This window comes from Oncorhynchus mykiss, chromosome 22, assembly GCF_057628025.1.
Source record: "Oncorhynchus mykiss isolate SJ-2025 chromosome 22, ASM5762802v1, whole genome shotgun sequence".
In the NCBI taxonomy this organism is placed as follows: domain Eukaryota; kingdom Metazoa; phylum Chordata; class Actinopteri; order Salmoniformes; family Salmonidae; genus Oncorhynchus; species Oncorhynchus mykiss.
In genome coordinates this window covers 6,511,891-6,583,979 of record NC_143043.1, presented here as the reverse complement: position 1 = coordinate 6,583,979, position 72,089 = coordinate 6,511,891, and the positions used below count along the sequence as shown (strand labels likewise).

The 72,089-nt window shown below is 41.3% G+C and overlaps 1 protein-coding gene across 3 annotated transcripts; it reads left to right on the top strand.

Moving 5' to 3' along the window:
* The first annotated feature begins 49,171 nt into the window (after window positions 1-49,171).
* On the top strand, window positions 49,172-59,605 carry shox (shox homeobox). 3 transcript variants are annotated; one of them, XM_021578647.3, is made up of 6 exons: window positions 49,198-49,596; window positions 51,204-51,412; window positions 55,289-55,346; window positions 55,656-55,744; window positions 58,723-58,935; window positions 59,307-59,605. In XM_021578647.3, the coding sequence occupies exons 1-6, from the start codon at window positions 49,347-49,349 to the stop codon at window positions 59,394-59,396; spliced, it is 909 nt and encodes a 302-aa protein (XP_021434322.1). In that variant the 5' UTR covers window positions 49,198-49,346; the 3' UTR covers window positions 59,397-59,605. The 3 variants fall into 3 exon arrangements, with proteins under 3 accessions (XP_090071302.1, XP_021434322.1, XP_021434321.1); XM_021578646.3 differs by having other exon boundaries at window positions 49,205-49,596; window positions 55,635-55,744; XM_090215176.1 differs by lacking the exon at window positions 59,307-59,605 and having other exon boundaries at window positions 49,172-49,596; window positions 58,723-59,106.
* The last annotated feature ends 12,484 nt before the right edge of the window (window positions 59,606-72,089 follow it).

Below are 72,089 nucleotides of genomic sequence, written 5' to 3'. Positions count from 1 at the left end.
GATAACCACACCCCCACTTTTTGAGTTTTTATGACTACACACCACTGCCCCCCCCCCCCCCACTCCTGTTGCCACATAACTTCATTTTCCAAATTACTATGCGTTTCTTGTAGAAAAATTATGTTACTTCCCTTTCCCCTCATTAACTCATACACCATGGCTCTTTTTTTAACATCTCTTGCCCCATTTACGTTTAAAGAAGAGATCTTAAAACTGCTCATGGATAAGAAAAAAATACAGAGGAAGATACAGCCACCACATCTCTTTACAGAGTTAAAACTGCAACTGAACTCTTTCATTTTCTTTAGAATTTACATCACTTATTACTCTCGTGACCACTTTCTTGAGTCTAGCAATTTAAGGGCTTTTCAAACCTCCCCCTGTAATTTTTGACATCAGAAACTTTGCTGATTCAATAAACAATTCACGTTCAGGGAAAAAATCAGTTACATTGTAATCCTGCATATATTTCTTCCCTTTTGTCAACTTCATAAATTGACGTATCTTCTCGATCCCATACCTCCCTTCCACCCCATCTATCTCACTATATTGTTGTGACGCGTCAGATGACTCACTCTCGCTATCCTCCCCAGAAGAAAACCCCATCTCTACAACCTGTTCATCTTCATCTGATTTATCCATCTCTACCTTTTCTCTTAGAATTAGACCCTTCACCACCCCTTAAATAGATACGATTTGACCATGGCGAGATAACTCTCGCTCTAACACTTCATCTCTAACAAATGGTGGCACGTTAGAAAGCATAACTTTCTTCGCCGGATTCATAAGCGGAAATACCGGCAATACTATCTTATTCAGCTTTTCAATTGAATCTAAGAATATCACTACAGCGCTATTCATCCTTGAGGCTGATTTGATGCTATCATACCCAATGATAGCACCCACAGCCAAGCTACATTCTTCCACTGAACACCCAGCCGCAGCAGGAATTTTTACTCCATGCCTCCAACTAAGTTTTTCAAACTCTACACTTCCGCGAGTGGCCATTGCAACCAGCCCCACCCGCTGGTTGTGCCCTCGCGAAAAAACAACCTCAAAGATCCCACCACCCCTATACGTGCTTAGTGATAGTTAAACAATATACCCTTAAAACAACTAAACTAATCAATATATATATATGTACATACCAAAACCCAATAGAGTGAAAAGAAATTCCATTCGCTCTCACAATCACTCCTGCTTGACGACTCACTCCCAGCATGCACTCCAGAGAGAGAGAGAGAGAGAGAGAGAGAGAGAGAGAGAGAGAGAGAGAGAGAGAGAGAGAGAGAGAGAGAGAGAGAGAGAGAGAGAGAGAGAGAGAGAGAGAGAGAGAGAGAGAGAGAGAGAGAATGAAGAAACCTAATTTCACTAACATTCCAGTTATGCCCAAAGGCACAAGAGAGAGAGAGGGATGATTTCTACAGTTTGCATTTTTGGGGTTTCTCCAAACATCTCTTCAAAAATCAAACCAACCACAGTCACCCAAAGCATCTATTTCTGCTGTGAGTTCTATATCTGAGATGGGTAATTCTCTGTGTATCCTCAGAGCTAACAGACAGCCTACCACTATTAGAGAGATCTATGTGAGGAACCACAAAAAACACCCAGTGTGGTTGAATGCCTTTCTGCAGCGGCCCCGAGTGTAACAGACATTTATTCAACCATAACAAGGGACTCCAAACTTTGCAACCGGAAAATCTTGGTTCGGGAGAAAAAGGAGGCACATACATGGGAGGAACAGTCAACTCCTTATAAATGCAATGGCTTGGGACTGTTGTGACAGCATATACTAAGCCAGAGCAGGAAGTTATCAGGAGTAATACAACATTATTTGATTGAATTGGGACTGGAAAACCGTACTGTACTTTTGCACTTAAGAGTTGACTGTAAGGTTAAAGGGACCCAGGGTTGGGGAGTAACTGATTACAAAAGAACTGTAATCCGTGACTTTAATATGGTAATCAGATTACAGATACTTTTGAAAAACTAGATGATTACTTTGAGGAATATTACTTTTAAATTCAGAAAGGACGTTTGTGAAAAATAATCTTTGACAATTCTCTGTTTTCTCAAATACATTCAAACCAGCATTGAAAAAAGGTGCAAGTTCAAGTTTGTTCCACCTGAGTGAGTCTGGCCAGAAGTCAGAGACCACTTTGATGACACACCAAATGAGTGTGATGGATCGCGGGAGAAGAGCAGGAATAGGCTTTTGTAGACTACAGTTCAAGCTATGTCTTCCAATGGTGTGACTGCTGTCGGCATCCAAAGATTATCCAACTTGAATAAACGCTTGGAGGTAAGGATGACAGCAGTGGCGTAGTCTACGGTGATATGGATATCACTTATTATTGATATCTACATAGAGCATTGATATGAATCACACTGCTGCCTGACAGCTTTGCACACTCTTGGCATTCTCTCAACCAGCTTCATGAGGAATGCTTTTCCAAAAGTCTTGAAGGAGTTCCCACATATGCTGAGCACTTGTTGGCTGCTTTTCCTTCAATCTGCAGTCCAACTCCTCCCAAACCATCTTAATTGGGTTGAGGTCAGGTGATTGCGGAGGCCAGGTCATCTGAGGCAACACTCCATCACTCACCTTGGTCAAATAGCCCTAACACATCCTGGAGTTGTGTTTTTGGTCATTGTCCTGTCGAAAACACTAAGCGCAAACCAGATGGGATGGCGTATTGCTGCAGAATGCTGTGGTAGCCATGCTGGTTAAGTGTGCCTTGAATTCTAAATAAATTACTGACAGTGTCACCAGCAAAGCACCCCCACACCATCACATGTGGAGATTATCCATTCACCTACTCTGCGTCTCACAAAGACACGGCGGTTGGAACCAAAATTCTCAAATTTGGACTCATCAGACAAAAGGACAGATTTCCACCTAATGTCCATTGCTCGTGTTTCTTGGCCCGAGCAAGTCCCTTCTTCTTATTGGTGTCTTTTAGTAGTGGTTTCTTTGCAGCAATTTGACCATGAAGGCCTGATTCACGCAGTCTCTGGTGAACAGTTGATGTTGAGATGTGTCTGTTACTTGAACTCTGTGAATCATTTATTTGGGCTGTAATTTCTAAGGTGCTGTTAACTCTAATGAACTTATTCTCTGCAGCAGAGGTAACTCTGCATCTTCCTTTCCTGTGGCGGTCCTCATGAGAGCCTGTTTCATCATAGTGCTTGATGGTTTTTGGGACTGCACTTGATGAAACTTTCAAAGTTCTTGAAATGTTCCGGATTGACTGACCTTTTACGTCTTAAAGTAATGATGGACTGTCGTTTCTCTTTGCTTATTTTTCGGTGTTCTTTGCCATATTATGGACTTGGTCTTTTACCAAATAGGCTATCTTCTGTATACCAACCCTACCTTGTCACAACACCACTGATTGTCTCAAACACATTAAGAAGGAAAGAAATTCCACAAATTAACTTTTAACAAGGCACACCGGTTAATTGAAATGGATTCCAGGTGACTACCTCATGAAGCTGGTTGAGAGAATGCCAAGAGTTTGCAAAGCTGTCATCAAGTCAAAGGGTGGCTACTTTGAAGAATCTCATGTAAAATATATTTTGATTTGTTTAACACTTTTTTGGTTACTACATGATTCCATATGTGCTATGTATTAGTATTGATGTCTTCACTATTATTCTACAATGTAGAAAATATTGCAAATAAAGAAAAACCCTTGAATGAGTAGGTGTTCTAAAACTTTTGACTGGTACTGTATATTCATATGAAGATATAATTAAATGAATATTAATTTAATTAAAATAGTAGAATGCGATGGGCTAGAAGTAACCTACATAGCCAACCAATAAAGTAAAATTTAACATGCAGACATGGCCAGCTATGTTGATTTTTCCTGCAATAGATGTCGGGCCAATTGTATTCCGAGCTATGGGTCTCCCATTCACAGCTGGGTGAGATACAGTCTGGAATCAAACCAGAGTCTGTAGTGACGCCTCTAGCCTTAGACTGCTGCGCCACTCGGGAGCCCACATTGCTGTTGCTTTCAATTGAAATATCACATAATACCAAAATACTGTAGTACATATCCCATATCTTAATTTGAGCCAGAATTACACAGCAGGAAAATAATCCTGCAGCAACAAGAAATGTGAATTAGTATTATAATTAAAGGACATTCTTTTATAGGGTTTGGTCCATTTTTCCTCAGGGCAAATCATGTCATACATGTTAAAGTGGAAATAATAATAATTACAAACTTAAAAAGCCTTTCTAGGGAGTTTTTCCTAGTCACCGTGCTTCTACACCTGCATTGCTTGCTGTTTGGGGTTTTAGGCTGGGTTTCTGTACAGCTCTTTGAGATATCAGCTGATGCAGGAAGGGCTTCATAAATAAATTTGATTTGATTTGAAATTAGATTTTTAAAACCTCGAACACATTTCTTGCTGTGAAGGGAAAATTCATACAAAAAAAAAAGATATGGCATCTGTAGTTGTGTAATAGCTGCCAACAGCCAGCCACCTGTAACAGTGTAGCTACTTCATTTAGACTTGGGCCTCCGCTTAAACCATCCTAAAAGAACAGTTGGGGGAACTGACCTATTGGTTTCCTGCAAACATTCTATGGACAAGGTATGACAGCAATCTATGCTTTGTTTTTGTTCATCTCCAATGGCTAGCTGTTTAGCATTTGTGGCACAAAACCAATGTAAGTCAATATCCTCGATATTAGAATGTTTCATGTTTCATGTCCAAATTAGTGGAGACTTAATTTATGCATATGCCGTTTCAATCAGAAATTACCTTTTCAATTTGAACCACACTATAACGCTGAATTTCCACGATACTAATTGAATCGTGCCCATGATTGTGTAGCTCAATTAAATTACTTTAAGATGATTTGGACATGAAGTGAAACAAATGCTAATATCAGGGGTACTTACTTGCATTGGTTTGTGCCACAAATGCTAAAAAGTTTGCAGTTTGAAAATTGAAGACCTGTACCTCTGTGTACAAACAAACTGGATGAAGTTCACCTACTGTAAATATCACAGAGTTATTTCTGTGCTCTGTAAACATTCAGCAAAATGAATACACACACATACATATGCACTTACACATATACACGCACACACGCACACGCACACATACACACGCACGCACACGCGCACGCACATACGCACGCACGCAAACACGCACACACACGCGCACGCACACACGCACACGCACACATACACACGCACACACACACGCACGCACATACGCACGCACGCAAACACGCACACACACACGCACGCACGTCACACACACACACACACACACACACACACACACACAAACACACACTGGCCGTGCTGCTACCAGGCTGTCAAGTCCAGAAATAATTAGGCATCAAAATGAGTTTCCCTCATCTTGTTTTTTTCATGTCATGGAACTCTGGAGACTGGATAATGCAGTTAACATGCTCTCATCATGGACTTTCATTACACCATTACATGGTGCGTTACAAGAGCACAGAGCAGAGGAACTGGGAGCTACCACAGGGAGTGCGCGTGTCTGTGTGTATGTGGGTTGGAGGGTGGGTACAGTGTATGTAGCACTGTATGGTCAACTTCTATAGACCATATTTTCTCCCAGCGGCCCAGACCTCATCTCCTGTGACCCTGACATTCCTCCCTGCAAAGTGTCTGATATTGAAACGGATTGCTTTTTGGCTTAGTAACTTCATATGCTTCACATCAGAGTATGCTCTGGCTAACTGGGTTCCCACTGTACGACAGCTCTCCTCTCTCTTCACACTGCAGGCATGTCTGTGGGTCACACAAATTAACACACACACACACACACACACACACACACACACACACACACACACACACACACACACACACACACACACACACACAGTCTTGTACAGCTAACATTGTGGGGACACACGTTTCAGTCCCATTCAAAATCCTATTTTTCCTAACCCTAAACCTAACCCTATCCTCTGTCAGGGGCTATGACACACACACACACACTAAAAGACTGAAGTAAACTAAAGTATCCTTAATAATAGCCATATGGCCTTTTTAACACTGCAGGCATTTGCTTTGTTGTGTGTGTGTGTCTGTCTAAATATGTGTCTAAATATGTGTGTATTTTGTACATTATTGTACAAGAATTAGTGGCACTCACCAGCACCAATCCCCTGTAGATCAGGACATGTTCCATCAAGCATTGTGTGTCTGTGTGTGCGTGTATGTGTGTGTGTGTGTGTGTGTGTGTGTGTGTGTGTGTGTGTGTGTGTGTGTGTGTGTGTGTGTGTGTGTGTGTGTGTGTGTGTGTGTGTGTGTGTGTGTGTGTGTAACACTAGCTGGCAGGGGTGATGTAGCGTTTTTATCACCCAGTAAAATGAGTTTTATATTGCTGCTCAGCTCATGCTCAATTACCCAGCATCCCTTGGGGTCAAGCGGGTGTGGGGGGGTAAACACACATATGCTGGGCCTGATTTATTTCACTGTCCCTCTGAAACCCTGAATTAGTATACACATACACACAAGTGTGTGCACATAAACACACACTCCGCTAAGCTGGTATTTAACAGAGATGACTCAACTATTTTACTGGTTGTGGACACCACTATGTTGGGACACACACACACAGACAGACAGCCAGACAGATAGACACAGACAAACACACAAAGTTAGAGATGTCATAATCACACTCTAAAGAGGACAATACAGTGTTCCTGATCACATACACATTCACTATAGGAAACATTCTGTCTGTCTGTCTGTCTGTCTGTCTGTCTGTCTGTCTGTCTGCCTGTCTGTCTGTCTGTCTGTCCTACTACCTAACTGTATGGCTGCTGTCTGTCTGTCTGTCCGTCTGTCCGTCCGTCCGTCCGTCTATCCATCCGTCCGTCTATCCATCCATCCGCCCATTCGTCTATTGGTCTGCCTATCTATCTGTCTCTCCGTTCGTCCGTCTGTCAGCTATCATCCTCTCTCCTGGCGTATTTATTGATTCTTATGAATAGACTCTTGACTGGGAGCGTGACCCCCATTAGATCATCCTATCTAAAACCAGTCATGAGACCAGCACAGGATCCCAGGGGACAGGCCAAGACACGTCAACCATAATCACTCTGAGGGGGGGGGGGGGGGGGGGGGGGGAGAGGGAGGGAGGGAGAGAGGCAGAGAGAGAGGCAGAGAGAGGGAGAGAGGCAGAGAGAGGGAGAGAGACAGAGAGAGGGAGAGAGGCAGAGAGAGGGAGAGAGGCAGAGGGAGGGAGAGAGGCGGAGGTAGGAAGGGGGAAACACTATTGTAGAGAGAGATAGAGTAGAGAAATGTAGATATAGGATAGGACGATTTACTGGTTTGTGTTCAGTAGGCACAAATCAGAAAGATAACAGCCCTTAAGAGGAGTGAACAGGGAGTTACTACTTGAACTTGTCCAATAAAAATGCTTGTTTTTCTTTTCCTTTGCAATACATTTTCTTATGTTGTGAAAAAACCCTGTTGTAGTTGTTCAAAGAGGTGGTAGCAGGAATCAGAGGAGACGGTACGAGCGTGGGCAGGGTTGGGTGAGCTGTGTGGGGTGAGTAAAGGTGACTATTCAGGCCTTTGGGTTACATCCTGTCCTCATCCTCCCTCCTTCACACTCTCATGTGTGGTTATTTGTGTTCCCAGCTTGCATCAGAGTGCCGTGTCTGCCAGACAGGACGGTAACATCAATGTAGGGAAACGTCTCTTTCTGTGGTGCTACGCCGCATGACAACGTCTGATGTGTTTGTGTGTGAATAAGTGCGTTATATCAGTCTTTCACTCAATCCTCTGGGGTTGCCAGCACACAAGACGCTCCTTATTTATTACTATTTCTCTGGATACTGCTTCAAATGGAAAACGTATATGGACGCGGGTAAACACACACAGAAATATATATGTATACTGTAAACACACACACACACAGAAATATATATGTATACTGTAAACACACACACACACAGAAATATATATGTATACTGTAAACACACACACACACAGAAATATATATGTATACTGTAAACACACACACAGACAGAAATATATATGTATACTGTAAACACACACACACACAGAAATGTATATGTATACTGTAAACACACACACACACAGAAATATATATGTATACTGTAAACACACACACACACAGAAATATATATGTATACTGTAAACACACACACACACAGAAATATATATGTATACTGTAAACACACACACACACAGAAATATATATGTATACTGTAAACACACACACACACAGAAATATATATGTATACTGTAAACACACACACACACACAGAAATATATATGTATACTGTAAACACACACACACACAGAAATATATATGTATACTGTAAACACACACACACACACAGAAATATATATGTATACTGTAAACACACACACACACACACAGAAATATATATGTATACTGTAAACACACACACACACAGAAATATATATGTATACTGTAAACACACACACACACACAGAAATATATATGTATACTGTAAACACACACACACACACACAATGTGTGCACGCACAGACACACAGACACACACACACACACAATGTGTGCACGCACAGACACACAGACACACACACACACAGTGGTGTAAAGTACTTAAGTAAAAATACTTTAAAGTACTTCTTAAGTCGTTTTTGGGGTATCTGTACTTTACTTTACTATTTATAATTTGGACTACTTTTACTTTTACTTCACTACATTCCTAAAGAAAATAATGTACTTTTTATTCCATACATTTATTTCCCTGACACCCAAATGTACTCGTTAGATTTTTAATGCTTAGCAGGACAGGAAAATGGTCCAGTTCTCGCACTTCAAGAGTCCCTGGTCTCTTGGGAACGTCCCTGGTCAACCCTATTGCTTCTGATCTGGCGAACTCATAGCACACATGTCTTGTTTGTTAATTATGTCTGAGTGTTGGAGAGAGCCCCTATCTATCCATACATTTAAAAAACAAGAAAATGGTGCTGTCTGGTTTGCTTAATATAAGGAATTTTATATGATTTATACTTTTACTTTTGATACTTAAGTATATATATATATATTTTTTTATCAAATACTTTTAGACTTACTCAAGCAGGATTGTCACGACTTCTGCCGAAGTTGGCCCCTCTCCTTGTTCGGGCGACGTTCGGTGGTCGAAATCACCGACCTTCTAGCCATCGCTGATCCTCTTTTCATTTTCCTTTGGTTTTTGTCTTGTCTTCCATCACACCTGGTTCCAATCCCATCAATTACATGTTGTGTATTTAACCCTCTGTTTCCCCTCATATCCTTGTCAGTGATTGTTTGTTGTATGTGCTTATGCACGTCTGTCCTGGTGTGCGTCGGGTTATGTACCATTATTTGACTGTTGTGTTTTCTTCGACCACCCGCCCGAGGGTAGAGTGGCGGGTGAGCGCCTCTTCCATCTGAGGCAGGAGACGAGGAGCGCCCAGGGTTTAGGACCCTGGCTGCCGGCGTGTGATGGAGCGACAGGGCCCTGATCGACCATTACCGCTACAGTCTGCGCAAGGACGTACGTCGGGAATTGGCCTGCAGAGACACCACCCTCACATTCAACCAGCTGGTGTACTTGTCCATTCGGCTGGACAACCTGCTGGCTACCTGCGGACGGATGTTCTGATCGGGGTCTGGTGGTTCCATCCTCCTGTTTAGGGGTATCCGTTGGTGCTACTACGATCGAGAGTCCAGACCAGGTCTCCACCGTGCGCATACCCCCTGAATATGGCGATTTGGCTCTCGCCTTCTCTAAAAAGAAGGCGACTCAATTACCACCTCACCGAGGGAGCGATTGTGCTATAAATCTCCTGGTAGACGCTACACTTCCCAGGAGTCACGTGTATCCCCTCTCACAGGCAGAGACGGAGGCTATGAAAACATATGTCTCCGAATCCCAGCGTCAGGGATACATTCGTTCCTCCACTTCACCCGCCTCCTCCAGTTTCCATTTTGTGAAGAAGAAGGAGGGAGGTCTGCGCCCGTGTATTGACTATCGAGGTCTAAACCAGATCACTGTGAGGTACAGTTACCCGCTACCTCTCATAGCCACAGTGATAGAGTCAATGCACGGGGCACGCTTCTTCACCAAACTAGATCTCAGGAGCGCTTACAACCTGGTGCGTATCTGGGAGGGAGACGAGTGGAAGACGGCTTTCAGTACCACGTCAGGGCACTATGAGTACCTTGTCATGCCGTCCGGGTTGATGAATGCGCCATCAGTCTTCCAAGCCTTTGTAGATGAGATTTTCAGGGACCTGCACAGGCAGGGTGAGGTGGAGTATAGTGATGAAATTTGGATATACTCCACTACACATGCCGAGCATGTGTCCCTGGTGTGCAGGGTGCTTGGTCGCCTGTTGGAGCATGACCTGTACGTCAAGGCTGAGAAATGCCTGTTCTTCCAACAGTCTGTTTCCTTCCTATGGTACCACATTTCCACCTCAGGGGTGGAGATGGAGTGTGACCGCATTTCAGCCGTGCGTAATTGGCCGACTCCCACCACGGTAAAGGAGGTGCTGCGGTTCTTAGGGTTTGCCAACTACTACCAGAAGTTTATCCTGGGTTTTGGTCAGGTAGCGGATCCCATTATCTCAATGCTGAAGGGAGGCCCGGTGTGCTTGCAGTGGTCAGCTGAGGCGGACAGGGCCTTTAGTCACCCAAGGGCTCTGTTTTCCTCTGCTACCGTGCTGGCCCATCCAGATCCCTCTCCTCGTTCATAGTGGAGGTGGACGTGTCCAAGGCTGGGATAGGAGCTGTGCTCTCTCAGCTCTCAGGTACGCCACCAAAGCTTCTCGAAGAAGCTCAGCCCGGCGGTACGAAACTACGATGTGGGGGCCCGGGAGCTGTTGGCTGTCGTCAAGGCCTTGAAGGCATGGAGACATTGGCTTGAGGGGGCTAGACACCCTTTTCTCATCTGGACTGACCACTGCAATCTGGAGTACATCGGGGCAGTGAGGAGACTGAATCCTCGCCAGGCAAGGTGGGCCATGTTTTTCACCCGTTTTGTGTTTACCCTTTCCTACAGGCCAGGCTCCCAGAACGTTAAGGCAGACGCATTGTCCCGGCTGTATGACACAGAGGAGCGGCCCATGGATCCCACTCCCGTACTCACTGCCTCCTGCCTGATGGCGCCGGTAGTGTGGGAGCTGGACACAGACATTGAGCAGGTGTTACGTGCAGAGCACGCTCCCGACCAATGTCCCGCTGGGCGTCTGTACGTCCCGTCTGCTGTTCGTGACCAGTTGATCAATTGGGCCCACACATCACCCTCCTCTGGCCATCCTGCGATTGGTCGGACAGTGTGCTTTTTGAGCGGGAGGTACTGGTGGCCTACCTTGTCTAAGGACGTGAGGGGTTATGTTTCCTTCTGCTCGGTGTGCGCCCAGTGTAAGGCTCCGAGGCACCTACCCGGAAGTAAGCGACACCCCTTACCCGTTCCACAGCGGCCTTGGTCGCACCCGTCGGTGGATTTTCTGACTCATCTTCCATGACACCGTAATCCTGGTCATTGTGGATTGTTTCTTTAAGTCCTGTCGTCTCCTCCCTCTGCCCGGTCTGTGGGCCAACACCGTGTGGAGAGAGGGAAATGCGGCGTTGGACCAGTTTGAGGAGTTCAGCCAAATGTATTTCAGGTGGGTTTTTTTGGTATTAAACTGCGCCGTTTGGAAACACAGTTTTTTCTCTCCTGTGTCTGACTTCTCTGCCGCCAGTACGTACCCCTTACAAGGATTTTACTGGGTGACTTTCAACTTTTACTTGAGTAATTTTCTAATTTTCTATTATTTCTATTATTTTACTCAAGTATGACGACTGGGTATTTTCCCACCACTGCACACACATGCAAGCAAGCACGCATACACACACACACACACACACACACACACACACACACACACACACACACACACACACACACACACACACACACTTTTAACACTTTTAATTCCCCATATCTTATGTTCAGAACCTTTGATTGTGCAGTCATTGGTTGTGCAGTCATTGGTTGTGCAGTCATTGGTTGTGCAGTCATTGATTGTGCAGTCATTGGTTGTGCAGTCATTGGTTGTGCAGTCATTGGTTGTGCAGTCATTGGTTGTGCAGTCATTGATTGTGCAGTCATTGGTTGTGCAGTCATTGGTTGTGCAGTCATTGGTTGTGCAGTCATTGGTTGTGCAGTCATTGATTGTGCAGTCATTGGTTGTGCAGTCATTGGTTGTGCAGTCATTGGTTGTGCAGTCATTGGTTGTGCAGTCATTGGTTGTGCAGTCATCTTTCACCCCTGAGTCATTCATGCAAAAACAAAGTTTTCAATGAACTACCATGATAATATTTAGATTTGTCACCACTATAGAAAATGATAGGTTTACCATTTAGTTATTTTAACTAACATTTAATCGAATAGCAAAAAATACAAGACACACATTTCAAAACGGTTCTTTTTGATGAGCTAGTAAGAAAGAATAGCAGATGGTATATATCATTTTCCATACAGGATTTGACTAAAACTTGACATGCACCATTTTTTTAATAATATGTATCCCATCGCAGGTTGTGAGCATGTTGAGAAATGTGTCAGTATTACAGTTTCATTATCCTGATACAGAACATACGCAGGTTCAAATAATCAGAAATAGGGCATTGTAAAGAAGTTGGCTACTGTAACAAATGTACTATGCCTTTTATGTCCCATGCAACATTGTACAAAATCACCTTTTCTACAGTGACTTGTCAAATGATACAGTATTGCCTGTCTCTTAATTAGCTTACAGCGTATTAGTGAAATTCAGATAATGAGTGGAATATTGTTATATACAATTCAGGTATTTCAGTAGTGCATTGTACTCTTTGTCCTATTGAATCACTCGTTGTCCTGTTGAATCACACTTGCTGATGGAGAATGATGGTGTAGTATTTACAGGAACAGTCGACAGTGCGAGTACGTTTCTTTTATTGCCAAGTTTATTTTGTAACATGTATATCTTGTATACTGTATTACTGTAGTGTTTACTGTACTGGTTTTGTAGAACTGAAAGACGCCCACCATGTGGTGATTGAATGCGTCTATTGACAGACAAACAGGAAGCTACCAATGTGCAAATGGTAGTTGAAATGAATGCTATAAGACAGCAGGAAATCCAACAACAGATGGTTGAAAAACCTGCAATCTTCCATGACATCATAGTGAGCTTATCAACCATAGCCCCCATCCTTAACAAACACCATCTCCAGATGAAGCACATCTACCGAGTCCCATTTGAAAGGAATTCCCAGAGAGTGGAGGATAAACGGTACGAATATGTGCAAGTAAGTCATGTTCTAGTATTACATTATTGAAACATTAGAGACTCATTTATGTTTCCAGTGAACTGTACTATACAGCAATTACAGTATTTACTGTCATTTCAGAGAATTATGGAGTTGGATGCAAGTCCTGTCCCCCAGAAACTCATATACATACATGAGGAGGAATTCAATTTAGCAAAGACGAGGAGGAGAGGAAGGAACATCATTGGTCAACGTGCCATCATTGAGCTACCTGGCCAGCGCGGGGGAAATGTCACTGTATGCACAGCTATGAGCCACAATGTGGTCCTCCACTACCATGCCACCCTTGGACCATACAACACTGCCCATCTCCTTCATTTCCTGAACACCTTACATGACAATCTTTTTCAGCCAGAGCAAAGAGGGCCAGGTGATCCTGAGCAGAGAGGGCCAGGTGATCCTGAGCAGAGAGGGCCAGGTGATCCTGAGCAGAGAGGGCCAGGTGATCCTGAGCAGAGAGGGCCAGGTGATCCAGAGCAGAGAGGGCCAGGTGATCCTGAGCAGCAAATGTATGTTCTAATTTGGTACACCATGAGTTTCCATTGGGCTGCTCAGGTCCGCAAATTCTTCCATGAGCATCCCAGGTTTACAATTCTCTATCTCCCACCATATTCCCCACTTCTCAACCCCATTGAGAAGTATCTGTCAGCATGGCGGTAGAAGGTGTGTGATCGCAAGCCCCATAAACAAATTGCCGTTCTCCAGGCAATGGAGGAGGCCTGTGGTGCCGTTCCAGTCCTGTCAGGGGTGGATGCGTCGTGCCAGAAGATATTCTCCCCGCTGCCTGGCCAAGGCAAAAACAACAGATATGACTGATTTTGTTTTGCAATGGAGTATTTGTTTCTTGACTTATCATTTTGATTTTACAGTATTTTGACCGTTTATACAATTGTCCTAAGGTACTGTACAGTAGTACAAATAGGCCTATTTTTCTTCCTTTGCATATGCTAAATATATTTACTGTGTGCTCGCATTTTTACTGTATGTTTGCTTACAGTATGCTGTTTAACATGTAACATGAGTCATGTTGAAATGTAAAACGTACATTTTTGCATTTGTGTTCCTTTCTTGTTTGAGAACAGAAACAATAAACAATATAACAACAAAACCTTGGTCTTTACACAGAAATATGTTCAGATAGTAGTGTTTTGAATGTGTCACATTAGCGATCTCGGTTGTCACTAAGTTAGATTAATTTGATTTGTGTGTGTGTGTCTCATGTGTATGCATCATTTTGAGCAGGGAGTACATGATTTTGATTGCTGTGTTTCATTTAGCAAGATGTCTGTGGGGTTTTGTGTTTAAAGTTGTGAGTACCTGAGATGTAGTTTCAGCAAACGTATGTTACCAATTGGGAAAAACTGTAACTCAATGCTGATTAATTTACATGAGTTGTTACACTCTCTGCCCTTTGCCTCAGATTATTCCCTCAGAAGACACGTGGTAGCTGTGCATGTTCACAGATCAGCCCACATAGGAGGTTATGAAAAGGTGTGTGTGAGTGTGTGCGTGTGTGCATGTGTATTCCGCGCGGGGTATAAGCTGACCTCTAACATAGCCACTCAGCGCAGGCAAGTACCTTTGTTCAATCCATCTCTCTTACATGTCACATCAAAACCGCTCATTATCTCTCCCTCTGTCATTGGAATTCAAGCAGCGTCTCTCTTACTTAATTCACACTGTATCTCTCTCTCTCTCTCTCTCTCTCTCTCTCTCTCTCTCTCGCTCTCGCTCTCTCTCTCTGTCATTCGGTGCTGAAACATGCTGGAATAACAATACATCCCCACTCGTTTGGTTTCCAAACCATTATTTAAACAGCTGATGTCTAGCTCAGCGGAGTACAGGAGAAGAAAGCAGCTCAGCGCTCCGCTGATAAAGCCTTTCATAATTTGTCAGGTGAAACAGACCACTGAAAAGCATGGCTTTAATTATCCTCATTCTGCTTTCAGCTCTCTCTCTTTCTCTGTATCTCTCTATCCCCCCTCTCTCTCGTTCTCTCTCTCTCTCTCTCTCTCTCTCCTGGTTCTTACATATGGTCTTGTGTAACATCCTGCCTTGAATACAACAGCACTAGACACTAATACTGATTGGGTGCCATACAGAGAGATAGACAACATAGAAGCCACATCTCCAATGGAGGCCTTGGTTGAGTGTTTGCAATCTGAAAGCTGTTTCGATCTCGTGTTGGATTTGTAGACACCTTTAATCTGTGCTGTGAGTGCGTGGGGGATTTATCCATAAATGAACGAGAATGCTATGTCCCATTCTAGAAATGATATTTAGTTAAAGTCCCATAGAAGTGCACAGTGTTGCTGTTAAACAGAATAGCATGAAACAGGACTACAGGTCACGCAATCATAATGTATACAGGACATAGGCGTTATGTAAAGCAGGAAGTTCATATTACTGTTGGGTGCTGACTGTGTCGACAGCAAACATTAGACAATCACGCACACTAACATTCACACAAATATACATGCACACAAGCACACAGACATACACAGGGCCGGTCCCAGGCATAAACGTATTAATCGATCGACCTAGGTACCCCGGCCGTTAGCGGGCAACCCAACCCCAATGTATTTTTAGAAACTCAGTTGGGTTCTCAACTTAACGTTGAGCGTTAGAATTGTAGGTGCAAGTTTGACATGTGGGTGTGCATCAGCAGTTTATCCTTCTATTAGACATGTCAGCTTGTTTAGATTGTTTAGATTGATAAGTTAGTCTATCTAGCCGGAGATCAAATAATCATGGCCAAATACCGACTGGGCATTCAGAGCACGTGCCCAGGGGCCCCATTGATTTTGTCAGTCACTCTCACACAGATATCATTACAAGTCATGGCAAAATGAGTAAAATTGCAAGAAATTAGTTTAAAATTTGCTTCACCCCATGGCACAATTGCTTTCTTTTCAACACCGTGGAGTGAATCCTTATCACCTCTACACCTGGCTATCAGCACAGCCTTGTCTGGCAGCTAAAACGTTCACTCAGCCTCATTTACTACTGTTAAAAAAAATATATAGCTTATATGGCTGACTTGCAATGGGCTACTAACAGCTTACTACCCAACATACACTTAGTATTACTTTCTTAGCTACAGTATACCCATCTCTCTGGTATATTACATAATTTGTGCAGCAGCATACAATACATTTTTGGATTCACCATTGTTGTGCTGTGCTCACTTCTTGTGTGCTAATTTTGTCATGAAACTTTGTCATCAAATCTGTCGTTCTCTGGATTTATGTTGCTTTCAAGACAACTGGGAACTCTGAAAAAAAAACAAGGTCAAATCATGACGTCAGTGATCTTCAGCTCGGTGCTCTGGAAAGAGGCCCGACTTCCCCACGTTCAAGATTTTCCCAGGTTTAGCTAGTTTTTTTCCAGAGTTCCCAGTTGTCTTGAACTCACTGAATTCTGAGATTTCCCAGTTTCCAGTTTCCAGTTGTATTGAACGTGGCAGACCTCATTCTGGATTCACAGTATGGCCAATCTATTCAAACTGTTCTGGCCTATGGTGTTGCGTGTGAATGTTGATTCTTTTAAGTTTGGAAAAGAGACCCTTAAACCCAAGGCCGATGAGCACCGATACGTGTTTTCTATCATTTCTCTTCACATGACAAGAATTGACAAGAATTGAAAAGGATTTACCAGTAGATTGACAACGTGATTCATGGAGACGACTGCTTGTCTAGCTTGCTAGCTAAGATTTTGAAAGTATGAGGTTGACACGATCAGTCCAATCATAGCTACGGTAGATATAACGTGATTTGACGTCATTTTATCTGTGGCCAATGACCTTGAGCCTTCTTGGATGGGTATTTCTAATGTAAATCTATGGCAGCACCCAAGGGGGCTTGAACTTTCTATTTTTCCCTGTAGATTTTGCGGTGACAGAACACTGAGCCAATCACGGCGCAACTAGAGAAGATAACCAACCCCTATGCCCTGTATTTTGCTGGCTGCCCCTCTACCACAGAAAGCACTGAGCTAGGCTGAAACATCTGCATTTTGTAGCTGCCTTACTCAAGAAGGCAAAAAAGAGACCATGTTTGCATGTGACCATGTTTACATTGTTTGCAAACTGATTTGTGACATGTATTAATGACAAAATAACATGCAAAACAGGCAACACTTTTTTTTGGTGGTGCTCAAACCAGGTGGGGCTCTACCCACATTCCCTTTTACAGCTGTGTTTGAGAGAAAGTGCATCTCGGAGGGTGGGTAAGTGGGTTCTGCACAAGGATGTTTCCCCAGGTGCCACATAGAGTAGTAGTGGCGGGGGGGTGGGGCAGAGTTTCACCGCTACACGCTCTCTCTCCACGGCTCCCCTCTCTGCCTTCTCCTCCCATCTCTCTCTATATGAAAGGATAGAATTCTTCTCCTCCCTTTTTCCCCCCGTATGAAAGGGTAGCGGCGATGGGCACAGTGAAGGTGATATAACCCTTTTGTTCAGTGTGTTCTCCATCACACGCCTTGTCAGGCCCAACAGACACACACAGACAGCTCCCTGATAGGCCCCCTTAATCTGACAGCTTCATACATCACAAAGCAGAGAACAAGCATCACTTGAAAGTGGCGCGAGAGGAGAGGCAGCGGTGGCGTGTGTGTGATGCTACTTCTCTGCTCTGCCATTCCTGTTCTGTTAGTATCTTTATACCGCCTCTGACACGCAGCGTGCCGGGAACCTTTGAGCGCTGGAGCCAGGTGGCTAGGGGGAAGCCTGCTGGGGGGACTCCCCCCCGGACTGACGTTAATGTCTGTAACCTCTGTTAAAGGCAGAGTATGAGTGACGTGTTGAGAGTACATGACAGCATGTTTAAGTGAGTGTGTGTTTATGTGTTTATGTTGTTGAAGGGGTGGGAGTGGAGAGAGAGGGAGAGGTAGGACATGGCAGCTGCTCTCTTCTCTGTGTGTGTCTGGGTTTAATATTTCATACCATCATATCAGATCAGCTGTCTATAATGCCTGTAAAATATTATTGATCATTGTTGTGTTATTGATATGTTAAATGTTTATACATCTGGGTGGCGAGTGAGAGGGAAAGCAAGAGAGAAAGAGGGTAAGTGGAGTTTTCCTTATTCAATCTTGTTCTGCAGGTAGCCCTGCCTTGAGGGGCCGAACCATTATGATTGGTTGTATGAAAGCTCAACAGTCACTGACAGGAGCTTACAGCAACTGGTTGACGTAAAATAAACTCTCAAGTAAAACAATTAGGCTGGTTACATTGTCGGTTAACCCTGAACTTAACCAACAACATTTATTACCTCATCATTAAAAAAACATGATTTTCACAAGTGTTTATGTGGTAACCTTCTCCATGCAAATAAAGCCTCTTGATTAAAAAAAATATTGAGACAGACAGATGGAGAAACAGACAGACAGACAGACCAAAAGACAGACAAACCCACAAACCGTCAGAGAGACAGACGGACGGATGGACAGACACACGGACAGACAGACAGATTGTTCAGACCGCCAGACAGCCAGGGCACATATTAGTTATTTGGATCACATCTGACCTGTATATTCCAGATGTTTTGCCAGATGCAGCCCTGCCAGTCATCTCAAAGAACAGACACATGGGCTGAATACAAAAGATACAATGATCACACTGTGAATGACTCATTTCAAAGGGGAGTCTGACTTGTTCTTTATGTTCTTAGGGGTGCCTCAGGGTTTTTTCTCAAATAAGGAGTTTTGGTAACAGCTTAAGTTGCCCTTATACATACACTAAATTATATTACCATTTAATTACATAGCACTTCCTGCTGTTTTGTATTGATTTTCCAATATGAAAAAATGTATACATTTATGTTAAAAAAAATATATATATTTATACATATATATATATAAAATAATGTATGTCACAGTTCACTGTGTAAACCTTTTTATGAGAGTGAGGTGGATATGTAGCGGTTTGCATGAATATATGCAATAAAATAACAATGTAGATTTCAAACAAATACAAACCTCTAATTTTACAAGCCCATTATTAGAAAGGTGAAAAACACACCAATCTTTTTCATGCATATAAAAATTGCTAAATGACCCTAATGCCTTCTTGGCTCCTCTGTCTAGAGAGAGAGAGAGAGAGAGAGAGAGAGAGAGATAGATAGATAGAGAGAGAGAAAGAGAGAGAGAGAGCGAGAGGCACAGAAACAAGGGAGAGAGAGGTTAATTATAATTACATATTTTAGCAGCCTGTGCCTTAGCATAACCTACTCATTACTGTGTGTGTGTGTGTGTGTGTGTGTGTGTGTGTGTGTGTGTGTGTGTGTGTGAATGTGTGTCTTTATGTAGGTGAATACACTCCTGTCCGTCTGCCTAGCCACCATGATCCTGGCCCAATAAACAAGCATTTAGAATTCAAGCACCCAAAAAGCTGTTATTTCAATTGACCTTTGTCACATCAAGCTGTCAATGATCTCAGCCCTGCACTCTGCATTCTGGTACTAGACATTTGTTTTAAAATATGCTATTTAGGTAAAAGAGAGCAGAGAGAGAGGAGAGGCGGATAAACACAAATGATGTGGCAGGGGATGGGTGGTGGTGTTATGGTGTCGTGTTGTGGTGTGGCTCAGTTGGTAGGGCATGGCACTTGCAACACCAGGGTTGTGCGTTTGATTCTCATGGGGGACCAGTACCAACTTGTATGCACTCACTAATTACTGTCAGCCGCTCTGGATAAGAATGTCTGCTAAATGACTCAAACGTACCAGCCACCCCTCTCTGCGTACGTATGGCTATGAGTTGAGAGGTGTTGATGATTGACTGAGCCATCCCCTGTTGCTGTGTGTGTGTCAGTCTCTGTACATTACCATAACTCCCACAACCATTATTCCTTATAGTGATGGAGCCCCTCTATGAGTTGGATTGAAAACATCATTATAAATATAAAACCATCCTCTCTCTGTCTTCTATCACGAGCACATGTCATTTTCACTGCAAACCACATGAGCTGCAATGTCCAACCTAATTTTCTGGTTGTTTGTTGTAACGACAAATCACTTGAAAAAAGCATCTTCACTCCTTTATGTGGCATTCTGGATGGCTAGCAGCAGCAATACAGCCAAAGATCCAGTGATTAGAAATGCAACGTCACTATCATTTAAGCCTGTGATATTCAATATTGAGCTATGCAACGTCACTATCATTTAAGCCTGTGATATTCAATATTGAGCTATGCAACGTCACTATCATTTAAGCCTGTGATATTCAATATTGAGCCATGCAACGTCACTATCATTTAAGCCTGTGATATTCAATATTGAGCCATGCAACGTCACTATCATTTAAGCCTGTGATATCCAATATTGAGCCATGCAACGTCACTATCATTTAAGCCTGTGATATTCAATATTGAGCTATGCAACGTCACTATCATTTAAGCCTGTGATATTCAATATTGAGCTTACCTCATGTTGGAAAGACAAGACTTCATTGTTAAAGGGATCTGTTGTTTTTGTGCCATAAAGATGTCTACTGTCAACATTACAATACAATACCCTGGAATTTGTGCAACTGGAAAGTACTTCTGCATATAGATTCACTTGGAACATGTAATAGTCCATACACTTCCCATTCTAAAATGATTAAAATTATATTTAAATAAGCTAAACGCTACAAACTGTTTTCAGCGTGAGAAAGAAAACATGTTAACGTTTCCTTCAGTTTTGTGTATTTATCCAGGACTTCAGAAGGGTGGGATACATTGAGAATGAGAGTTAGTGACAGCCATTGTCTGTGGGCTGTGGATTTGTAGCAAAGCCTCCGGTATACAGTGTCGTGTATTCATGGATGCCAAGGGAAGCTGGATTTCCCAATTTTTTTTAACAAAAATTAAAAAATGAAATGGTATCTTCCGTCGCTCTGTGGTTCATAATATTTCACTGGAGAAAGCATCCGAGCGATTGAAACAACACCCCTCTGTCTCTAAAAGTGTAGACCATCTATCTGATGCTGTCTGGTCCAAATGAGCATGACATTGTTGCTGCCTGTAGCATTGAAGGCAAGGGAAGCCAGCGAGCATCTGGCCTCCCTTGACAAAAAAGTATAAAAAATGAGCGAGCTCAACTGTTGATGGTCCTGGCGCACCAAAAAAAAGTGTCAAGGGAAGCCAGCTTAGATTTGGAATCACTCCTATCGAATCCCATTGAGAGCATACGTCATTTACAGAACAACTAGAATTGTTGAGTTATTGTCCTCCGGTGGCTAGCCAGCTAGCTAAAATTGTCCCTTTCCAAATTAGCCATGGATGGACATAGGGATTTGGACTTGTGGTTTTACTTAATTCTCCATACTGGCCAACGATTATAACGGCGATTTTGATCCACCATTAATTCATACGTTGTTGGTGCCCCTGGCCTGAGAGGATGGAAGTTCAATATGTAATTCGATGTAGAAGGCTAATGTAAACTAGCTAATATTGCCCGTGAATGGAAGTTAGGCTAAGTAAAACATGTACTTTCTGACAGCGTGACAGACCATTTCGTCAACACGAAAGAGATGTGGATGGCATTGGCATTTCTCTACAAGTAGGGCGAGTCAACACGTTTTTCTACTTGCATGAACACGCACACACACGCGGGCGCAGGCAGAAATCAGAACCATGGACAGCCACATGATATTTAGCCTACGTTGACTGGACTAAATTGTTTGTGGTATCTTTCAGTTGTCACTGTATTAGACTGAGCAGTAGTAATTCGATGATGTTGAAGTTGAAATGGTGCTGGAATAGTGGAGGCAGCTCCTGTTTTCTTTGCGGTGACTCGCGGTAACTCTCTGTGGTTCTAAATCAATATTTATTTAATGGTCCGAAGAATGACGGAAACATTAACTTGCTTGACCATCCTGTAGGTCATGTTACATGTTACATGACCTACGCACCGCTACTGCCGATATATCTTCCATAGTTTACCTCAGCCTCAGTCCCATCCCTGTACCCCAGCCACAGTCTCAGCCCCATCTTTATCCCCGAGCTCCAACAGAAGTCCCAGCCGAAGCCCCAGCTAAAACTGGTGCACTTGGTGGGGAATTCAGAGCAGTAAATGGAACTAAATGTAAGCTTTATGCACTTTTTTCTCCACACGTAATCTGACCTTGAGTTTAAAAGGGGCAGTGCAAGCAAAAATGTGATTTTCTTGTTTTATATATATTTCCACAGCATGAAGTTGGAATAATACTGTGAAATTGTGAAAATTATGATAATATGAGAAAAGCTGTTTGAAAATTGAAATTTCAGCTTGATTGGCTTGGGTGGGTGTTTTGGACCCATTGAGAAATTGTATTTTGATAAACTTTTGGTATATTTTTTACCATTTTTCATTTAAAACAAGTAAGGTACTTAAATGTTACCCAGAAACTGTTTGATATTGAGATAAAAATGGCTGCATTTGTTTGGGGTGGAGATGACACAAATGGAGGTGTGGCAGAGGTGTGTCTACAGATATGTGTATTCTGACCTTGGCTTAATTCCCTAATAATTCCACCACCTTTCCACGCTTGGAAACCATGAAAAAGGTCATGCGAACCTGTCTGTTCCAAGTGGAAAAACATAGAATCATTTTTTTATGAAATAAACAACAGCATTCTCCATGCACAGTAATTTACAAATTGATAACAGCTATTGATAAGAGATAGGTAAATGAGCAATCCGTTTGGAGAAGGGGATTGTAAATATAGGCTAGATATATTACCTTATGATCACTGGAGTTGAATGTTAAACCAGTCATATGGCATGAAACTGAGAAGCACATCAACATGACATGTACAGTATTTATGCCCTTTTCCCACATTGATGTATGAAATGCTGTGCCGTGCAGAATTTCTATTGTATGACCTTAGAATTTGCAGTAATTACATTTGGAGACGCAAGCCAAATGGGATGACAAGGCAAATGTAAGCACTGTGCTTCCTAAAATGTTTCAATCATATTACCAGACTGTTCCTGTTTTCTGTGTAAGCTATATGTTAAATATCATTAGCCATTATCGGTAGCGACCACCATAAGTTATAACCACGTTATTTCGTTTTTGTTCACCTCAGTTGTATTCTACATTCGTATCATTCCTTTTCATAATTTGATTTAGTCTCCCTTTATTTGCTTCCTCTGGAAACGCTGTCACGTCCTTGTGGTTGTTGCTGAGGGTCAAGTAGCAGTGGATACTATTTAATGAAGGCCATATAAAAATACATTGGGACAGGCTTATGCAATAATTATGGAGCGCAAACCGTTAGTTGGAACTTGATACACAGTGCAAGACTGAGCACTTTTGTCATCACACAGTCTCCAGTCTTGTGCAGATCAAATTCTAATTAACGGTAGTATTTAAAAGGATTATTTTAGATGAATGAACAGGAAAACAAAATTGAACAAAAGTCCCTCATCAAATTGTTTTCTGGGGTTGAATTAAATGTATTCAGGGAACCACACCTGCAAGCCTTGTTATGTTAAGCCTTGTTATGTGCCTCCTAGTGATGAGCGGGTCAGCAGTTTGTTCACCTGCTCACAATGTCTAATAACTCATCCGTAACCGCCAGTCGATATGTGATAAAGTGAAAAATGTCTGTGCAAAATGTCCAAAATACATCAGTTTGGCTGATTTTAAGGACATTAAAAGCTTTTAAAAGAAATCAACACGTCTTTCACAAGATTTCAGTTTGGCTTGGATGCATATTTAAGTTGGTTGAAATACTATCAGCTTTTATGATGCTGATAAAGATAGCACCTCTACAGATGGTCCCTAAGTCAAAATGTCCATTTGGTGTATCGTTTTACTGCAAGAAATGCTTAATTCTGCAAGAGTTCATATTATATGAGGCTATGTGAGAGGTTATAGACCTACAGTCAGTGTCCATATTTCAGTTAACCCATCTGAACATACCATTTTGAAGTCCTTGTCTTGACTTTCGAATTTATATAGCGCCTCACAATCATCACACATCCGGCACTGCTATCATCCTCTTCTACCGCTTCACCAAATCTTTCCCAAACATTACTGTTCTGGACCCTCCCTTCAGTGGATCACCATTATTTTTTTCTGCCCAAGTTCCCAAAAGTATTTGGCAATTTGCTTGAATTTGGCACGATACAGTCAGTTTAGGCTTAGGCTACGCACTAAGCCAGATACAAATAATGAAGAGAAACAATTCAATGTAACCTATAGATATGAATTGCCCAATAATTATACATTCATGGATTTTTATGCATTCTCTTTATTCAGCCCGCCACCCTCCTGCCCTTCATTCAGACAATATTTAATTACCGTAATCTTGCCCGCCCGGCAGATATATAAAGTGATGAAGTCCATCTGTATTTCAGCGGTTTGTTCTCTACTTCCGTTTGGTAAGAACTCCACTAGCTTAGTGTGTCTGGGCAGATTCCAAATGTTCACTGACACACAAAGTGTAGACACATAAACCATCAAACAGACCTCATCATGAGAGTGTGACAATTGCGCACGCACACAGTTTTTGCTTCTCTGATCAGATATTGTCTATGGTCCTAAATCCTGTTCAGTGGGACGAGTGACTGGCAGTGCAGAGACATCTGTACACAGCGAGGGGACCGTCCACACAGGCAAACTACACGGACGCCCGTGCCAGAGAAGAGGCCCCCAGAACCAACCGGCAGTATTATGTAAATTACATTTGGTTAATTCAGTGGCCCTATTTCAGGGAAATCTGCCACCAACTCCTGCCACCACTTCAGAAGGAGAGGACACAGATCCGCTGTGACACGGTCTTCATTAGATAAACAAGGTAGGTCCCCCATAACAGCATTTGGTGGAAGGCACCATCAATTCTCATATGTTTAGATCACAGAGATTGGAGATGACACTGAGACGCTCCAGCACACTAGACTCTTGACTCACGGGGTGAAGGCAGGGTGTGTGTGTGTGTGTGTGTGTGTTGGGGGGGGGGATGGGTTCTTTGAGTCTGTGAGTCTGTGTGTAGCATGACTGTTTGTCTATATTTGACTTCTCTTGTGTGTATGATGTATTTTTCAGCTCCAGTTCCACAATCAAAGAGGCTCTTGTGGCCTTTGTGATGCATCATGTAAAGTTCATAAAGATGGGACTGGAGGAGAGTCAGAAACAGCCACGGCAACAGTAGAAAGCCTAATGTCTGTTTGCCTTTAACGCTGACATCCTGTCTTTCCTCCTGTCTATCTCACATCTCCTCCACTTACTCTCTCCTCCTTGGACATGGTGCTAGTCAAAGAATGTGTTTGTGTGTGCAATTCGAAGAATTGCATGTTAATATTTGAAGAGCAACTAAGGCCTACAGCGTGTGGATATGTGTGGAGTAAATGTTATGGAACTTTTGCAGTCATATACACTTGAGTAGAAGAGTAGAGGAGGAGTAAAGATAAGGAGTGAGGAAAAGATGAGTGTATTTCAAGTTTTAAGTTTTATTAATCATTTGTACGGGAAACAAGGCCCGTACATATAAGGCCCTCCACCGCCCTCCCTTCAAGAAATCTGAATACACATTTATCCCGCTCCTCACCGCCTATAGGCAGAAATTGAAGCAGGAAGCAACCATGGTAAGGACTATTCAACGTTGGTTTGACCAATCGGAATCTATGTTCCAAGATTTTTTTGATCATGCGGACTGGGGTATGTTCCAGGCGGCCTCTTTGAATAGTATTGACGTATGCACTGAGTCGTGACTGGGTTCATCAGGAAGTGCATAGGCAACGTTGTTCCTACTGTGACGATTAGAGTTTATCCAAATCAGAAACCGTGGATGATGGCAGCATTCACACAAAACTGAAAGCGCGAACCACTGCTTTTAACAACGTCAAGGTGACTAGGATCATGAACAGTATCAGCAGACCAACTGTGACCTCCGTAAGGCAATCAAAGAGGCAAAACGTCAGTACAGTACAGAGACAAAGTCGCATTTCGACGGCTCAGACACATGATGCATGTGGCAGGGACTCCAGACAATCACGGATTGTAAAGGGAAAGCCGGCCACGTCTCGGACACCGATGCTTCGCTTCTGGACAAGCTAAATGCCTTAGCCTGCTTTGAGGTTAACAACAATGAGCTGCCGACGTGGTCCCCTGTCGCTCAAGACGACTGTGTGCTCCCGATCTCCGTGGCCGACATGAATATGACATTTAAGCGTGTTAACCCTTGCGAGACTGCCGGACCAGATGGCATCTCAAGCCACGTTCTCAGGGCATGCGCAGACCAGCTGTCTGGAGTGTTTTATGGACATATTCAATCTCTCGCTATCCCAGTGTTGTCCCCACTTGATCCAAGATGTCCACCATTGTTCCTGTACCCAAGAAATCGAAAATAGCAGAACTAAATGGCTATTGTCCTTTAGCACTCACTTCTGTAATCATGAAGTGCTTTGAGAGGCTAGTTAATTAACTTATACAGGATCGATGTCCCTAAACCAGTATGGAATAATGTGACTAGAAAACGTTGTGTACAACTGCCAACTTTCCAAGACATAGATATGTCTCATATGGGCAGAAAGGTTAAATTCTTGTCAATCTAACTGCAGTGACCAATTTCCAGTAGCTATGACAGTGAAAAAAGACCATGCTATTGTTTGAGGAGAGTGCACAACAACAAAGCACTTTTATCACGGCAACTGGTCTGATACATTCACCTCTGAAGGTAAATAATGTACTTACATTCAATAATCTTGATCTGTCATCCTGAGGGCCCCGGAGATAAAATGTAGTGTATTTTTGTTTGAACAAATCCATTTTTATATTCAAATGTAGGAACTAGGTCCAACTGCTGTCTCTGGCTCCACACCCACCCTGCTCGGCCATCTAGATGTGTGAAGGTTAGTGTCTTTTCTGTAGGGATGCTAATGATCCATCATGTGTGACATTCCTGGGAGTAGGTAAACGTACATGTTTTATTGCCACAGCATTTATGTATAATATCTATAGATATGTACTTGTACTTGAAAATGTATAAATTGACCAATTTGGCACATTTGGGCAAATGTTGCCATCTTGTGACAAAATATAAATTACACCTAGGATCCTATCTTAATGTATGGCCTTCCTCTTGCATTTGAAAGATGATGGAACAAAAATAAAATAGAAAAGGCATGTTTTTTTGTTTGTATTATCTTTTACAATATCTAACGTGTTATATTCTCCTACATTAATTTAATGTACAGCGCATTATCTATTTAATTTCCCCACAATTCAAAGTGTTTCCTTTCAAATGGTATCAAGAATATTAATATCCTTGCTTCAGGTCCAGAGTTACAGGCAGTTAGATTTGGGTACGTCATTTTAGGCAAAATGTATAAAAAGGGTCTGATCCTTAGGACCATATCACCTCCATCATACCTAACATCCTAAGACGACTACAATTTGCATACCGCCTCAACAGATTCATTGAAGATGCAATCGCCATTGCAATGCACACTGCCCTATCCCACCTGGACAAGAGGAATACCTACAGGTATGTAAGAATGCTGTTTATCAAATATAGCTCAACCTTCAACACCATAGTGCCCTCCAAGCTCATCACTAAGCTCAGGTCCCGAGGTCGGAACCCCGCCCTGTGCAATTGGGTCCTGGACATCCTGACAGGCCAACCCCAGGTTGTGAAGGTAGGCAACAAAACCTCCGCCACACTGATCCTCAATATGGGGACCCACTGGGGTGCGTGCTCAGCCCCCTCCTGTATGCCCAATTCACCCATGACTCCGTCTCCCTCAACGTCAACAAAACCAAGGAGCTGATCGTGAACTACAGGAGACAGCAGAGAGAGCACGCACCCGTCCACCTCGACAGGGCCACAGTGGAGAGGGTCAAAAGCTTCAACATAATCTGTGTGCACATCACTGAGGACCTGAAATGGTGCAACAGTGCCTATTCAACCTCAGGAGGCTGAGGAAATTGTTCTTGGCCCTTAAGACCCTCATAAACGTCTACAGATGCACAATTGAGAGCATCCTGTCAGGATATATCGACACCTGATACATCAATTGCACCGTCCGCAACCGCAGGGCTCTCCAAAGAGTGGTGCGGTCTTCCTACCTACCATCGGGGGCACACTGCCTGCCCGCCAGGACATCTACAGCACTCGGTGTCACAGGAAGGTCAAGAAGATCATTAAGGACCTCAGCAATCTGTGTCACGGCCTGTTCATCCCAGCACCATCTAGAAGGCGGAGACAGTACAGGCCAGGCCATCGTGCTGAAATAATTGCAAAAGGGTTTTCTAATGATCAATTAGCCTTTTAAAATTATAAACTTGGATTAGCTAACACAACGTGCTATTGAAACACAGGAGTGTGGGTTGCTGATAATGGGCCTCTGTACGCCTATGTAGATTTTCCATCAAATACCCTCCGTTTCCAGCTACAATAGTAATTGATAAAATTAACAATGTCTACACTATCTACTGTATTTCCGATCAATTTGATGTTATTTTAATGGACGAAAATGTAGCTTTTCTTTCAAAACCAAGGACATTTCTAAGTGTCCACAAACATTTGAACAGTGGTGTAGGTTGTGATATGGCTTTTTGGAGCGGGGGAGGCTTGGCTTTCCCAGTGATTTTACCCACTTACCGCTAATGCAATTGTTTTAGATCTATTTTACCTTATGATTGCTGGAGACACATGTAAAACCAGTCACATGGCAGCAAGTTGAAGTATATCAACAAAAACTTCATTGTAAAGGGTTTAAACACTGTTTCCCATGCTTGTTCAATGAACCATAAACAATTAATGAACATGTACCTGTGGATTGTCGTTAAGACACTAACAGCTTACAGAGGGTAGGCAATTAAGGTCACATTTATGAAAACTTAGGGCACCTAAAAGGCCTTTCTACTGTCTCTGAAAACACTAAAAGAAGGATGCTCAGGGTCCCTGCTCATCTGCGTGAACGTGCCTTAGGCTTGCTGCAATGAGGCATGAGGACTGCAGATGTGGCCAGGGCAATAAATTGCAATGTCTGTACTGTGAGACTCCTAAGACAGTGCTACAGGGAGACAGGACGGACAGCTGATCATCCTCGCAGTGGCAGACCACTTGTAACAACACCTCAAAAGGATTGGCACATCCGAACATCATGATGAGGGCTAGGGCCATTCCCCCCTGAAATGTCCTGGAACTTGCAGGTGCCTTGGTGGAAGAGTGGGATAACGTCTCACACCAAGAACTGGCAAGTCTGGTGCATTCCGTGAGGAGTAGATGCACTGCAGTAATTAATGCAGCTGGTGGCCACACCAGATACTGACTGTTACTGTTACTTTTGATTTTGACCCCCCTTTGTTCTGGGACACATTATTCCATTTCTGTTAGTCACATGTCTGTGGGACTTGTTCAGTTTATGTCTCAGTTGTTGAATCTTATGTTCATACAAATATTTACACATGTTAAGTTTGCCGAAAATAAATGCAATTGACAGTGAGAGGACGTTTAATGTATTGCTAAGTTTATCACCTTTTTTATGAAATGCTGGCCATATAACTTGCATGGATGACGTTTGAGACCCAAGCTATAGGCTCCTGTAGCCGTGTTCAAATGACAGTACAGTGCCATAGCTACAGAGTTGATTTAAGATTTCTAGAATGTTTTAAATATATGCCCAGACTTTTCACTGTATTTTTTACCATTTGTATCGTGTTAAATATTAGCCACTATCGGTAGCCACCATCAGTTGTACCCACATACATGTATAACTGTCACTTCAGTGTTAGTTTACTTATCCTATTGAATGATAACTTGTGAGATAATCTGTTGGCCAGCAAGTGGGAGAGTTTTCAGCAGTTGAATTACATTTATCTAGGGAACCACACCTGCAAAGCCCATGATGCACCTGTATCAGGTAAGTGTGAATACCAACTACTGAGAAGTGCGTAGGAAAGGTGTGCGTAAGAAAGGCATATATTTCCTAAGTCTGAATCGGGCCCTTATTGCGTTGATTGATAGGAACTAGGAACATAAGCTTTTAACTGCAACCGCCATAACACCTGCTAAACTGTGCACATGATTTGATTTGATTCACATAGTATACACCGTCCAACGAAATGCTTACTTGCAGGTTCCTTCTCAACAATATCTGTTTGTGTGTTTGTATGTGTGCACATGCGTCTGTGGGCCTGTGAATGTCTGGGTGTGCATGGTAGCATGCATGCTTGTATGTGTATGCTTGGGTGCGGGCCTGGACAAGGCTGCAGTTCCACACATATTTTCCTCAGCTGCAGTGTTGGCAGGTCCTGAGCCTATAGTGTACTTTTCTAATGATTCAATTGGCCCAAACGGCATATGCTCTCCTCCACATCATAAAGTTCAATTAGACTTGTTGTAATTTGATTTGTGTGTGTGTGTGTGTGTGTGTGTGTGTGTGTGTGTGTGTGTGTGTGTGTGTGTGTGTGTGTGTGTGTGTGTGTGTGTGTGTGTGTGTGTGTGTGTGTGTGCGTGTGTGCGTGTTTGACGGTTGTGTGTAATCTGATTTCTGCTTGTTTATTGAGTTGGAAAGACAGCACAACACAATATGAACATATTTTTAATTAGTGAACTTTCTGTAGGTGTTTGTTGGGTTTAGCCAATAGAATATAGTTTGTTCTGGTGGAATACTCCAAGGGTAGAGCTGAATTTGAAGTGAGTATTTCTAATACAAAACAATGACACACATTTCAAGTATTGGATCTTTGTTTTAGTCCTTCACCTCTTTTCCCTTCAGATTCATTTTCACATATTCACAGAGATACTTTGCCAATTGTCTATTGCATGCAGTCTAAATCTTTCAGCCAGCCGTGACCGGGAGATCCATGAGGCGCACAATTGGCACAAAGTCGTCCGAGTTAGGGGAGGGTTTGGCTGTCCGGGATGTCCTTGTCCCATTGTGCCTCCTGTGGTAGGCTGGGCAGATGCTTGCACAGTCACCAGTTGTACGGTGTTTTCTCTGACACATTGGTGTGGCTGGCTTCTGGGTTAAGCAAGTAGTGTGTCAAGAAGCAGTGCGGATTGGCAGGGTCGTATTTCGGACGACGCAAGGCTCTCGACCTTTGCATCTCCAGAGTCCGAATGGGAGTTGAAACGATGGGACAAGACTGTAACTACCAATTGGGGAGAAAAAGAGTTTCAGCAGATGAATAATAGGGCACATCCATACTATGTAGAACTGCACATTGCCAAGAGGGTAAAGTATCTAACTGAACAAAAATATCAATGCAATCATTTCAAAGATTTTACTGACTTACATTTCATATAAGGAAATCAGTCAATTGAATTCAATTGATTAGGACCAAATCTACTGGGGAGCAAGGCCCAGCCAATCAGAATATGTTTTCCCCATAAAAGGGCTTTATTACAGACAGAACTACTCCTCAGTTTCATCAGATGTCTGGATGGCTGGTCTCTGATGATCCGCAGGTGAAGAAGCCAAAAGGAAACTGGGCTGGAGTGGTTGTGAGGCCGTTTGAACGTAATGGCAAATTCTCTAAAACAACATTTGAGGTGGCTTACGGTAGAGAAATTAACATTAAATTCTCTGCCAACAGCTCGGGAGGACATTTCTGCAATCAGCATGCCGATTGCACACTTCCTCAAAACTTGAGACATCTGTGCCATTGTGTTTTGTGACAAAAGTGCACATTTTTGACTGGCCTTTATTGTACCCAGCACAAGATGCACCTTGATCATGCTGTTCAATCAGATTTTTTGATATGCCACATGGATTCTCTTGGCAAAGGAGAAATGCTCACTAACAGGGATGTAAAATAATTTGTACACAAAATATGAGATTAATAAGCTTTTTGTGAACATTTCTGGAATCTTTTATTTCAGCTCATGAAACATGTTGCGTTTATATTTTTGTTCAGTATATACCGTACCAGTCAAAAGTGTGGACACACCTACTCATTCAAGGGTTTTTCTTTATTTTTACTATTTTCTACATCATAGAATAATAGTGAAGACATCAAAGCTATGAAACAACACATATGCAATCAAGTAGTAACCAGAAAAGTGTTAAACAAATGAAAATATATTTTATATTTGAGATTCTTCAAAGTAGCCACCTTTTGCCTTGATGACAGCTTTGCACACTCTTGGCATTCTCTCAACCAGCTTCACCTGGAATGCTTTTCCAACAGTCTTGAAGGAGTTCCCACATATGCTGAGCACTTATTGGCTACTTTTCCTTTACTCTGCGGTCCAAGCCATCCCAAACCATCCAAATTGGGTTGAGGTTGGGTGATTGTGGAGGTCAGGTCATCTGATGCAGCACTTCATCACTCTCCCTCTTGGTCAAATAGCCCTTACGCAGCCTGGAGGTGTGTTGAGTCATTGTCCTATATTTGAGATTCTTCAAAGTAGCCACCCTTTGCTTTGATGACAGCTTTGCACACTCTTGGCCTACTCTCAACCAGCTTCATGAGGTAATCACCTGGAATGCATTTCAGTTAACAGGTGTGCCTTAGTAAAAGTTAATTTTCATATTTTGTTGCAAAAAGGCAGGGGTGGTATACAGAAGATAGCCCTATTTGGTAAAAGACCAAGCCAATACCATTGCAAGAACAGCTCAAATAAGCAAAGAGAAACGACCGTCAATCATTACTCTAAGAAATTAAGGTCAGTCAGTGCAGAATATGTCAAGAACTTTTAAAGTTTCTTCAAGTGCAGTCGCAAAATCCATCAAGCGCTATGGTGAAACTGGCTCACGTGAGGACCGCTACAGGAAAGGAAGACCCAGAGTTACCTCTGCTGCAGAGGATAAGTTCATTAGAGTTACCAGCCTCAGAAATTGCAGCCCAAATACATGCTTCACAGAGTTCAAGTAACAGACACATTTCAACATCAACTGTTCAGAGAAGACTGCGTGAATCAGGCCTCCATGGTCAAATTGCTGCAAAGGAACCAATAATAATAAGAAGAGACTTGCTTGGGGCCAAGAAACACGAGAAATGGACATTAGACTGGTGGAAATCTGTCTTTTGGTCTGATGTGTCCAAATGCTGTGTTTTTGGTTCCAACCGCTGCGTCTTTGTGAGACATAGAGTAGGTGAATGGATGATCTCCGCATATGTGGTTGCCACCGTGAAGCATGGAGGAGGTGTGATGGTTCTTGCTGGTGACAATGTCAGTTACTTATTTAGAATTCAAGGCACACTTAACCAACATGGCTACCACAACATTCTGCAGCAATACGCCATCCCATCTGGTTTGCGCTTAGGACAATTTTCACGCCCTGGCCATAGAGAGGGTTTTATTCTCTATTTTGGTTAGGCCCGGGTGTGACTAGGGTGGGCATTCTAGTTTTTTATTTCTATGTTTTCTATTTCTTTGTGTTTGGCCGGGTGTGGATCTCAATCAGAGGCAGCTGTCTATCGTTGTCTCTGATTGAGAATCATACTTAGGCAGCTTTTTCACACCTGTGTTTTGTGGGTAGTTGTTTTCTTTTTTGTGTTTCTGCACCTGAGAGAACTGTTTGTTGTCATTTTTGCTCTTTGTTATTTTGTTCTAGTGTTCAGATTTTAATAAACATCATGAACACGTACCATGCTGCGCTTTGGTCCACTCCCTCTTCTTCAGATGAGCGTTACAACAATGACCCAACACACCTCCAGGCTGTGTAAGGGCTATTTGACCAAGATGGAGAGTGATGGAGTGCTGCATCAACCCAATTTGGATGGTTTGGGATGACTTAGACCGCAGAGTAAAGGAAAAGTAGCCAATAAGTGCTCAGCATATGTGGGAACTCCTTCAAAGACTGTTGGAAAAGCATTCCAGGTGAAGCTGGTTGAGAGAATGCCAAGAGTGTGCAAAGCTGTCATCAAGGTAAAAGATGGCTACTTTGAAGAATCTCAAATATGAAGTATATTTTGATTTGTTTAATATTTTTTGCTTATAACATGATTCCATATATGCTGTTTCATAGTGTTGATGTCTTCACAACTATTCTACAATGGAGAAAATAGTCAAAATAAAGAAAAACCCTTGAATGATTAGGTGTGTCCAAACTTTTGACTGGTACTGTATATGATGAATAAAAAACAAATCACAAAAAGCCTTAGGACTGGATTCAATCCAAGTAAGTTTTAGAGAGCAGTCGACAATGCGCCGTTTACACGTAATGTTCCCATTTTCAAAGATATCACATTCATGGTAAACTCTGCAAATGTCGGCTCAATCTGAGATATCCTGTCAATTTTAATCGCTATTCATGGTTTGCATGATTCATCACAATATGGATTTGAACGTTCTTATGAAGACCTGTTTCCGACTGAATGGTTTTTCAATGCATTCTCAATTGGTGCTGATGAAGATTTCGTCAAAAGTGCATTATAGTGGCTTTGATATGATGATATTTCTAAAGGAGGCAAATAATTAGTAGGAAAACCTTTTGTCACCATTTTGATGTTGTTAAATTGACTTTAGATGTGGTATATAATTTGCAAACTAGCTAAGATTGAGGGGAGAGCACCGGAGTTTAGCTAGCTAACATTGGCATTGTTAGGTATAGTTGACAAACTTTGCTAGGTAATGACGACATCATAATGATGAAAAACCTGTTTCATACAAATTACTTGCCTACTTTAGAAATGTTATTGTATTTCCAAACCAATATAGTGAAATTTAGACTAAACGATCATTAGCCATTAAGAATGACTGGGCACCAATCAACTTTCGGGAGCCACTATGGCTCCTTTTAGAACCCTCATAACAATGGTGTGATGCGACCGAGTAACAGAGGAGGTTCAACCCATGAATACAATGTGCCTGAGATTAAATTACAGCTTTAGTATCGAGTTATAACATCATAATATGAGCGCAGGTCATCGCAATATGTATTTGCACTGACAAAATCTAGGACTTATAGATTCTCACAGTTCCCATAAAACCAGGACTAAACTACAGGCAAGTTATAACACTTTCTGTTTAATAGGTGAAACCAGAGTCTATTTCTGCCTCTTACCAGTTCATGATTGTCACACGTTCTCAGCTGCCACACCGCCACACTTTTGTGATGTTTACTACTAAATATTGATAGACATCTGGTGCTCCATTCATCCGCTATCAAAACCCGGGCCGTCAGTGAAGTTGATCCAGCCCTCTTCCTACTGTTTGTCATCACAAACGCATATATACACACAGAAATATACACACCCAACACACACACACACCCAACACACACACACACACACACACACACACCCACCCAACACACACACACACACACACACAACCAGAGCAGGTGGTGCAAGGTGATTGGCTTCACCATAAATCAGAGGCCTTGGCCACAGCATACTTTCACTACTACTTCCAGGAACAGCTACCTCAAAGGCACGCGATTCTGGCATGACACTGAAAGCATATTAGCTGGATTACTGGGACAGGGAGAATATGTGCTTGCCCAACAGATTTGTTAATACTGAGTCTACAGGGTGTGTGGAGAGTCGGGTTGACGGCCTAGGTCTGGAACTGACCAATAACAACCTTGTTTGGCCTACATTTAGACTGAAATTGTTTTGGGGGTTTGAGTGAATTTAGAGGAAGAATTCAAACATATGGTAACACTTTCTAGGAAGTACATAGATATATAATCATTCATAACATGCTTAATCATGTGTTATGACAACAACAACTACAAAAATGAGTTTAAGTGAAAGAGGATGTTAATGTGCAATGCGCTTTGGAGTAAGCGTTTTAATTCCACCTGTAGCTAGCTACTTAATTAGTGAAGATAGATAAATAGCTTACTTCTGCTCATGTCCTACTTGGGAGTGAATGGCTAGCTAGCTAGTGACAAGACTTCTCTCTCAACAAGAATGTTACGGCTAAACTGCCTATCTACAAGGAAAGGTTTGATAGAACTGGGAGATAGCTAGCTAGCAGGAGCAACTTCCGCACTGGCAGACTTATGGCCACACAGTTATTTTCTATGCACTCCGACTGTGAATGTAGCTATGTTTGTTGTGTATTGAAATAATGGACAGCTTTGCTTTATGACCATATCACACTGTTATATAAAGTGTTACCTGGTTAGCTTAATGTGTTGTGGTGCGTTTGTCCCTCTGGTAAATGATCACACATTGCTTAAAGGCTAAAGTTAGTCACTTTACTTAAAGCAAACAGAAACACATGAATAGTTCGTCATAAAGCTTTACAATACATTATGGTTGTTCTTTTAATGTAATATAGGGCCTTTTGTGTGATATAACTGGCTATCATACTTTATGCACCACAGTCTTAGAAGTCATTATAGTTAATGATCAATATAACCTCATCGTTGTATAACCGCTCCTTTCCGAGTTATTATGGATGCTTATAGTCAGTGTCTTAACACATTATAAAGCATGTTATAAAACATTATACTTCATAGAAAGTGTTGTCAAACTTTATTATAGATTATTTTCTCGTAGCGTGAATCCAAGGCTACTGAGATTGTCATCAGCTGAGAAAGGCAGAGAGGGGTAAAAAGGTCTGATTAACACGTTATAATAACTTATTGTAAAGTGTCCCCAAAGTCGGGTGTTTATGAGAAGAAAAAAAAAATCAGGATAAACTGTAAAAATGCATCTATCTGATTGACTTTTGCATTTATAAGATGGTTCACTGGGTCCAATTGGAAAGCTGTTCCGTGAGCACTGAGGGCACACCCACACAAGCACATGCGAGCACGCGTGCACACACACGCTCATCCATATCTTACTGTAATAGTGAATAACTCTAAAAAACAAGAGGCTGGGGTTTGAGAGACACAAAAAAAAGAAAGAGCGAATGGAAAAAGAAAAACAAGGCTCTTTTGTCTTTTCTTAATTATTCATGCCTAGGAGGGATGCTCTCACTCCTTTGTTTTTGTCGGCTGACACATGTACAGGTACTGTGGCACACACAGACTGTATATGTGTGTGTGTTTGCTTGAATGCATGAGTGTGTGTTTGTACATTTGTCAGTTTCTTTACAAATGAGTGTGTGTATGTCTCTACAACGTCTGTGTGTGTGTGTGTACAACGTTGACACAGACACCAATCCCTGCCGTGACAGAAGCAGCAGCATTTCTTACCGCCACAAATCAAAGTGAAGAAGGGGAGAGTAACAATAAGCAACAATAAGCCCACTGGTTTGAACTGATGGAGCTGTTTAGATACAGACAGACAACAGCAGCCTGGAAAGCGACCCTGCCCGCCATCTAATCGTCTTCAAATGGAGTAATGAAGGAGACACAGGCGAAGCCAGGCACGGCTCTCATGTTCGGCAAAGGTGCAGCACTTGTTTGTGTGAATGTCTGGCAATTAAAAATAATTGGGAAGCAGGTTTTGCCTGCGAATCTTCCAAGAGTGCCAGTTATGATCTAATGAAGGTTCATTAGGAAATACTGAAAGCTGAGAGCGCCGTATGACAACGGCAATTAGTCGGGATCATAGGCACACAAAACAGACACACACGGGCACACACACATACATACACACACACACACAAAAATCATTAAAAAATACCCCCGCCAAGATTAGCTTTTCCACTTAACGACCAATTCATTAGCTAATTGATTTCTTATTAGTTAGAGGCAGAAAAGCCTGTTTGGGGTTCTGGCACGGGTAATTAACAGCATTTACGCCATTAGTCAATCGCCTAATTCTGCAGGAAAACAACTTTGCAGCTAACGCAAAGCTCTCCAAAGGCTGGAGGCCATTTTGCATTCTGGTCTTTTCCTGTGTATGTTATGTTAGCTCTTTAATATCGTGAGGGGGATCCTCTACTTCTCCCCCTGGTTGGGGCCTAGACTCGTTAACGCCTGTTAATATGAAGTGATTAGTGATTCATGTCACGTTGCTATGTTTGGTGCCCGAGTCCATGTAGAGATGGAGGGATGGGGGGCAGGAATGATTTCTGTAATGAGAGAGGGAGAGAGAGAGAGAGAGAGAGAGAGAGAGAGTGAGAGAGATCCAGGTACTCCATGGTGGATTAGTTATATTCTATAGTTAACATGACATCCGAATCCTCTGTTTTTCTCTATTTTTCAGGATCTCACATAGCAATAAATGAAGTGTATCAAATTGAGAGGGAATGAAGTAATGGTTGCTTGTGGCCATAGAGGCTTCTTCTGACTTCTGACGGTCTTCCCCCTCCACTACCTCAACACCTGACTGGGTAAAACAGTGGAGACAGATGGTGACAGGTGGGTTTTGCCTTAAAGCACAACAGAGAGAGAGAGTACCGGCTGTGCTATTCATTATGTAGAAAGGGAAGATCATCTAATTCCCTTCATTTCTAATCCTACTTACACTATATCAACATATTGGATACCTTGTGAATCCAATTGGACATGTATCAAAATGTTGGCTTTCATATATTATATCGTCAATAGAAACGCTAACTTCTTGTTTGACTTATTGAGTTTATGTTGAATTAAATATCAGGATCGGTGAAAAACTGAGTTTAAATGTATTTGGCTAAGGTGTATTTACATTTCCGACTTCAACTGTATACAGTATATAAATAAAAAATAATTCATTATGACAGGTGGGTTTTGGAGAGTGGATGGATTGGCCTCAGTGTCTTTGGAGAGAAAGAGAAAGGATAGACGTGGGAGAGATAAGAGGCAGTGATTTGGTCCATCAAAGCCAGCCTTCAGCCAACAGACACAGCCTCAGGGTGCTGCCTGATGGCTCCTACCAGGACTTACTCTGTCCTCTCTCTCGCTCTCTCTATCTCTATCTCTATCTCTAGCTCTCACACACACACACACACACACACACACACACACACACACACACACACACACACACACACACACACACACACACACAGCATGGAAAACCCCAGACCGTGCTATTTGGCCAATTGAGCAGTGTGCAGTGTTATTGTTCTGAGTGGATAAGCTCCGATTTAGATGTCATTCTCAGTGGGAGAGGTCAGAGTTCAGGGTGTGTGTTTCTGTGTGTTTGTGTGTTACTGTGCATATACTCACATTCGCAGAAACGCCCCAGGCCCACTGCATTGAGAGTGAAGGTGATTCTGGTACCCCTGAGCTCCAGTACCAGTGAATAGGAACAACTCCAACAATGGGGTGCTTAAGGGGACATTGGGACCCAACCAGACAGATGGGGGGGCCCAGTGACTCTGCTTAGGGACGTATCTACAGATGGTAAACCCCCCTTTCTTTCTACTCATCTGCTTTCCCCCGTCCCATCTCCCCTTCCCCCTTCTCCTATATCTCCCTTTCTCCTGTCCCCCTCTCCCTCTACCTCTCTCCTTCCCTCCTCCTATCCTCTGCTCACCCTCTCCCTGTTTCCTCTGCTCTCATCTACACTTTTCCACACTCCTTCTCATCCCCTACCCTTTTCTCTCCCGTTCTTCTCCTCCCTGGTTCATCTATGTTCCCCTACTTTTCTCTCTCTCTCTCTCTCTCTCCACTTCACTTCTCCCTCCTCCACAACGCCCCTCTCCTCCTCCCCAACTCCTCCATCCCCTCTCCAACTCTTCTCTCTCCCTCCTCTCCCCCCTCTCTGTCCCCTCTGTCCCGCTCCTCTGCTCTGTCACTCTGTATCCTGCCGTTAATTAATTAATCGTAATGAGCTTGGCTATCAGTGAGTGACTACTTCTTTCTCAAGACCAGCAGGGCATAAATCAACCTCTGTAAATGACTAAAGCCTCTCTCTCCCCTCCCTCCCGCCCTCCCATCACAGACAGAGGAGTAACGGAGAGTGTCTTTATCTGTATAACTCACTCTAATTGCATGATTGAGCAAGTGTAGCTTGGCTCTATTAAAGCATGTCTGTGTGTCTGTGTCAAATGGCCTTGCTCTCTGTGGCCGACACCGGAGGGACCCCTTATAGCCCGCTGTAGCAACACACACATACACACACTCTCTCTCTCTCTCTCTCTCTCTCCCTCGCTCTCTTAAACAGACACTTACTGTAAATGGGGCTCATTGGTCTCTGAAGACGTTGTTAACATGTTGGTGGGAGCGTTCCTCTGCCAAGGGGGAACTTAATCCATCTTCACATTAGACAAATTAATTAATGCTACAGGCTGTGACTGACTAACGCGCTCCTATTAAGGTTTTAGCCAGTCACATGATGCAACCACCCAGCAAAGTTGTATGGCCATTCAATGGGAGTGGATAGATCATTTGAAGTCAAGTCCAGAAAAACAACTAAATGCTGAATCCAGTGTTGGGTACAAATATCTGATCCTTTTAAAAAAACTGCATCTAATTAAAGCTAGTGTTGTTAATAAAATGGTGTATTTGCCATTGGTATTCATTATGTGTCTTGGGATTACAATTTGAAATGTTGTCTATATGACCTCAGTGGACACATCTTCAATAAGGAAGATGATGTAATTCAGTGACTTATTATGAAATATCCAGTAAATCCCATTCAGTTCATTTCTCAAACATATTTCATTGATATTATTGCTCTTTTTACAGGGTTCGATGCCCACACAGCACAATATCCTGCCCACACCAACCCTTTCATATTTCCCTTTGGGACTACAATAAAGCGTGAACTTGCTATGAATGGAGCCATAAAACGCCAAATGTACATAACTTGACTTATCTTTACAGTATTGATTTGTGTTTGTGCTTTTATTATGATTTATTTCCCTGGAGGCCTGTTTGGGTACTAGCCCTAATATCATAAAGGGTGTATTCACTAGGAACCAAACTGAACCAAACGAAAGAAAATGGGACGGACCTACTTGAATTCCAATATTTTTAGTTGTGAAAAGTTTTGCTTTGCGAAACATTTTGCTACCGTTTACTGCAGTATGCACTTATGAATACGCCCCTGGAGAGGGGTTGGTCCTGCATCCCGTCATATTTTGTGAAAGACAGGAAATTAGTGCAGGTCTTTCAAAACATCAAAGGAAAATAAATGGGGGAAACCTGAATGACCCACACTTCTGTGAATACATCAATAAATGGACAATAAGGTTTTAAACCATATGGTATTGTTTCATACTGTGTCATTTTGTTTTGTATCGTATCACAACCCGCTATTGGAGGGAGGGATAGGGATGAATGGAGAGTGATGTGACAAGATAAATAAATGGACAGATAAAGACAAAGCTAGATAAGGAAGGACACTAGATTAATGGATAGACAGTGAGAGAGAGAGAGAGAGCGCAAGAGAGAGAGAGAGAGAATCACGTTGTATAAATGATTGGAGACAGGCGCAGGAATATGTAATAGGGGTTTTTAATACTCCACCCAAAAATTCAACATGGAATGAAAAGGCACGGGTACGAAGCCCAAAACAAACACGTATAAAAAACACAGGGATCTAACCCAAACCAAATAGCTAGGTTAAACCTCTAATAAATACACGGGACGAGACCCGTAATAACAATACACTGGACGAGACCCATAATAACGAGTACACAATACACGCAGCACAAACGTCGAAACAACAAAGCACAGGTACTCACAAGGCCAACGGACATGGGAACAATAACCGACAAGACAATGGTGAACAGAGGGCACATCAATACAATTACTAATCAGGAGAATTGGAATCAGGTGTGCGCAATGAGACAGTTCAGTGAAGCCTAGAGGCCGGTGATGTAGACCTCTGGAACTGGTGCATGGAAAGAGCAGCAGTACCAGGGGAATCTGTGATAGAGAGAGAGAGAGAGAGAGCAGAGAGCAGAGAATAATGGTCAATGCATTACTGTGTTTCCCCTGAAAATATGCACAGCATTTCAGGGTATAATGTCAATTTCATGCTTTCTTAAAATCTAAGGCCTCTTTGCCCTGTGGGTAGATAGCAGACAGAAAATACATGAGGAAAAATAACAATCCAAAGAGGAGACCAAGATATTCCCCCACGGCCTCCTACTGCTTTGTAGACGAATGTTCAGAGGAATCTGGTATTTTTGCCATGTTAAATTATTTTGTCCTCAAACCAGATGGTAACGGATAGTCGGATACTGTACTCTGTAGCCTACTTTCAACAGACTGGAGCTCTAATAATGGTAAGAGACCTAAATGAATGCACCAAACAAAACAGCAACTACCCAAAAGTTTAAGTTTTTAAAAATGACTCAAGACAGGCACCTGGCATTTTATAAACAAACACTATTAATAATTACTGTCATTAAAGATCATCTGAAATTACATTTGAAACAATAGAACAATCCATTACCAGAGGTTAAATCAGATAATTTTATGAACATTTATCAGACCAATTCAGAAATTAGAATAAATCTTCTGAAATGTGATCAAACCAATAAATTAGAATCACATTTAACATGTTACACAACATGTTATGTTAACTTAAAGTGTGACCCTAAATTGTGCAAAAGATAGGTTAAACCTTGTCCTTCTGCTCCTCTACCCAGTTGGGATACTGAGAGCAGAGCAGACCTGAGCAAACGATAGCAGAGCAGACCTGAGCAAACGAGAGCAGAGCAGACCTGAGCAAACGAGAGCAGAGCAGACCTGAGCAAACGAGAGCAGAGCATACCTGAGCAAACGAGAGCAGAGCGCAGCATAGCTGTAGTACAGTACAGTTGGTGTTGGCACTCCTCCTAGCAGTCTGGAGAGGCTGAAACCAACCGATGCCATACTAAACGAGACGGTGTGTCTGTTTAGTGGGCATTCCTTTGAAGCTGGCACATCTCAAAACATTTAGGGGTAAATCATTGAACTTTGTCCATTTTTGGAGGAATTGTAAGTGAAGCGCTTACTGGAGCTATACGTATAACATTTAGGAAACACAATCTGCCATGCAACATGATTTTGGCAGGATTATAAATCAGAGAAACAAGAACAGACACATATACTTTTCTTTATATTGGTATAGTTGATTCAAAAGTGTCTTTAGCTAAATCTGTTCACCTTAAACATAAGCTGGTTTGCAAATGTTTGTTAGGTTTTCTGCCAAGTAGTTACTTCATTATGAAGATACATTTCATTTCTTAATTTCATTTCTTGTCATCTTCTTATATACTATGTAGTAAATAATTACGAGTGCAAGTCAATTTCATCTCAAAACAGCATAGTCTATCTGAATAATAATTCATCCTTTCACACATTAACGATTAGCAAGCATGTTCAAATGCTGTTGTGGCATTTGTCAGAGTTTAGGCCGTTAAGACCTCCGGCAGCCCGGCCCCGAGTCTACCTTTCTTTCCACTTTACCCTCCCACTGCCCAGCCCCTGCTAGAGCAAGAGGGACTGACAACCACCTAGTCAGGCTTCCAAGCAGAGGTCTTATGCTGCATTCATAACCAAGTGGGAAGGTGGTATTTACCACATACGACAGGGATAAATTCATTTGAACCCCTCTTGAACCCCTGAGCTCTGACTTCTCCCACATGCTGACCTCTGACATCACCTACTAAGGAAATGACCTTCATTTCTGGCAGTTAAATGCACTAACAAAACATGATTTACAAAAGCAATCTATTTATATGTTGTTGTTTTTTTATCATTTGTTTTTGAGCATGGTAGCTGTACTTTTAGTTTGTGGTTGACAGCTTGTTTGCCATAGAGTACCACAGTATGAATCATAATACCCATGAAACCTTGCGGTCAAATAGGGAAACGGTTCTAATAATTTTACCACCGTTCATTTGTCCCATTGGGGATTTTAGAAACACTTAAAATAATGGCTGTGTTTTGTGAACACTTACCATGGCGTAGCATTTGGATAACTGTATAAATCTGTCTCAGACAAGGTGACTGTATTTACCCCCAACAAATGAAATGCTAGTTAGCTGCTAAAGTGGCTATCATAAAGAATTACAAATGCCATGATGATCTGGAGGAGACTGCCGAATCAAGGCAAAGGCAAGAATTACTGGATGAACTATCTAACGTTAACTAAAGGTAATAATGAATACATTTCTTTAATGACAATTCTGTGATCTTTCTTGGCCAAGTTTTAAATTGACACAATACCTGTTTGCAAAGGTGTCAGCTAGAGATGACGTGCAGGAGCTTGGAGGGATTTGTAGTATTGCAAGATCTCTAATGTAATGCTAATTAGCATTTTAGATTCTGAGAGTAAATAGAACCGAAAATATGTATAAAAGTCACCTTGTTCGAAAGAGATTTACATGGTTATCAAAACATCACACCAGAGTTAGCCTACACAAAACACAGACCTTATTTTCAGTGTTTCTAAAATCCCCTATGGGAAAAATGACTGGTGGAAAAACGGTTGGAACCATTTCCCTGTTTGACCGCTAGGTTTTATGGCTATTATGACACCTCCACTGTGGGGCCCTACTAGCCAATTGGAGTTTCTCAATGATTTCAGAGCATGTGAATGCATTCAACTCCTATTTATGACTTCACAAATGGCAATTCCCACCTTCCCACTTGGTTATGAACACAGCATAAGCACTCCCCCAGACACAATGTATTATAGTCCATTCACACAGGCACACACTTACATCATAGACATCATAGACATTCCTGCTTCCCACAGTTCTCAGTCTATCTCTGTCCCAAGCATGCAGCTCTGAATCGTATTCGAGTCGTTCAAACCTGCTGATTGGCTAATAATGTGCCAAAGCCTATCAGAGGCAAGGAAAGAGGACATAAGATTAGCACTAGATGAGCAATCAGATATCATTACTTTTATGGTATTTTGTATTGCAGCTGGACCCACGGCTCTCATTTCCAGCTCTGCCAACTTGTCAGGTATAGATCTGCAATGGTTCCAACCAATTATTTCTTAAAGTAACAGTGTTCTGTCTGCCGCTATTTAAAAATGCAGTGCCGAAGAGACTGACTCAATCAAACCTGTCTTAGACAGGTTTATGTTGTATCTTTGTTTACAAACTACTGCCAGCCCATGCATTTGTTGTTTTCTGAAAATGTTAGAATGTGAGGGGATTTCAGTATTTTCACAGGACCACAAACTGTCACAGATGGCAAAGGCTACCCAAACCTTAATAATCAGTAAAAAATACAAAACCACTGCATCAATTGGCTACATTGTATACTGTGGGATAAATAATACCCTGAAGGCTGACTCCATTATGAAAAAGATGTAGATTCTTCACTTTTAGCCCTCCATTGGTAGAAATTACTTGACAGTAGAACTTGGTCCTATTAGGCTACTTTGCTGTAGAGGAGCCCGGATTGGTCAAAGATGCTGACATGATTATCCAACCTGCCTTTCCCAATGCCAACTAAATAGAGGGGTTAATACTGACACGTATAAGGAGAAGACAACTTCTGTGTTTACCTAATTATTTTTACACTCCCTGCAGAGAATTCAAATTCATACATGTGGTGGGAAATCAAAATAAAAGAGTAGATAAGGCTGTTTTCAAACATCTGCGGTATAGGCTAATAACTAGTAATAATAACTAGGCTACCTCAAATCATAAATCTCAACAAGCTCTCACAGTCTTCATCCACATTCTCCAAACATCAAATTTCAATGTAGCTCCAAACGTCAAATGTTGAAGTGTTTTTGTTGCTCCTGCTGCTCTGTATGTTCCATTTCTCCAAATGTTGAAGTGTTTTTGTTGCTCCTGCTGCTCTGTATGTTCCATTTCTCCAAATTTTGAAGTTGAGGGCTAAAAGAAAATTCCTCCAAAAAAACGATATTTTGGTGTTTGTTTCATTCGTCCATTGTTGATATAGTCCCAAAATATGTTGAACGTCAGCACCCAAGTTTTCAAGATATATACACTTTAAAATACAGAAATGCAGTTGATACAGCTATAAGACAAACTGTGTCAAACATGTAACTTTCTGATCCAGAGTCATCAGATTAATCGAACACTTGACTGGGTTTTGAATAGGATTAGAACCATAAATAAAAATACAGTGTCCACAACTGGGATCGAACACACAACCTACTGATCCAGAGTCATCAGATTAATCGAACACTTGACTGGGTTTTGAATAGGATTAGAACCATAAATAAAAATACAGTGTCCACAACTGGGATCGAACACACAACCTACTGATGATCTAGAGTCATAGGATTAAGAAAAATCAGTGTCCACAACTGGGATTGATTAATCAACTTTAAAATTGATCCAGAGTCATTGGATTACACCCATCCACCTCCCCATCCATTTGATGGTAATAGTGCTCACGGTTGCCCCTAGTGGCCGGTTTTGATTTCCCGACTTCCTCAGGACATAGATAAATGTCCGGTTTTGAGATTTAGATTTTTGGCATCAATTTACACGAAAATTATGAAATGACGAAAACAGATGGATGATTCTTTGTATTTTATTTATCAATTTATTCTATTTTGAATATTGTAAAATTTCAACAATTATATATTTTCTATTTCAGCCAGGTTGATTTATGTTGTATCCCCTTCTCTTCTGTTTTGAACAGAATAATGTGCCCAACAAAACGGATTAGTAATAGGAATTTGCTCATGATAACATCAACAACAACAATAATAATAATATATGTTTGTATTCGTTGACAATATAATGCAGGCATCGTAAATAGAATCAGTAGGCTAAACGGAGATAAATGTGTGCCTCCAAATATGGCAAAGCAACACTTGTTATCGGGAAAGTAATTTTACTCAGTTACAATAGGCCACATAACCATTCAGCTGGCTACAGTATTAGGTGAATGACTCTTCTGACTTTTCTCGGATACTCATTGCCACGCTACTGAAATAAAATACCATATTAAGAACTACTGAGACAGACGGGGTGGGAGGGGTGTTGAAAATGTTTGAGATATATAGAGAAGGGGGAATATGATTCGTGCCCCTTTAAGGATGTTTCGCCGCTAAACTATGGCAACATGAGCTCTGCTGCATATAGAACATCACTCTTCGATTTGCACTGGTGTATTCCGATACCCTCGAGCTTGTTGTTGATTGGGCACCACATGTGGATACTCCACGTCAATTGGACTGCACTCACTAATTTTCAAACGTTTAGAAAAAAAAGAAACACTTTGAAGTTTCACAATTAAGATTGTGCTGATGAAGAGAACACCATAGTTTGAAATGCATGTCAGATGAAAAGACTGACATTTCCAAATAGGCTATGTCACAATAGTTGTTGTTGTTTTACATTACATTTACAACATTACATTACTTTCCGATATGATATTTTCATCCTAAATATTAATATTTCACTATCTAAATAAATTATGTTGTTTCCATTAAACAGGTCTACAATTAATATATAGTTATAGGCCATTTTAATCAAATTAATTATATAGAGCACATTTAGTGTGGTTTGGTAACCTCTAAAACAGCCATGGTGCCCTCTCACCTGTATCACCTAGTAGTTGTTGCTCTCTGTTGAACCATGGACACAAACTGAAATAGGCCTATGATGTAGCCTATGATTGAAGATATCAACCAATATCGCCATGATTTGAATAATGGGTTGTGATGGGTATTCATCCCAAAATAAGTTAATGCTATGGTTACGGAGACCAAGTAGGATTTATTTAGTTATTGACCACACATGAACAGCCCTGTACAAGTCAAATTATTCTATATGGAGACATTAACGAGGCCCTCGATTCTGAACACAGATTTGTGTCATGAGGAGGATTTACGTCCTTTAAATGTACGTCCATTAACAACAAAGGGCACAGTTCATCGCACGAGGGAAAGTCGCTCAGCCCGCGCGCGTCAGCCGCTGCGAGACGGGTTTTGTGATAAATGGAAAGATATCAAAACACGTCATTAGAGAGCACAGCTTTACCGAGTGCTTTCACACTGCCGGGGCGCTCGGGGTAGAATACCCCAGAGACACAGCTCTCTTCTCTCGGCCTTTTGTGTTTCTGAGCTGGACCGATGCATGCGTTTTAGATATTGTTCAGCTATTATAGCCTACATGTATTTCCATGAAAATCCTAGATATAAATCAGGGAACATTTTCCACCACTTGCAGCCCAATTGTATTGATTATCAATGTATTTTATTTTAGGATAAGTCCAGTTTAACATTTAGAGCACTCCCAGAGGTGTTTGAATGATATGAATTATGAACAAAATCTGTAGGCCTACTTGTCACATTCACTGAGATTTGTTCTATTGGATTAGCAGTATATGCCCCTATATTATAGCGTACATTTATGGTGTAATGTTAGTCTACTTTCTATCATATTTGTATGCAAACAAAAAAACATATAATAGATGCATTTAATCGTGAGTATTTACTCACTAGTTATGAGATAAAAACGTCATAAACCGGTATTGGTCACTTATCGTCAGATTATTATTAAGGAAATTATATTTAGAATAATTGCCATCCCATTTATTGGCAATATTTCAAAGTAATTTACATTCTCAGAAAATGTGTGGACTGTGGCCTCTTTCCAAGTATTGTCACACGATTCACACCTGCAAAACTAAAATAATTAGGCTTCATACTTAGTTAAGCTAATTCTCCCTCTCAAGAAATGACATGCGTAGCCTAATTGTACTCGAATCATACACCACCGTTATAGACATTATCTGACAGGTTAAATCATCACTAGCCTATTGCAAATGTTTTCCACTTTTAAAAAAACAACAACACTAAAATGTAATATTTTCTCATTGTAGGGCGAGTTGTTTATATCGGATTATGTTGTGAGACCACCTATGTGCTTTAAATTCTTAGTTGTCAACTCAAACGAATAGCAACACCAGGAGGAGCAAACCCAGCCACTCCATATTCATATCTCGAAATCACGTTAATGAAATTATCGCCGAATGAATTAATAGCCTACAGATTTCCCACTCATTTCACCATAAGGTACCGTAGGCATTTTAATGACCCCTAATTCAATTAACTGCCTCCGTCGAAGCATTGATTTCTGGAGAAGCTGCTGAAAGTTGAATTCAGATAAGTCGAGCAGCCCGTAATTGCCCAAGACGCAGAGGTGGGGGCTGGGCTGAGGTGGCGGTGTATAAATAGTGTGCTCTCAAAAACACAGTCATAACAGCAGGAGTGATCTCACCTCTTCTCCACCCCCAATATCGCTTCTTTTTACGACCGAGCGCTGCGTCTTGAGCTGACAACTAACGTTAAATCGGTCATTTTAAAGTGGGGTTCCGTGCTCAGGACCACTGAACGGCCATGGAAGAACTTACGGCGTTCGTCTCGAAATCTTTCGAGCAGAAAACCAAGGAGAGCAGTAAGGAGAGTATCACGTACAGGGAAGTTTTGGAGAGTGGCTTGGCGCGGGCGAGGGAGCTGGGGAACTCGGAGACAAGTCTACAGGACATAACGGAAGGCAGCAACCACTGTCCGGTACATCTATTCAAGGAGCACGTAGAGCTAGAGAAAGAAAAACTGAAGGAGTTTAACGTTTCACGGGCCACGGAAGGTACGTTTCTATCCACCCGTTCGAGTTGTGTCCTAGATGCATTGCATTTTTACACGAACCAAGCCCTTGGTTTTCACGATTACTTTCGGTGCACCGATTGTAAAAGTACAAAAATATGTGGTGGCCAAAACATTTACAACGTCAAAAACTATAACAAAAACATTTAAATTATTGCAGTTACTGTTTATTTATTTTTTTATCGTAAGCTCACGTCGTTATAATGTGCAGATACTTGGAAATACTGTTCTCTATAGTAGGCCCACTGTTATGTGTTTTGCAGTGAAAAGCAGTGGTCCAAACTAATGAATCCTAGGCTACATAATCAATCTTCTCTCACTCCTGTTCATCACTGTATTTATTAACACATCAATCATATAGTTGCATAATATCGTATTGATGGCGATGATATGCATAATGATAGGCTTAATTCTATGTTTCCACTGTACAATTAATAGGAGTGGTACTTGCATTCTGCCCGTCAGCATACCGTAGCTTATTCTTTGTTTTTTAAACTTTCATTAATTGGACCATAAATTATTTTGACAGTGTTAGCCTATATGAAGTGTTTCTTGCTCGCATTTTCATGACATAACAGGAAGTAAAAACTTCATACGCAAAATGAACCCGTGCACCTCGAAGTTGGATGTACGCTCCTGCCCTGTAATAGCAGTGTTAGGACGTTTACGTTGTTGAATAGCACACAATAGCTCCGTCTAATGATGACGGAAAACAATTGTTAGATGATAGTAATAATGACGTTTCAAGATTTTAGCCCCGGTAATAACATTTTGAGAATCTTAAACATATTATATGTGCCTATCTGAAAATAACTGTCTTTTACGCAACCTTGTGAAATATTTCAGCTATTTATTACGTTTATAACGATCAACTACGGTGGAGCTATTTTGCTGTATGATAGGCTTATTATACCAACCATTGAAATAACCCGATAAATAACCTGTATATATGCTTACTCTTTTATATCTAAAGGTTTTACAATTTACTGTATTTGATAAAACAATTGACAATATAAAACACGTATAGTGTTCCAAAATAAAAGTCACATTAATAAACTACAATTGTTTGGTATCACCGTGCACAGTTTCAGATTGTCCAGTGGAAATTTGGGGCGTTTTCAGAAGGTCATTCCTTCCAATGAAGGATCCATGTGCAGACTGTAGGCAAATAGCACTAAGGAAATGAATGATAAGGCCTAATTGTGACAGGATTTTATGGTCGAATATTTCTATATGTATGTGTGTGAATAACTGTCATTATAGTAAACACACAGTGCATTGACCTGCATTTTTGGTTTTGTAAGTTTGCAGGCCTGTATTTTGACCAATAGAGATCGAACTTGTTTATCATGTTCTGTGTGTGTGTGTGTGTGTGTGTGTGTGTGTGTGTGTGTGTGTGTGTGTGTGTGTGTGTGTGTGTGTGTGTGTGTGTGTGTGTGTGTGTGTGTGTGTGTGTGTGTGTGTGTGTGTGTGTGTGTGTGTGTGTGTGTGTGTGTGTGTTTGTAAAGCCAAGCTGTAGTTGCAGGTGTTTGAGAGTTTTTTGTGTTTAATCTAGAGGTGTACTGTATTTTAAAACGTGTGTTCACGCAGGGATATATGAGTGTAAAGAGAAGAAGGAGGACGTAAAGTCTGAGGACGAGGACGCACAGAGCAAACTGAAGCAGCGGCGGAGCAGGACAAACTTTACTCTGGAACAGCTCAATGAGCTGGAGCGCCTGTTCGACGAGACGCACTACCCCGACGCATTCATGCGGGAAGAGCTGAGCCAGAGGCTGGGACTGTCAGAGGCGAGAGTGCAGGTAACTCCCGGTCTCCATCAACTAAAAGTGAAAAGCATAACCCTAAAGGGTTTGGACAAAACTAGATAGGGCTGTCCTTTAGATGCATACGTTTTTATTTTATTTCATTTTATAAACAACATGTGGGCCTAAATAGGTTGAGTTTTTAAGCTCAAAGCATCAAGGATTGTTCTAAAAAGAACGTGTGAGAGGTTGCCAGATTGAGACATCCAGTGACAGAGGCTGGGGTCATAGTGGGTGACGCAAGAAGATTACTGTAATTCGTGGTGCGGAATAACATGGATAAAATGGATGTGCGGCCTAGATCAGTAATGATATATGCTCACAAATGAAACACGTCTCAGAAGGCTATAGAGTCAACACTTGCAAGGCAATAACCTACAAACCGTATTGATAAGCTGCCTTTAAAAACTACTATATTTTTTTAGATAGCCTACATTTTCTAAAACAAATGATGGTGTCCTATTGCCAAAATGAAATATTTTGAGATAAATCAGGTTTGGGTTTGAATCGCCTTAAAAAAAAAACACGTTTAGGTGCAAATCAGGTTTGGGTTTGAATCGCCTTAAAAAAAACACGTTTAGGTGCACGCTTTGGCATTTATCTCTTCTATTATGTGCACGTGTAAAAACAAATACTAACTATTCAGGGATGATTTAAAACAGTAGCGTCAAAATGAGATAGCGTTGAGGCTTACGTTTGAATATAATTTATTCACCCGTTTGATAGAACATCACTGGTTATGTTTAATTTTCATGAGCTATGTAGACTTACCATTATTTCGGTCCGCCCTGCCTGTTGTCAAGGCTCAGTTATACGGAGATGTTACACACTCCAGAGAACGTGTTGAGTGAGCTGTTTTTATGATGCAATGAGACAAACATATTATGAAATATTAGATGCAACAAACTGTGCAGATATGACTGTGTCGACATGGTGAAAGCCACACGAGTTTATTTATTGGATCGATATTACACAGATTGACCTCACGACCTCGGTGAGATTTGTTTGCCAATATTTTTAAATTACCTTTAGGTATCAAGTGCAATAATAGTGCAACAAGAACACTACTACTACTACTACTACTACTACTACTAGTAGTAGTACTACCTCTACTGCTGCTGCTAATAATAATAATACTGCAAGCCTACTGGTTACTGTTTATTTTTTAATGATTGTTTTTGCAATTAAACACTATCCATTATCCATTATCAAATAAATGTATATCATCATAACATTGGTCTTATTTTTTTGACATGACTAAAATACTGTTGCTTTTCAACAAATAAAATGACGCCTATAACCTTTGCCACATCAATAGTGGCTCAAGTGATGCATTTGAACCCTTCTCCTCTCTCCTGGCCGATTATTGTAGAAGAAAAATAGCTCGTGCGCTTCGGAAAGATCTTACCACATCATAAAAATTAATGAAGAGATTGTACGAGTGCTTCAGGGGACACCGTCGTATGCCAGTCACCTCATTTCCCCCCGCGTTGTCTTTGTAATATCTGCCATTGGCTTGATATATTGTTCCCATAAAAATGGATTAGAAATAATTCAATTCTGCTGGAACTCAGTCGGTGGCACACCTCGTGTTCCGAGATCTAATCGGAGTACTAAGTAGCCTAATATTAGAAGTCTGCACCGTGTGACAGCTTGCAAGCGCGACACAAAAAAAAGTCATTTTAAACATGGATAAAATCAAATTGTGTTAAGACAGGAGGAAAGCATTTACCTGTTAAATCGCAATGGGAGAAATATTTACTCAATATTTACAACAATAACGCGTATAGACTGAAATGGGCCGTGAGGGTTAAAATCACACACCATTAAAATCCATGTCGCAGCCGACCGTTTTTCGATTTGAAACCCCCAAATCTATCATAAGTAAATTGTAAGGCATGTGGTAGATAGAAGGGTATTAACCTGCACTTAGGCGTCGGAACAGAAGCCCCACGTCGCGCGCAGCTGAGGAATCTAATTGAAAGTTATGAGAGCTTGGTGAGGAGCGTGCAGTAATTCTATTACGACTAATATATCTGGGTTTCTGGTACAGAGCTAAATTAAATGTCATTATTCACTGTCTCTAATAAAAATCTAAAGGAAACGAGATTAGGGCGTTTGTATAGCGCATCATTGAGTGGTCCTTAATGAAGAAATAACTGTCGCAACCAGTGTAGTTCACTTTACTTAGCATTCTGGCACGCAATATATATAGCCTTAATATATATATATATATATATATATATATATATATATATATATATATATATATATATATTATATGTATATGTATATGTATGTGGATATGTTTTTATTTTGTGTCAGTACAGACCTTTAAGAGACAACAACATCAGTGATTAAAAAGTAAAATAATTAAATACACCTCGTGATATAACCTAAAACAATTAAATAATAAAATGAGTAAATAATGATATAGCCATATAGGCTTAATAATAATAACAATAATAATAGGAAACAGGGTAATAATAGACCAATAATAGCCTACTCATAAATAATGATCTTCTAAAAACTACATTAAACGAACATTTGTTTCCAATATGCTATGTGATGGAGGGAGAGTTTGGGGTAAATAATCTGTGGACATGCTATGTCAATAATGCATACTTTATCGACAAAACGTATTATTCCAGTCCAATCCACACTCGTTAAAATGGTTGCAGCACCTTGAGTAATTAAGGTGCCCTTTGTGGTTCTCTCGTCGCTAATTCGTCTACTGTAAATGATAATCATTACTGGGGTCGGAGGGGAGAGGAGATAATGGATTCGTGGAGGGAAATTAGGTTGATGATAATTAATAATAGGCTATGCTGCTTCTGTAACCTGGAGAGCAAAAGGGCCTAGTAGATTAGACGGAGTCAAGTGACCTTTTTGGCCCCGTTTTTTAAGCACATAGGCCTACGTAAATTGGAGTAGGCCTATCAATAAATATGGTTAAACTATACATTTTGTGACGATATGCTGTATATTATTTTAGACTATTATAGATAATATATTCGATCTTATATTATTTATAATTGTGTAGGCAATTATTTCAGTTGTAATTCATAATTAAAACAGTATAGGTTTATAGGCTACTTTTATGAGCATTAATGTCATCATCGACATTCTCGGTGTTGGGGAGTGTTGGGGAGTACATTAACTGCATTTTACAGTAGCTTGGTGGTAGTTGAACTAAATTCAAATAAATGTAGCGTTTTCAGTAGCTAACGTTTTTGTCATGTTTATTTGACATTTATTTAACTAGGCAGGTCAGTTAAAAACAAATTCTTAATATATTTTTTAATGACGGCTAGGAACAGTGGGTTAAATTATCTGCCTTGTTCAGGGGCAGAACGACAGATTTTCACCTTGTCAGCTCGGGGATTCGATCTTGCATCCTTTCGGTTACGAGTCCAACGCTCTAATGTCGCGGTTTAACTAACTAGGCTACTAGAACTACACTACTTTTTGTTGTTGAAAAAATGCAATAAAATATGGGTGAAGTAGGCAATCATTTCCTTTCTTTTTCGGCATCACACCTGCTTCATTTTCACTTAAAACATTGTGTTTGTGTTTAATAGGCTAAGTTACACTTTATGGTAACATATGCCCCATACCTGTTATGTTCTTGCATATTTGTACTCTATAACATTTCAGATGTACATATGATGACTTTCCCAAAGAAGTTTGGATGTGGTGAACTACTTTTCCAAAGTAACTTTAGTCAATGAAACTATCATTTTCTTAGTGTAGCTTAACTTCTTCCAGTGTGAAGTAATTGGTAGCTTGGTAAAAAATATATTTTCAGAGTAGCTTCCCCAACATGCATATTCTACAATACACTCATTCACTGTTTAAAATTGTGGTTTCCAGGTTTGGTTTCAAAACAGAAGAGCGAAATGTCGAAAACAAGAAAACCAGATGCATAAAGGTAATTTATTATCCATCTACTTGTACTTTTTATGATTTATGTTGCAATGATTATTACACTTGTCATTTTACACTTGCAGATGTTTACTAAATTGTTTGCTAGTATGTTACATCACACATTTCTTACAATAATTATGTAGGCCTATGCTCTAGCTTGTCAAGTTAATCAACCTTCATGTGCATGTACTGTAATATGTTTGATTAATCACTTGTAAAATGTCATCTTGTAACCTTTGACCAACCATATCAGCCTTACACTCAAACTTATAACTGTCTCACTGTCTGACAGACACCTCTTCGTACTTTCCAGGTGTCACTCTGGGAATTGCCAGTCATCTGGATGCCTGCAGAGTAGCTCCGTATGTCAACATGGGAGCGCTACGGATGCCTTTTCAACAGGCATGTTGTTTTCTCTTTTTCATGACCTGAATCCTATGTGAAATATTTACTGATGAAATGCAGGCATGCAAGTGAGTGATTGTGCACACGTAAAAGTTAATATTCAACATCAATTAACCTCTGAAAGTCTGAGCCATTGGGGGGGGATTCTATTAAACTAACATGTGGAATTGTTTTAAGAAGGTCGTTTGGAATTTTAGGACCCCTTTAGATATATAAAAACAAATCTATATTTTTGTTTTGATAAAATAGAGAATTTGGCCTTTACTACTATAGCCCATAGAAACACATTGAATAACACATTCATAAATGGCAACAAAAGACAGTAAAAAAAAATCGTAAAGAATAAGGTTTGGAAGTGGAGATATAACCCCCTGTTTTGTTGGCACAAAACTACCTCCATACTTCCATTCAGTTTTTTAATCTGGTACTGGTGACCTTCTGACGAGTCCCATGACACTTGTGGGGGTCGTAGGGCAAAACGGAGAACACCATCGTGTTCGTGAGCGTTTCACCTTTCTGCTACAGACATTTTTAGGATGTGTCATGGTCTGACAAACACCGCTGTAGCTCAGCCACCTATCACCGCAGATGCGGAAGGGCGACATAGGCGCATGTGGTAGATTGAGACGCAGCCCATGCAAAAAACAGATATCTCTATCTTAAAGTGACGGATTTTGATGACTAATTATTTTATTATGTTACTTAGATTGACGCATGGGTGCGTCAACAGACTCTTAAGGAGGTTAACTGACAAACAGCCGTAGTTTCTAAATGTGTTAGCATGGTTGAAAGATTTGATGCAGTCATAAAAATGCACCCTACTTTTATTGTAGTCCCCAACCACACTTCACAATCATCTCCGAATCTGTGAGAGATATTGGAGAGAGGTGCATATGCCCTTATTATACTAAAAATAGACCCCTATCGTCCGAGGTTGTAGTTTACAAAGGCTGTTGTGAATGAGAACTCTATGGAGCTGGAGAGTGGTGTGTGAGAGTCAACTCAACCTCAGAACACCTTTCACCTTTGGGGTGCGTTAAGAGCGGGATGTGTGTTTGTGTTTGTTAGAGAGACATTTGATCTGGTGAGGTCTGTTTTTGCGGCCTGGCCGTTGAGTTGTCTGTTCACCCCTGTGAAAAGCTTGGGCCTAATTAAGCCAACACTTGCGCAACGCAAGCACATAAAAGAGATGATGAAAGCACCGACTGGAGAAGGCTCTGATGGATATTGGTGGTGAGCTGCATTGGCAGGGAGGAAGGCATGAGGCCTGCATACTGAGAGAAGAGCCCTACCTCTACAGGCCTGAGACAGACAAGCACAGTGCAGGCTGTAACACACTTATACAAGCACACATGTACCCCTGCACGCATACGCACGTACACATGTACCTCTGCATGTATACGCACGTACACATGTACCCCTGCATGTATACGCACGTACACATGTACCCCTGCATGTATACGCACGTACACATGTACCCCTGCATGTATACGCACGTACACATGTACCCCTGCATGTATACGCACGTACACATGTACCCCTGCATATACGCATGTACACATGTTCACACAAATGCACATGCATTCAGACTTGCACACACACAGAAACACACACACACACATATATTGACCAGCTGTTGTGCTGGGGACTGGGTAGCGCCTGTAGCAGCTCATGCCCTGTTCCATTTCACTGATCCTCCCAGCAAACTTAACAACAACACGCTGAGAGATTCCCTCTCAAAGAGGGGTTCCCTTCTGTGTTTCACTGACAGTCTGCATTCATACATTTGGAACAAGGCTCTTTGTTTGAGTGTTAGCTGTTATTATGAAAGTCAGTATCCATCTATCTGGAATCAGGCCTATTTTTTTGAGTGTTTGGTAAGAGTGACAGTTGGTGGGAAAGAAAATATGGAGGAAGGCCTACTGGTCACTTATGCGTTGGCTTGTGTCTGTGGCTCGTGTCAATGCAATTGAGTGCAAGTACAAATACTGGTCAGCAATACGTAATGAAACAACGTCCAAGAAAGCACATTTTGCGTTTTATTTTAGTTCTCTCTCGCAGTTAAACAACTTTAATTTCGGTCATTTTCCATGTTATTGGCTATGTCGAAATAGCGTCACATTTTAAATTGGTTGAAACATTTAGCTCTCTCTCAAAAACGTTTACCATGCGTTGCTTAAATGAAGTTTTATTTGGGTTGGATGAGAAAGCGCGAGGCTCTTCACTTCTCTCCTTGCTTCCTGTGGCATTTGAAACGCTTGAGAAATGGCAAGAGGCAACGTAGCTCTCCTTCTGAAGTACAGGGATTTCTCATTTTCACCTACTCCTCATAAAATAATTGCCAAGAATGTGCAAACTGATACTCTATGGTCCTTATGACTTTCACTTTCCCTTTGCTCAGGAATATGTCTGGATAAATATTTATAACTCTAAATACGTTAATATTTTTTTGCGTGAATTTATATTTATTTATGCAATTGAATCCGTAATCAGGATAACAAGACGTTGCATATTTCCAAGGGTATGAAGGAGATCTCACTGTGAATTAAACAAATCTGTTCAGGGTCTTAGAAAGACTTTGATTTCTAGGCTGTTAAACTGGACGTGGTGTCTGTGAAGTTATGTATGATTCATTAACTTTAAGAATAGCTGACATGAAAAAAAGGGGAAAGGCTCAGAGTGCAGTTCCTAACATTTTTCTGAGAAAACACACAGTAAGCAACAGCTTTGAGGGGGTAGAACTTGAAGGGGAATTAAATAGTGTCAAACTGTGAAACCTAAACCCTTGGCTCTTCTCTCACACACGCGCACACACGCACACGCACGCGCACGCACACGCGCGCACACACACACACACACACACACACACACACACACACACACACACACACACACACACACACACACACACACACAGAGCCTGAGGGGCTGGGAGGGTCTCACTAACCCAGGGATTGTTTTTCGTTGTCCGGCAGGTCCAGGCCCAGCTCCAGTTGGAGGGCGTGGCTCACTCCCACCATCACCTGCACCCTCACCTGGCGGCGCATGCACCCTACCTGATGTTCCCGCCCCCGCCCTTTGGACTACCAATCGCCTCTCTCGCGGACTCAGCCTCTGCAGCGGCGGCCGTGGCGGCGGCTGCCAAGAGCAACAGCAAGAACTCTAGCATCGCTGACCTCCGACTCAAGGCAAGAAAACATGCCGAGGCGCTGGGTCTCTGACCCCATCGGGCTTCCCCTCCGCTCGCCCCACGCCCTCATAATCACCTGCTTCTCATACAAGACTGAGCCCTGTGATCGGGTCTGACACTTACAGCTTAAACAAAACAACATTAAAAAAAAAAAACACTGAGAGGGAGAATGAAAGAGAGACAGAGAGAGAGAAAAAGAGAGACACAGAGGGAGAGGGAGATGGGGAGAGAATGAGTGGAGGAAGAAGAGGAGGAGAAAGAAGGAGGGGAGCAAGAAAATTGTCACAAAACCAGCTGCCAAAACACCCATTTGTAGAGAGAACGGTAATTAAATACCAATGAAATCACCTTTTACTTTTCGCCCAACAGGCAGGACTTCTGCGGGGCCAGTGGCTCAGTCCACTCCAGGCACACATCACAAGTCCAGGACCGTACAAACACATGTGGATGTCTGTCTGAGCCGAGGGCCGGGCCGGGAGACTTTAGAACAAAGCAAACTGGCAAAGCAGGCAAGCAGGGCCAAATACTAGAGCCTCACTGATGCCGATGCCGTCACGTTGACTTTACAGACTATTGTGTGTTTGGGAAAAGACACTTACACCACGAGGCATCGGACTAAACATTACACACAAAAAAAGACAAAAATTAAGAAAAAAAGAGAAAAGAAATGGCCATGTTCTCTGTGTAACCACTGTGTTGTTTCCTGCCGCTGCCCAGTGCATGAGTTCTATTGGAGGACTGCAGACTTATCACGGAGGCTGGCCATGTTGTATCCGACCTAACACCCCAACTCTGTTGTATCACTGCCATTCAAAATTCCCACTATATATACTCTCATCCACAAAGTCAAAGATCATTGGGGTTTGATTTCCTTGAAACTGTGGACTGACAGGAATAGGCTAATCTAATCCCTTACTTTCTGCTTTTGGAGGATGGAAAGTGTAAATGTGTTTTGCTGGGAATGAGTCCAAAAATACGTTTTTTTGCTGTTCTCCTCACATTGTTCTCTCTCTCTCTAGCTTTCTTTCTTTCTGTTTATCGTGATGTTTCTTGGGAATAGAAGTGAAGATATTCTTTGCACTTCAGGTCTTGTATGTGGGAGTTTACAAACAGCACTACAAGCAGATACTACTTTACTAAATGAGGGTGGGGAAAGGAACCGATTTGGGTTTTATCATGTCATCAAAAAGAGACGTTCACAAAACGTTTAGAAGGATAAAGGGTATAACTGCAATTTTTTGTAATTTTGAAAATATGAAGGAAGCATCAGTTAAACTGAAATGCAATTGTGCGCAGTTTAAGTGCAATACTGTAAATATGAAGAAAAAAAAGAGAGAAAAAAAAGCAGTTAATTGTTAGAGATAAACAAATGATTTGCAGTGATTTGTTTCAGGCACTGATAAATCCGTGTGTTGAATTTCTTTGCCAAACAGACCCGTTTTTTTCCTAAAGCATTGTATATTATGTTATGTTGCGAACTCATCCTCAATCATGTGCCATAAGCCCAGAAATGCAATGGTTTTCAAACATAGTTTTGTACACATCAGGAAACTATAATAACTTGTTGAGGTAGACATGAGCACCTGGGTTTGATGCTGAAATTAATAACTGAAACTAGGATCTGAAATAATTTAACATAATCTATTGCATTAACATGAGACAAAGCATTGTGTCAAATTCCACCAAAGATTCTAACAAATGTTACAATTGATGTTATAGGAAAAATAAAACCATGGCAGTGTTGTAGAGACAGTTTAGGCCTGTACATGTTAAACTTGCATTTATTTGCATGTTCATGTTGCAATTTCATGGTTTAACAACCCACATAAATAATGCCTACTAGCAAGTATTATATTTGGAACATTTGCAAATTCAGAGGATAATGTTTTGTGTCATTGAGAAGCAGATCCTAGTAAGGTCTACCTCAAACAATGTTTCACCAACACATTCTCTGTTCTCAAACCACCATTTACAGTTATTTAGCAATGTCTCCATTTTAAATGAAACACATGGGTGCTTTTATTTATTATTTTTGTCTGAAAGTTTATACAATTAAAAAATAGTTGAAATACAAGTGTACATTTTGACATGGCTTTGCATTTATTTTTATATGTTTTTTTAAATGTTACATTTGCAAAACGGGAGATGCGTGGCTGTTGTGCATTGTTTGCCTAAAATGTAGCGTGTCACAGCGTTTACAAACATTTCAGGGATGGTTGAATTTGATTAAGCTCCATTGAATTTGTTATGCCTACCACAAGTATTATCATTTCATATGCAAGCATGCCTAAACATGAGTCACTATACAGTTTGTATTTTTTTTCCTTTTGATTCACAAAATATGAATGTACAAGTAAACTATCAATAAAGTTATAAATATTTGTACTGAAGTTTTAAGATACTTTAAAAACTCCTTTCAAGACTAATCAAAACAATATTTATGTATTATTCTGTGAGGGATTTTGGGCCATAGAATGGTAACATTTATCATTCTACTTTTTAGTCCTTTATTAGATTCTCATATATTGAGTGACTTATAGGCCTAATCACACAAGAGGCTAAACAACATATCAAACAGAGACATTATTATCGTCATCAAAACATTCCGGAAGTGAATACCGTAGTACACATTAATAGTGAATTATGTACCAGATCCTCTGACTTCAAGCATTAGACAGGTACTTTATGAGCTGATATAGATTAATGCTGTACGCACATCGTGACAGGTTGGAGCCGATGCTCAGCGTTTATCTCAGGTCGAACCTTCCGATAAATATCAATACCATTCCGCCCCTGACATTTACGCAGTTTCCATGTCAGCCTTCAGAGCTCATCAGATACCAATCTTAGCCCACACTAGCGGAGACAATTGAGCTGCTATGAAATCCAGATGCATGCCGGCACCATCGCCCTGAATATGGAAACGAACATGTATAAAGCCCTCTGTTCAACTGATAGAGAGAGTACTGAGATGGAACGTGAAACTGTAACTTTGTCAGATAAAAGCAAGATGGCTGTAATTGGAGTAAGAGGGAGGCCTGTAGAAGGAGAATAGGAAAATAATTGAGAGCAATGAGATTGGGAGAATATCTGAGGGACATGTAAACCTTCTGCTTTGAGCAAGTGGTTTTATTTCCAAAAAGCAATCTTCCTGCTCGTCTCAATGGCAATGATGAACTTTGAACAGATCTCATGAGAAGGTCAATAGTCATGTCCATATGTATGCATACATCTGCATCTAGAAAGATTATAGCCCTTAGCTCCCCACCATTTCCCCAACTTCCACTTGTTTCACCGGCACATACTACATTTTGCACGTTCATAATGGTCGGCCTCTTTTTTCAAGTGCATTAACTTCCTCTGGGAAGCCCAAATCCAGATGTGTGTACACAAAGTAATTACATCATGCAGTATAGTGCTTTATTGTCTGAACCCCATGCAGGAATTAGCCCAAATGGCGTCCTGTTGTGCCCAGTACCCCATAGAAGGTCGCTGCACATTTAATTTTTACCTCTGTGCTCATATATCAAGATTGAGTGATATAGTCGCAGACTGATCGGCCCAGATTTACCCACTGACCTCTCTGGTTGGGGCCTGCTGGGCCAGGTTTGGAAATAACAGCATCCTTTTATGTGTACTAATAATTAGCTAGGCACACACAGCCATCCATCAACCAGCAATGAGCCATGGCTGCTTTGTCAACATGTGCAGGCACATAAAGCTGTTTATTTTGGCCACAAGTCACAAATAAAATAATAATAAATGGGTAGGGTGTGTGTATGTGCTTGTGTGTGTGTGTGGGGGGGATCTAATGTCTAGGTTGTGCAATGTGCTACATTTAAGCAATTTTAGAGGGTATTACAAATGGATGGACAACTGATGTCTTCCCTTCCCTTGCAATGTACCGTTAGCATGAAGGTTTTTTGAGATTTTATTCAAATAGAAACATATTCATCTTTACGTAATGAATATCAATGACCCATTTCTTAAATTATTGTGACCTACTTCAAGTATATTATGGGAATCATATCTAAAAGAACAAAAGCATAATTGTGCCTGCTTCTATAGTAGAAGTTGTTTAAAACCTCTACAAGATCGATGGGTTCCACATGGGACGGTTGAGCTAACGTAGGCTAATGCAATTAGCATGAGGTTGTAAGTAACAAGAACATTTCCCAGGACATAGACATATCTGATATTGGCAGAAAGCTTAAATTGTTGTTAATCTAACTGCACTATATAATTTACAGTAGCTATTACAATGAAATAATACCATCCTACTGTTTGAGGAGAGTGCACAGTTATGAACTTGAAAAGTTATTAACAAACCAATTAGGCATATTTGGGCAGTCTTGAATTTTGAACAGAAATGCAATGGTTCCGTGGATCAGTCTAAAACTTTGCACATACACTGCTGCCAACTAGCGGCCAAAATGTAAATTGCGCTTTGGCTGGAATAATACATTATGGCCTTTCTCTTGCATTTCTAAGATGATGGTACAAAAAAAATACAAAAAACACATGTTTTTTTTCTTTGTATTATCTTTTACCAGATCTAATGTGTTATTTTCTCCTACATTCATTTCACATTTGCACAAACATCAAAGTGTTTCCTTTCAAATGGTGTCAAGAATATGCATATCCTTGCTTTTGGTCCTGAGCTACAAGCTACAAGTTAGATTTGGGTATGTCATTTTAGGCGAAAATTGAAAAAAAGGGTCGGATCCTTAAGAGTTTTGATTGGGTGCTCTGAAACCATTGGGATGAACCAACAATAATATTCAGAACAATCAGGGGCCGCCCACAATAATGTCTTAACACTCATTTGGAGGCCCTGATTTGTGATTGAAGTGCCCTGCACCCACGTAATTCGAATCCTGCCTGAAACAGTTTATAGCTAATATTCCCCTTCCAGAAAATGTTCACAAGCTTTCTCACTGTGCCAGAGTTCAGCCCCTACAAGAGAGGAAACCCTGAACATCCGAGGGCTGGAGCTTTTAGCTACAGAGCTACACTATACGCTAGCTACCTTGTGAGAGGTCAAGTGCTCAGGGGTCACATGCAAATTGTTTTGCTCACATTTCATTCTCATAATCCTCTTGTGAATGTCACACACAACTATGGTCTATGCTATTCGGGATCCTTGGGACATCCCTACCCCATTGATGTTTGAAATGTAAAATGGTTATGGTAAGGGATAAGGTTTGGATTAGGTAAGGGTTATGGTTATGGTTATGGTTAAGTTTAGGGTTAGAGTGAGGGTAGGTGTTAAGATTAGGTTTTAGGGTTTAGGGTTTAGGGTAGGGGACGTCCCAACAATGCCGGATAGCACTGACCACACAACTATGGTGAGACGGAATGTGTGCTCATGCTGTCTGTGGGTTGCCACTGTAGTTGCAGTGGCATAAATTGAGACAACTTAGTCTAGATAAGCTCGACATGAAAGACAGCCAAACATATTTGTTGCTATGCTACCAATGGTGTAGTGGAGGGTAAACTCTCTGTTTACGCACCATTTTGACCCAAATGTTGCTGAAAATGCAGTGAAAGTATATGGAGAGTTACTTTACTCATCGCAAACTGCGATCAGCATTTACCCACATATTTTCCCCCCACTACATCACTGTATGCTACTGGATACATAGATACGTTTTTATATTTGTAATTAAAAAAAACATTTGGTTTTCAAGGTGTTTATTCACTTTCAATCAAGTAAAAAATAAAAACGTTCTTTACATTTTATCTTCCTTAGTCTATACGTCTTGAGTCACGCCAAAAGAGAATCAAAGTAAATCAAATAATTTTCTCAGTTTCAGAAATACAATTTCTCATAAGAAACTAGCTCCCTGGTATACAGAAAATACCCGAGCTCTGAAGCAAGCTTCCAGAAAATTTGAACGGAAATGGCGCCACACCATCCTGGAAGTCTTCCGAAGAGCTTGGAAAGACAGTACAGTGCAGTATCGAAGAGCCCTTACTGCTGCTCGATCATCCTATTTTTCCAACTTAATTGAGGAAAATAAGAACAATCCGAAATTCCTTTTTGATATTGTTGCAAAGCTAACTAAAAAGCAGCATTCCCCAAGAGAGGATGGCTTTCACTTCAGCAGTAATAAATTCATGAACTTCTTAGTGGAAAAGATCATGATTATTAGAAAGCAAATTACGGACTCTTCTTTAAATCTGCGTATTCCTTCAAAGCTCAGTTGTCCTTAGTCTGCACAACTCTGCCAGGACCTAGGATCAAGAGAGACACTCAAGTGTTTTAGTACTATATCTCTTGACACAATGATGAAAATAATCATGGCCTCTAAACCTTCAAGCTGCATACTGGACTCTATTCCAACTAAACTACTGAAAGGGCTGCTTCCTGTGCTTGGCCCTCCTATGTTGAACATAATAAACAGCTCTCTATCCACCGGATGTGTACCAAACTCACTAAAAGTGGCAGTAATAAAGCCTCTCTTGAAAAAGCCAAACCTTGACCCAGAAAATATAAAAAACTATCGGCCTATATCGAATCTTCCATTCCTCTCAAAATCTTTAGAAAAGGCTGTTGCCCAGCAACTCACTGCCTTCCTGAAGACAAACAATGTATACGAAATGCTTCAGTCTGGTTTTAGACCCCATCATAGCACTGAGACTGCACTTGTGAAGGTGGTAAATGACCTTTTAATGGCATCAGACCGAGGCTTTGCGTCTGTCCTCGTGCTCCTAGACCTTAGTGCTGCTTTTGATACCATCCATCACCACATTCTTTTGGAGAGATTGGAAACCCAAATTGGTCTACACGGACAAGTTCTGGCCTGGTTTAGATCTTATCTGTCGGAAAGAGATCAGTTTGTCTCTGTGAATGGTTTGTCCTCTGACAAATCAACTGTACATTTCGGTGTTCCTCAAGGTTCCGTTTTAGGACCATTATTGTTTTCACTATATATTTTACCTCTTGGGGATGTCATTCGAAAACATCACTGCTATGCGGATGACACACAGCTGTACATTTCAATGAAACATGGTGAAGCCCCAAAATTGCCCTCGCTAGAAGGAAGTGGATGGCTGCAAACTTTCTACTTTTAAACTCGGACAAAACAGAGATGCTTGTTCTAGGTCCCAAGAAACAAAGAGATCTGTTTAATCTGACAATTAATCTTAATGGTTGTACAGTCGTCTCAAATAAAACTGTGAAGGACCTCGGCGTTACTCTGGACCCTGATCTCTCTTTTGACAAACATATCAAGACTATTTCAAGGACAGCTTTTTTCCATCTATGTAACATTGCAAAAATCAGAAACTTTCCGTCCAAACATGATGCAGAAAAATGAATCCATGCTTTTGTTACTACTAGGTTAGACTACTGCAATGCTCTACTTTCCGGCTACCTAGATAAAGCACTAAAGAAACTTCAGTGCTAAATACGGCTGCTAGAATCCTGACTAGAACCCCAAAATTTGATCATATTACTCCAGTGTTAGCCTCCCTACACTGGCTTCCTGTCAAGGCAAGGGATGATTTCAAGGTTTTTACTGCTAACCCACAAAGCATTACATGGGCTTGCTCCTACCTATCTCTCTGATTTGGTTCTGCCGTACATACCTACACGTACGCTACGGTCACAAGACGCAGACCTCCTAATTGTCCCTAGAATTTCTAAGCAAACAGCTGGAGGCAGGGCTTTCTCCAATAGAGCTCAATTTTTATGGAATGGTCTGCCTACCCATGTGAGAGACGCAGACTCGGTCTCAACCTTTAAGTCTTTACTGAAGACTCATCTCTTCAGTGGGTCATATGATTGTGTGTAGTCTGGCCCAGGAGTGTGAAGGTGAACGGAAAGGCACTGGAGCAACGAACCGCCCTTGCTGTCTCTGCCTGGCCGGTTCCCTTCTTTCCACTGGGATTCTCTGCCTCTAACCCTATTACAGGGGCTGAGTCACTGGCTTACTGGTGCTCTTTAATGCCGTCCCTAGGAGGGGTGAGTCACTTGAGTGGGTTGAGTCACTGATGTGATCTTCATGTCTGGGTTGGCGCCCCCCCTTGGGTTGTTCCGTGGGCTATAGATCTTTGTGGGCTATACTCGGCATTGTCTCAGGATAGTAAGTTGGTGGTTGAAGATATCCCTCTAGTGGTGTGGGGGCTGTGCTTTGGCAAAGTGGGTGGGGCTATATCCTTCCTGTTTGGCCCTGTCCGGGGGTATCATCGGATGGGGCCACAGTGTCTCCTGACCCCTCCTCTCTCAGCCTCCAGTATTTATGCTGCAGTAGTTTATGTGTCGGGGGCTAGGGTCAGTTTGTTATATCTGGAGTACTTCTCCTGTCTTATCCGGTGTCCTGTGTGAATTTAAGTATGCTCTCTCTAATTCTCTCTTTCTCTCTTTCTTTCTCTCTCTCGGAGGACCTGAGCCCTAGGACCATGCCTCAGGACTACCTGGCATGATGACTCCTTGCTGTCCCCAGTCCACCTGTCCGTACTGCTGCTACAGTTTAAACTGTTCTGCCTGTGATTATTATTATTTGACCATGTTGGTCATTTATGAACATTTGAACATCTTGGCCATGTTCTGTTATAATCACCACCCGGCACAGCCAGAAGAGGACTGGCCACCCCTCATAGCCTGGTTCCTCTCTAGGTTTCTTCCTAGGTTTTTGCCTTTCTCTAGGGAGCTTTTCCTAGCCACCGTGCTTCTACACCTGCATTGCTTGCTGTTTGGGGTTTTAGGCTGGGTTTCTGTACAACACTTTGAGATATCAGCTGATTTGATTTGTGGAGACACTCAATCTTTGACTATTTGTTGAATGAATCCTATTTCATTGCTGTTCATTTGGCTCTAAGAACTCAGAGAACCAACCACCAGTAAAACCTGAAAACAATTGGTGTAAAGTGTTGAAGTCACTGTGGCCTACTCTGGATCAAAGGCCGTCTCTCAGCCCAGTTTGTTTAGGTTCAGCTTTGGTTTGCTTTGTTGGCTAATACTTATAAATGTATCTGGAGTCAACAACAGTGCAAAACTATATTAAAACTAACATCTTATGACTAGGTCAACATTTTTATCTTCACAGTGTGGAGGAAAGTGTCAAGAATGTCAGTTTTTATTTTAGGTTTTTTAAAGGCCCAGTGCAGTCAAACATGAGATTTACCTGTGTTTTATATATATTTACACACTATAAGGTTGGAATAATACTGTGAAATGGTGAACATTATGATAATGCCCTTTTAGTGTAAGAGCTGTTTGAAAGGACTACCTGAAATGTCAGCCTGTTTTGGTGGGATGGAGTATTGTCCTGCCTGGTGACATCACCAGGTGGTAAATGAGCAAATAATAAGAATTTATTCAAATTTATAGTGCTTTTATTACATAAAGAATCTCAAAGAGATTTACAGCAACACAAAAACGACAAGGCATTTAGAAAACAACAACATAATTCATGAGATGGAAGGTCATGAGAGGGTCGTAAAGTTCATGGCTTGAGTGGTCATCGGAGGGAGTTGGCCAAAGGGGGAGATCTAGCAAAGATGGTCTCTGGAGCAAATCCAGGGGCAGGCAGGCAGCACTGTGTCATTAAACATAGACCAATAAGAAAGAGAGTTCCAAACCTCTCTGCCAACAACAGCTCGTTTTCAATTTTCTTGCTTCTTGCTTGAGAAATTAATCTTCGCTATGAAGCCATTTTTGTTTCTTTTTGACCATTTTAATTGAAATCAATCAGTAAAGTACTTAATTGTTACCCAAAAATGATTTGATATTGAGATCAAACGGCTGCATTGGACCTTGGACCAGTCTTTGCTTTGCCTCCCCCTCCTGTCCAGCTCAGGCGTTCGGCGTCGCCGGCCTTCTAGCTGCTGCCAAACCTGCTGCTGGCAAACGTCCTTCACTCATCAACCCCGGACTTGTCTAGTCATCATTTTTGTTTTTATATTTAACCTTTATTTAACAAGGCAAGTCAGTTAAGAACAAATTCTTATTTACAACGACGGCCTACCAAAAGGCAAAAGGCCTTCTGCAGGGATGGGGGCCTGGGATAAAAAATAAAAAATAAATACAATATAAATATAGGACAAAACACACAGCACAACAAGAGAGACAACACAACACTACATAAAGAGAGACCTAAGACAACAACGTAGCAAGGCAGCACCACATGACAACACAGCATGGTAGCAACACAACATAACAAAAACATGGTAGCGACACAACATGGTAGTAGCACAAAACATGGTACAAACATTATTGGGCACAGACAACAGCACAAAGGGCAAGAAGGTAGAGACAACAATACATCACACAAGGCAGCCACAACTGTCAGTAAGAGTGTCCATGTTTGAGTCTTTGAATAAAGAGATGGAGATAAAACTGTCCAGTTTGAGTGTTTGTTGCAGCACGTTCCAGTCGCTAGCTGCAGCGAACTGAAAAAACGAGCGACCCAGGGATGTGTGTGCTTTGGGGACCATTAACTGAATGTGACTGGCAGAATGTGTGTGGAGGATGAGGGCTGCAGTAGATATCTCAGATAGGGGGGAGTGAGGCCTAAGAGGGTTTTATAAAGAAGCATCAACCAGTGGGTCTTGCGATGGGTATACAGAGATGACCAGTTTACAGAGGAGTACAGAGTGCAGTGCAGTCCTATAGGAGCATTGGTGGCAAATCTGATGGCCGAATGGTAAAGAACATCTAGCCGCTCATTACGCACACCTGGTTCCAATACCCATATCTATCACTGTAATTATACTCCCTCTGTCATTTGTCTTTGTCGGTCATTGTAAATATTGCTTGTTTTCCTGAGAGGAATCTCTCCTACTATTTCCTGGGTACTTTATGATTTTGCACTTTGGGTTTTGTCCAGCTTTTATAATTATAGCGCTTTAATAACTCAGTAGTTCTAAATCTGCAAATGCCTCCTGCCTGCTCCTCTCTCCTCTCTACACTTGTGACATTAAGTAAATATTCATCTTCTTTCAAGTTATTCATTGCTCAAATCATGTAATGATATTGTTATTTGTCACGCAAATAATGCAATCTATAAACAACAAAACGTAACATTATTCTAAATGGACCTAAATAAATATGTTTTGGCAAACATGAAAAGAGATTCTTAGAAAAGGAGATGTAAAATTGTTTGAAGAGTTACAGTGTATGAGACATAAAATGAGTGTTCCATGTAAAGTGCTCAATGTACTTACAACCAGAAGTAATGAAGGTGCTTCTGGAAACAATAGAAAATGGTAGATAGCAAGTATACAAAGCTGACTAAACCTTTGACATCCCACTTCATCCTACTACATCCAACATACACTGTAAAATCACTGTACATAATTCTACTTCAAGTGAAAGTGTTCTAGTTCTAATGTAAGCATTCCCGATCTAGTATGAACATTCTAGTTTTCGCATAGGCAGTCCAGGTCTATAGTTCTACCAGTCTAGAAAGAGTACATATTAGATCTCTCTCAGGATGTCATAGTAGCTCAGTCCTGTGAGATTATTTTACCAGCTGGGATCAGTGTCTGACAAAGTTCACAGATCACGTCTCTGCTCCCTACATCTATCTCCCTCTGTTGGAAGTCAGCAGTCAGGAGGCGTTTAACTGAGATATCCTAACAATGGCCATGTACGGAATCCATATTAGGAACATTGTCATTTCTGGATTCCATACCAATGGAATAGTGTCCACTCTGATCACATCTCAACCAAAACATCTCCACGACTCTCATTTATATTGAGTGGTTCTTATTCTTCCTTAAATAATATAAAGCAAACAGTGATACACAACAGTGTAACAGTGCTCTATTCTTCTGTTTTTGCATTTATCAAGGGGTGAATATCAAAGAAGCCATGATATAACTCAAAAGTTGATTTCCCAAAATGGCACTTTCATGAATCTGTTATATTTTAATCACTCTGTACTAATAACAACTGATTTAAATGGACAGTGAATAATAATTAGACTAAATCAAAATGTATTTATACATCCTAGTTACTGGATTCTCTGTAAATTACATCACAATTAACTGCAGTTAAAAAAAGCACAAATACGTAAGGGATAATCAACGAGGGGCTATGCATTCTATAGAAAATAATGAACGATGTGGAAGGTGTTTTCCATGACGCGCTAGCGGAGGGGTACTGACCTTCCAAAGAGATGCATTATTTTACAGAGAACGCTTAGAGCCCCGAGTTGATTATCCATTTTATACCATGGTTAAAATTGAACACGTGTTCATTTGCCAGTAGATATGTGTTCAACATCCACTGACGTAGCTTGCAAGTTTACTTGATAGGTACAGATTGCCGTGGTCAGGGGCGCAACAATACTAATACTGTTTTAAATGAGATTTTTTCTTTCAAAAGCAACTCAAACAAAACATGTCAAAATGAGCTATAGACATTGAATTCTAATGTGCAAATATACTGCACTGTGAAATAATGCATGCTCTAGAATGCCCTTCAAGCCAATCAGAAAGGAGTATTGGTATAAGATTATATAGATGGTATAAGAGTATATAGACTCTTATACCAATGCCATGGTATAAGAGTCTATATCTCAGTGCTTTGTCATTCCTCACAAAGCTTGAAAGTTGAACAAGTTGAACAACTTAAATAATTGAGGTGTTGTATCATTGACTAATTGAAACAAAATCAAATGAGAAAACAGTATTTTTTTATTGCCTGGTGCAATGTAAGCAACAGCATAGTCCTAAAATTGCAAGCACCACCAATGTGACACTCCAGGCAGGATCAATCAATCGCTCAAAGTATTTGAAAGAAAACAACACACTTGTCCCAGGTCTGTGTGTAGTCCTGTGAAACAATGCAGTATACTCGTGTACGTCTATATTAGCATCACGCTCAGTCACCCAGACGGGTTTATGCTAATCTAATCCAAGGTGGAGCAAAGGTCACAGGACTGATTTCTTCTTTTCAGCACCTTGCTCTTGGATTTCTTAGAACCACTGAGTTTGAAGTGTTTAAGCAACACATCTGTTTGACAGAAAATTTGCACAGATTTGATACCAGCCAGAGAAGCAAACAAGGATCTGATGAAAGCACCTTTTTTATAGTCAGCATGCATTTTGAATTAGTCTAGCCATGAGATTGACTGGTACAGTTGTATTATGTTAATTTGGGAGCATTTAAAGGTTAATTGTTGTAATTCACAGAAATTA

Bases quoted from the DNA above. Each gene is read 5' to 3' on its own strand.
- shox (XM_021578646.3), top strand. From the start codon at position 49,347: ATGGAAGAACTTACGGCGTTCGTCTCGAAATCTTTCGAGCAGAAAACC. The intron at 51,413-55,288 runs GTAACTCCCGGT...TGTGGTTTCCAG, and splicing joins TGTCAGAGGCGAGAGTGCAG to GTTTGGTTTCAAAACAGAAG. The intron at 55,745-58,722 runs GCATGTTGTTTT...GTTGTCCGGCAG, and splicing joins TACGGATGCCTTTTCAACAG to GTCCAGGCCCAGCTCCAGTT.